At 45.4% G+C, this 71,686-nt stretch overlaps 4 protein-coding genes across 4 annotated transcripts in view; 1 reads left to right on the forward strand and 3 right to left on the reverse strand.

Moving 5' to 3' along the window:
- Window positions 1–7,038: 7,038 nt before the first annotated feature.
- On the forward strand, window positions 7,039–7,941 carry CYREN (cell cycle regulator of NHEJ; the record flags this gene model as incomplete). The annotated part of the gene is given in 3 exon segments (XM_082013386.1): window positions 7,039–7,161; window positions 7,254–7,322; window positions 7,708–7,941. Coding segments are annotated over 3 exon segments (426 nt in total).
- A 1,795-nt stretch (window positions 7,942–9,736) lies between these two features.
- Window positions 9,737–10,330, reverse strand: TMEM140 (transmembrane protein 140; the record flags this gene model as incomplete). The annotated part of the gene is made up of 1 exon (XM_082010281.1): window positions 9,737–10,330. The coding sequence occupies exon 1, from the start codon at window positions 10,319–10,321 to the stop codon at window positions 9,737–9,739; it is 585 nt and encodes a 194-aa protein (XP_081866407.1). The 5' UTR covers window positions 10,322–10,330.
- A 10,030-nt stretch (window positions 10,331–20,360) lies between these two features.
- AGBL3 (AGBL carboxypeptidase 3) lies at window positions 20,361–48,283 on the reverse strand (the record flags this gene model as incomplete). Its single annotated transcript, XM_082013860.1, is given in 17 exon segments — window positions 20,361–20,854; window positions 21,005–21,053; window positions 25,187–25,244; window positions 26,464–26,532; window positions 30,656–30,722; window positions 31,855–31,934; window positions 32,095–32,192; window positions 32,710–32,836; window positions 33,948–34,110; window positions 35,658–36,437; window positions 36,967–37,105; window positions 40,885–40,992; window positions 43,165–43,347; window positions 44,608–44,680; window positions 45,922–45,974; window positions 45,977–46,052; window positions 48,200–48,283. Coding segments are annotated over 17 exon segments (2,241 nt in total). The 3' UTR covers window positions 20,361–20,820.
- Window positions 48,284–71,221: 22,938 nt separating this feature from the next.
- Window positions 71,222–71,686, reverse strand: part of PDE6H (phosphodiesterase 6H) — a gene marked incomplete at both ends in the record, with an annotated part of 2,279 nt that continues 1,814 nt past the window's right edge. Inside the window, one exon of the mRNA XM_081997926.1 lies at window positions 71,222–71,298. Within this exon, the coding sequence (XP_081854052.1) occupies window positions 71,222–71,298 (77 nt within the window). The remainder of the gene's footprint in view (window positions 71,299–71,686) is intronic.

Consider the following 71,686-nt stretch of genomic DNA (forward strand, 5'->3'; position numbering starts at 1 on the left):
AGAAGTTTTTTGCAACGGGGGGTAGTGGGACACTGGACAAGGTTGCCCAGAGAACTTGTGAATGCCTCATCATTGGAAGTGTTCAAAGTCAGGTGGATCAGGGCTTTGAGCAACCTGGTCAAGAAGAAGATGACCCTGCCCATGGCAGGGTGTTGGATTAGATGGTCTTTAAAGAACCCTCCAACCCAAACCATTCTATGCTTCTATGACTCAGTGAATTCAAAGATAAGAGATTTTGGCCAGCAGGCATCTGCAGGCATCTTCCTCAGCTAAGCACATCCAAACTATAAGCAGCTCTTCATGAGGCTTTCTCTTTCCTCATACACAGAAAAGGCTTAAGTATTCTTCTCCTTGCAACATAGGCTGAGAGTCTGTGTACGTGCCTTTTCCCAACCCACACTTTTCTGTCTTTATGCAGAACTTCTGCTTCACAACAAGAACAAAACGAGGTCTGAAACACGTCAGGTCCAAATTCAATAATGTCCTCTCAGCAGCACTCCAAAATGAACACAGTAGCAAGAACAGCTCTCCATACACTGACAAGCTCTATTTACAGATATCTGCATCAGCCTCTAATAGAGTCACCTGTCTGTCGCCTCAACAATCTGCTTGAGTTGAAGCACACTTCCTTAGCTGAAGAGCTTCCCTCTCCAGTGCAGAAAACTGAGCAAGCGAGAAAGCAGAGACAAAGTGTGGGGAAAGGAATCCCCAGCAACACTGGACCATGACACTGCATTTCAACAAGGGGCAACAGAAGCATGACTTCTGCATTATCTCTGGAAGCAAAAGGACCACAGTCTCAAAGGAGAAGTCAAAATCTTCTTCTTGTTCTGCTCCTACCACTGCTAAGACACCTACAAAGGAGGTAAGAAGTGCGACTTTGCTGTGAGTGCTTATGTCACTCTGCTCTTCCCCATCCACTTCCCTCCAGAGAAGCTTACAAAGGTAGCCATTTAGTCTGTCAGGACATTACCATTGCTGTGCTCCTCTGCAACGGGCCGTGCGCATGCTCCATGTCCGTCTGCAGCTGGAAGCAGCAATTTCAAAGACATGCATGAGAACTGGCACAGACTCCTTCTCGACCCATTTCCACACGCAAAGCTCCCGTTTCAGCCAACACGTGTAATGTGGTATCGTGTGACGGAAAGAACGAAAAGAGCAAACACAGCCAGCGTGTTAGGCATCTCTGTTGAGCAGGGCTTTCAAAAGGGGCCACAGTACACCTGCCCAAGATAGAGAGGACCTAGGCAGAAGCGGCTAAGTGTCTAGACTGTAGGCCCTATGCACAACCACTTGACTCTGCGTGGGTCCAGAGAAGAGAGCTGTATAGTGGAAAACCAGCAATCCTCACAGCTTTACTGCTTCAATCCTGTACTAGAAATCCACCTCAAAGGCCAGCAGCTAGGAGACCCAGGTCATTAGCTTGACCTCACTTCATCCCAGTCCTAACCGAACAGCTTGCCTGCAGCTCCAGCATGTCAAAATCCTAGTTACGAGTGTGTGGCGCAAGCAGCAGCAGAGGGAAACGAGCCCAAATGCAAGTGAGCCCAGTGGGGTCACACTGCCTCCTTCAGAGTAGGTACCTCAGAATCAGAAGATATGTAAAAATCTTCCTTTTGCTTTGCTTCTGCTTCTGGTAAGACACCTATAAAGGAGGGAAGAAGTGCGATGCTACTGTTCGTGCTTATTTTACTCTTCTTTTCCTCATCCCTCAAGGCCTGCATCCAGTTGATTGGTTATCATTCTCCTACAGGCTACAGTGATTTGTCCTCATCACCTTCTCCACAGTGAAGAATCCTACCTGCTCTGGTCATTGCAAGTGTGCCCAAAGGAATGTCAGCAGTTGTCCCTGAACAAGAGCTGTCAAGTACTGCTGGCCCTTTTGTGCCTCCTGCAGAACATTTCCCCATCCTTTCACAGCTTGCATATTCCTCCAGTTGGTTACAAATACTAAGGGAAGGAAATGCAGTTGGTAAAAATACCCACACACTTGCATACACTCTCTACTGGAATAGTAACAGCCACTCATCACCCATCCTACCCATATGCATAGCCAGCTGGTAAAGTGTAACACACACACACAACTTACTGCAGTACTAGAGTAGGGGAGACTGGAAGACTCACTACAGGCATGTTCACACTACAGGAGCCTATTCTTGTCTATGGAGTAACTCACCCCTCACTACAGTCTCATCTCCATAGAGTTACTCTATGGAGTAACTCACCCTCACTACAGTCTCATCTGATAAACCCTCTCTTGCCCCAGTAAGATTAACAAGCCCCCTGGCAGAGTAACATCTAAATACAAGGCTTCTACCTCAGCAGGATTCTATTTAATGCTGCAGCAACTCTTCACATCAAGCCGATGTAACCTCTCCTCAAACCCAGGCCTTACTTTGAAGGGCTTCAGAAATTCCCATGGTTAGCCTGAGGACCTGAGAGTTTAGAGAGCTCCTAAGTGGGATATCAAGGAGCCAACAAAGGTTGTCGTTGCATTCCAAGCACTGCAGGGGTTAACTACATTGCATAGGTGTTATCTTCTAACAATCCTGGGAGAGAGTCAGTTGGGGCTCCAGAGAGAGACCACTGGCAGGTTTGCTTCACAGGCGGAACTAAAAAACAAAACAAAGAAACCCAAGGAAACAAGAAAAGAAAATATTGATACTGTGCCAGAAGCCTGGAGGAAAAGAATGGACGTCTTGTTTTGCTAGAGCAATCCTCAGACATGCTTTATTCCTAAAGGGGTTTTTACTCCACTATTTACCCAGGCACCCTTCTGCTTCCCATTGATACAGGCTGACAGAAGGGGCAGGGGGAGAAGAAATGAAGTTGAGATCCAGTGACAAGAGGTCACGGGCAGTTGCTAATGGCTAGACAAGGCATGCTCGTAGGTGTAATGCAGTTCATTCACCCTTCACTTAGACTACCAGCACTAGGAAAGAGGACTATTTCCTTCAGCCTAGCTGTTAAGCACACAGAGCCACCTTAGTGAAGGAACATCCAGGCCTGCAAAGCTACCCATGAGAGGAAGAAAACTGCTGAAGAGTTTAAGTCGGGGGTTATCAGTTAGATGCTCTCTGGAACAAAAGGCGGGTAGTTGCTAGTCAGTTGAATTGAGTGGAGCTTGGCAGCACACAGGTGAACTCTGGGAGAGAACTGTGGGGGCAAGCTTTCCACAACTTCCAAATCCACTCTTGACACAGAAAGAGATCTATCAGAAGACGTCACTGAGCTCAGCTTCAGCAAAGGTCTCAACACCTCATTAAACCCCGGTGATGTTACCAAAAAGGGTTGTACACCAGTACAGACATTCTGAGAAGGCAGCTGCTCTGAGAACATAAAACACTTAGCACATCTAAGCACGTCAGCATAATGCATAGCTGTGTGGCCGATCTGGTCTTCATGAGAAAGATCAAAATCATGCCAAAGAAGCAGCTGTATTATTTGCATATCGCCAGCAACAACAGCAACCATAAAAATGGTCCTAAAGCATCCAAGAGGTGATAGGAAATATATCAGCTTCTGCAGACTTTGCATTGCCATTACTTCAGTCCCTCTTTGCTCTCCAAACAATTCCTTTCCCCTCTCCCACACGCAGAGTGAAAGCACAGCCAAACATGTGGAAGCGTCGGAGAATTCAGGTTGGCAGGACCTCAGGAGGTCTCCAGGCCAATCACCTGCCCCGAGCAGATTTGGGGGGTGGGAGTGTGCACGCGCACGCCTGTCAGTCTGTGTGTGTGCGCGCACATGTGACACCACAGTCAATGCTTTCTTGCAGTCCTCAGTGTGGAAATCATCCCCTGAGCTAAGAGAGCAGTCGAGCGCAGGTCTGCTTTCACAAGTCACACAGAAGGAGCTCCTTCTGGGCAGCTCCTGGTTCTTTTTCAAAGCTCATTCCTATGCCTGCCATCAATCCAACTTGAAAAATGCTAAGGAGTCCCACAGGCACTTTTGACAAATCCTTCACCTTTTGTGCTTATCTTTAACATACATGTCAGCTCCTTTTTGAAGAAGGAACTCCACCACCTCTTTGCAGTGTTTGGTGATCGCAAGAGTAAGCAGAGTGTATCCCAACTGAAAGGAGAGATCATCTCCCTTAGAATAACACAGAAAAGTCAAGCAAGTTTTGGGAAGAGGAGCCTTACCCAAAGCCCAAGCTTACCTCATTCTGAGCATCAATATGGGCATTGTGCTCAAGTAACAGCTCCAATAGAGATTTGTTAGGAATAACAGCAGCCAGGTGAAGGGCAGTGTTGCCGTCAGCACCTCTGAGGTCAGGGTTGGCACCGTGCTCCAGCAGGATAGCCACACAGTCTTTGTGCTCGTGCCATACTGCCTGGAAACAAGGCACAAAGGAAGAATAACTTCCAACATCTACGTTGCTCTCTGTCAGAACTCCTGCATCTTGCCAATACTGGAAAGTATGAACATCTTCAAAGATTAGGCACCATAGGCCCCTTCCCCGCTGACTACAAGATACCTGTTTTTATGCAGGCCTACGTAAAGAATTGTGCAAGGTGTGTATCACTCAGTGCATAAGCGATAAGCCCAATGTACAACAGCTTGTTGTACATACATACATACATACATACAATTGCTTGTACATACCTGCATCAGTGGCAATCTCTTAAAATTGTCACAAGGGTTTAGCTGGCACTTCTCTCCTGCTAGAAATCGAACGACATCTGCATGGCTGTTCACACAAGCAAGATGCAGAGGTGTCCTAGAAATTAAATAGATTCAGTTAACACAGACAGCTGAAGACATCGTTTCAGGCTATAGGTACCCACCGCATAGGGCCACAAGCCTCATGTGGCAAAAAACAAGCCGAAAGCAAGTTGTCTCGTTCCAGAGCCAGTGGCAGCAGTTGCACACCCAAAGTCTGTGGCTGGCTAGGCAAAGTGCCCAACGTATCTGTTGAGGCAGGAGGCATTTCCTCAGCTGCTTCAATGCACCTGCACAAGCAGGCTCCTGTGCCCAGACACCGGTCCCTGCCTCCAGCAGGACTGCCCAGCCACCCAGCGCAGCAAAGGAGACTGCATCTTGGCAGCCTGGAGTCTACGGAGACGGCGGAGTCTGCGTAAGCCCCTGGGTTTTCCCCCAGTCAGTCCATGCCAGATGTGTCCCAGTGACAGAAGGGATGGGGTTTCTAACAGCAATGGGAAGGCTGTGCCATGTCCTTCTGCAAATCCATGCCCTGCTCAAGCAAGCCGCTCAGTCTGGCAACTGGAAAGGAGCCGTCTCTGCTTGGACGAAAGCCTGCTGAGCTCCACAGAAGATTCACTACAGGGACCAGGCTGGCAGGGCAGGGCAGGGCAGGGCAGAGCATCTGCCGCCTCCAGTCCCAGCTTGGGAGGCCTCCGGTGAGGCCAGCGCTGTGGGGACAGCCCTGCTCCGAGGGCGCTTCGGGCGTGCTGGGCTTTGCCGGCTCTTCCAGCCAGGGTGGGTGGAGGCTTTGCTACGCGCACTGCCTGCCCCTTACTGCTTCTCCGCGTCCAGCCCGTTGATTTGGAGTCTCTTCCGCCACCAGCACCGCTGCAGCCGGGCCAGGTCACCGCTGGCGGCCGCGCTGTGCAGCCCGGCCCGGCCCTTCTCCCGGAGCTCGGAGGCCCCGGCGGCGCAGGGCGCGGGAGCGCTGTGGGACGGCGGCCGCTCCCGCGCCCTCCTGAGCAGTCCGAGGAGCCTCTGCATGCTGCGGCGGGGACGGGGGGCACGGCCCGCCTCGGCGTTAGCGGCCGCAGGAGGCGCCCGGCGGACTCTGCCGAGCCCCGAGCGGGGAGGGGGAGAGGGCGCGGAGAGCCCAGCCCCGAGCGGCGGCCGCGGCTCGCAGCCCCCGAAGCTCCCGGCCAGTGACGCGCTGCCGCTCCCGCCGCGACGGTGACGCCTGCAGGGGGCGACCTAACAGCGGCAGCGGCGAGCGCGCTCGTGACGTCGCAGAGGGGGCGCGACGGAGCCGTCGTAGGGGGCGGGCGGCCGGAAAGCGCCTTAGAAGCTGCGGCGTTGGCAGTGCCGCTGCTACAGCGCCGTGCGTGCTGGCCGGTTAGGGTGCGGGAGGCTGCGTGCCTCCGTGCCTCGGGCGAGGTTTTGCAGTAAAAGATACGGTAGGGCTGGCCACGGCCGGGGCTGCTGACAAACCCTTGAACGCGCAGCAAAGCGTCGCCCCGTCCCACCTCTCCAGCGGTGCTGCGTGAACGGCGCCAACCCGCTGGATGTGCCCGCTGCTGCCCGCGGCCCGAGCCGTGAGCCCAAGATAGGTGTTAGCCGTGGAGCTGGGTAGCTGCGTAGTGTGAATGTAGCCAGATTGGGTGAACTCGCGTGCCTTACTAAGCGCCAGTCTCCGGCGGAGGAACCGAATAGGGGACTTCAGGGGCTGAGAAAAGAAGCGTCTTGCCACAAGGGAGAAAACAGGAATAGGAGAAAGCTACCGGCCTGAAGTCAGCGAAATTCCGTAATAACTAGGGTAATGGCAAAGTGGCTGGGGGAGATCATGACCACCGACTCAGCTGAGGAGCTATGCACATTACACCACCCCACACACACTTTCTAGGAACATGCACGCTAATTTAAGTACATGTAGGCAACAGCAACTGATACAGTAATCGCTCATCAATGAATGTAAACTGTTTTTTAAATTGTTTTGCTAATTATGTAACAATATAAACATGCTGTAGTTCTTGTACCGAGCCAAGCTAGCTCTGCGGGGTACCCCCTAGCCCCCAGCTTTGCGCACACCTGCAGTGGAGGGAATGCCTCGACCCTGTGCGAGTGCGGGCCTCGCGGACCGGCTGAAGACCCCGCTTTTCGGGACGACACGAGCCCGCCTGCGCGGCCTCCCTCTCCGCCTGGGCAAGAGCCCGGTTCTGTCGTGACTGGGGTTTTTGGGGGTGGGGGGGTTTTGCCGCTCGCCTGCACTCGCGGTTTAGCGAGGGAGCGGGCTCAGCGCTGTGGGAGAAAGCCGCTGGCCCTGCCGTGCTGCGCGGACACGACGGAGGGGGCCCTGGGCTCCCCGCGGGGGGAAGGCGGGGCCGCCGCGCGGGAATGGCGGCGAGCGCCCGGCGGCGGCTCCTCCCGGACTGGATGGGGGCGGCGGGGGACGAGCCGGCGGCCGCGGCGCCCCCCAGGGCCGGGCGGCGGCGGCGGCGGGCGGCGGCGGGGCCCAGGTAGTGCCGCTGGGGCGGGAGGGGCGGCGGGGCCGGCGGGCGGGCGAGGCCGGGCCCTGCCGCCGCTGAGCGTCTCCCCGTGCGGCGCCCAGGGCGGCGGCGGTGGTGTACTGCATGAACGAGGCGGAGCTGGTGGACGTGGCGCTGGCGGTCCTGGCCGAGGTGAGCCCGGACCCCCGAGGCTGGCGACGTGGCCCTGGCTGTACCCGAGCGGGGCCAGGCGGGCTCCTGGGCGCGGGCAGGGAGCGCTGCCGCCTCCGGCTCCCTGGCGGCCCCTCTGCGGGAGGTGGAGCCGGGGCCGCTGCCGATCGCGCTCGGGGTTCCCGGTCCCCTTCCTCCCCGTCCCGGAGGCTGCCGGGCCCGGCGCAGCTGCCTTTGTTCCCCGGCCGCCCCGCCGGGCGCTGCGAGACAAAACCAGCCTCCACCGCGGACCTGGGGACTGGTGAGGGGGTGTCCCGCGGGGATGGTGGGCTGCCCCTCATGCCCCTTGGGGTGCTTCTGGGGTGAGGTGCACACAGCCGGGTCTGGTTGTTTTCCCTTTGGTCAGAATCTACAGCGTGAGGAAGGTGAGGAGAAGGCCCGATCCGGGAGCAAAGAGGAGCAGGAGCTCCAGCCAACACCAAAGGGGGCTCCTGGAAACCCAGCCAGCACCGAGGGAGGCAGTGACTGCAGTCCAGCTCTCCCATCGCCTCTGGATGCTGGTGCCGCTGCAGAGAGGACAGGCGGGAAGGACTCCGAGGACGATGTTCTGAAATATGTCAGAGAGATCTTTTTCAGCTAACATTGCCTTCTCTGCAGCTCCCCAGGAGCAAAGGGGACAGTGGGGAAGGTGTCCCCTCCCACAGCACTGAGGATGGTGGGAGGATGGCCTGGGGTGGGCTGTGTATCTGTCCTGTTGGCAAGGAGGCCTATGAAGTCCATGGGGGAAAAGGAAGGGGGCACTTGCTTCTCCCAGTGTGTGCTGGGTTCAGTGGGATTTGGTTCCAGATTAGCTTATGTTCATTTCTGTTTGGCATTTCAGACCACGGACAGATTAAAGAGGACATTCAGGTTTCTGTGAGTGTCCCTTTGGTGGGTCAGTGTTGGGACTGGAGGGGAGCAGGGAGTTGTTGGCCCTGCAAGGCCTTTGCTGGCTTTGCAGAGCAAGGTGGTCATGGTTCAGCCTTGGGGCTCCCTTGTCCTTGCAGTCCCTCTGTGACAGCTGCAGTGGGGCCTGGCAGGCTGTCCCCATTGGACCTGATGCTGAATTTGCCTCCAGGCTTGTGCAGGCCTCCCACAGCTGAGGAAGACATGGGAAGGAGCAGACTGGCAGGGGCAGGGACCATCCTGAAGGAGGTCACCCCGTGGCAATGTGCATGGGGGTCTAGGGTGGGATGATGATGGCCTGGCATCCTGTTCCTGGCCTGAAACGGGGGGATGAACAAACCACATGAGGCTGGGGCAGGTGCGAGAGGAGAGCCTTTACTGAAATGAAAAATCAGTCAAACCAGCACTACCGGCCACATCCCCACCAAGACTGAGCAGGAGAGAAAACAGACACTCATGTCCCTGAGGGGGATGGGGGGGAAAGCAGGCACTTCTTTGTGCAAGGTTACAGACATGGCATGGAGCAGCGCTGTGCACCACCATGGCGGAGAGACCCCATCCAGTGCTCTGGGTATGATGGCCCAGCTGGGGCACAGCACCCCGGCCTTTGGCAGCCCTGGCCCTGCTCCCTGAGCACACCCTTGGGTGAGGGGTGTGTGGGTCTGAGCTAGCTTTGCAGCGAGCTGCCCTCGCACAGAACCAGTTCCGGAGTCTCAAAAGGCTGATGGAGTGCTGGGCTCAGCCCCGTAATATCAGTGAGGACAAACCTGGGGCTCTGCACCAAAATCCTCTGCTTCCTCATGGAAACCCTCCTTGTCAGGGCTGAACACAGCTTGTGTTCAGCGAGTTGTTAGGCTGCTTCTCCAGGTGCTCTGCTGCTGCTGGGGTCAGATGTGGTACACTTCACCCTAAGGAACTAAAGCAGAGTCACTCCAGATATTCCAGCCGGTGAAGTACAGGTGCTCCTGCTGAAGAGAGTACTTCCAGTGCACCTCTGGGGCTGCCACTGCTGTGATGGCAGTGTGAAGCGACAGCGGCTTAAATCACAATTGCCTTGAAGGCATCCCTGGTTAGTCCAGGAGGTGGAGGACAGTCTCTTTGGGCAACTCCAATAAAGGAAGCCTGTTTGCTTCTCTGCCTGCCTATACTTAGGCTACATATGGGCAGAGGGCTGTGTCTGCTGTGTGCTGGTTCTGATCTGTCCCCTTCACCGTCCTCTGGGTCAGGGCCAGAAATGCTGCCGCTTTGATGCTGTGCCCCAGGCTGAGGGGTGTGTTAGACGCTGCTGTTCTCGGGAAGCTTCCGCACTGTGCTGTGGGTGTTGGTGTCTGCTGCCTGCTCGCTACAGGAGCGCTGCACGCAGCCGTACGCCAGAGCATGGCTGGACATGGGCCTTTGGACTAAGGATCAAATTCCTGCCAGTGACTAAAGCTGTAGTAGGAAAACTGTTTTAAATCAGGTTATCAACAGCCCTTGCATTTTCTTCACTGTTAAATCTCAATGGGCAGGGCCTCCTCAGTAAAAGGGCTTTGACATAGTTGTGTGTGCTTGGCCCAGCTGAGGTACATAGTGGCAGTGAGAATCTGGAGCAGTAGCAGAACCTGAGTCCCAAGCAGTGCCAGGAAGCCCCCAGTGAAATCAGAGGGGTGAATCCACTGCGAGGTTTGGAAAAGAAATGTACCCAGGCCTCCAGACAGAATTACCGTCTTGATGATGAGTACGACGAGGATTGCCTTCCAGCCCTTTCTCTCCTCTGTGCACTTCACATGTGCAACAAAAATGGGGTAGAAGATGCTGAAGACCAGGCAGGCATACACACAAACCCTGGCTAGCACCATTCCTGGTAGGCTGATGCCCATCACCTGCAGCTGCTTGTACTCCAGGCACTGCAGCTCCCCAGCTGTCTCATTCCATAGGCAGAAGTTGTAAAAGCCAATGCGTTTGTCAGGGAGGTCGATCAGGTTCCCGGCTTCCCACAGCAGCGCGTAGAGCATCAAGGCCAAGGTCCCTGCAGCCTCAAGGAGGCTCAGTGCACAGAGCAGGTGCCCAGTGCACTTCTGTTGCAGCAGACCCATCCTGGTGCCCGCATGCTCTCTCGATACCGTGGTAAAGCCTGCTGTGGGGACGCCTGCTGCAAAACATGAAGTGGGGGGGACCCGTTGGTTGTTGCATGTTAAGGTTCCCTTCCCAAGATGTGCTCTGAGCCTGTGTCGGTGAGGTCTCAGGAATCCCCTTGCAAGGAGAGCAGGAGTGTCTCAGTCTTGCCTCTGACTGTGCTGTGCATGTGTTACTGGCTCGTGGGGGGTGCATTTTTGGTCACAGCAAAGGTGGCTTAATGATTTCCTGTGCGTGGAGCACCACTGGGAAGACAGTATGGCTCCCTTAGCCCCACGCATGCCCTTTGCACCATGGTCTCACGTTGGACAAGAGAGGCATTTGTCAGCAAACTGCAGTGATGGGAGGGGAGCAAAACATTGCTGTCTGGTAAAGAGGGGGTTAAGAGCTATTCTGGGAAAATGCTTGTCTCTCAGTTCTGGTCAGACAAGGACATTCCTTGTGATCTTCAGACCACTGAGTAGAATGCAGGCATGACAGGGTCTGAAGTGCAGGACTCCTCCTGCCTCCCCACCGCTCCCGGTAGCTCTGGGACACCTGATGCCATTGATGCCACTCATGGCACATGCCCCTGAGGCCCTTGCATGCCTGTACATTTCTGGGCACAGCAGGGCTGATTGCCCGCAGCCCTGCTCCCCACTGAGGCTGGCAGACATGGTGCTTCTCTGTCCCAGTGGCCTGGGGACTGATGCCCCATGCAGACAAGCAGTTACCCACCACAAAGAGGCACCCTGGACCCACCTGCAGCCACTCGCCCTCCTCTGAGGCCCAGGGAGATGGGTGCTATGGACACAGACCTGCGATTGCCATCCTCCTTGCTCCTCTCTCAGACTGCCTGGCAAACCCGACTCCCTGGTCCTCTCCCAGATGAGTGGACTGTCCTCAGTTCCCTCTTGCAGGTTTCTGCTTCACGCTGAAAAGCAGGCAAGTGGCATCAGGAAGGGGTATCCACTGGCTGCAGAGCCATGTGGCATCGCAGCACTGGCCACCAGGTCTGCACAGAGGCACAAACACAGGGCAAGGAACTCAGAGACCTTGGTTTCAAGCTCAGCCTCTGGCTTGAGGCTCTGCAAATAACCCCTTTCCTGCCTTTGCCAAGAATTACCTCCTGTGAATCATTTACCACCTTCCCTCAAGAAGTTCACAACATTGGTCCTGCTGTCTCCCCACCACTGCCCATTGCCCTGTGGTATATAATCCCGATGTCCTGGATGTCCCAGGCCATCACTCCACAGCCGCCTGTGGGTTTGGTACAGCCTCAGAGTTTTTAAGAGTGCTAGGAGAGACCCCACTCAATCTGTACCCGATGCCTGGCTGCAGTGCTGGTGACTACAGACCCTTCAGCATCCTCCTCCCTGTCTTTCTGGATACTTGGGAGTGGGGCACCTATGTTTAGTGTGCACAGGGATAAAGCTTCTCTGTCCCAAATTTCTCCTCCTCCACACAGTCATAGCCATGAGGAGCACACACACAGCATGGAAGGGGATCACAGCATCCAGACACTGACCTGTCCCCTTCCCTGGGTCACTTCTTGTAGCCTCCCTTGGAGGTCTTCTTCACAACAGCCTTCTGGAGAGACTGGAAGGTCACATGGAGGATACCCATCGTTCTGAATCTAAAATGAAGACACAAATGACCAGGAAAATATCTGTTCTTGGGCCCAGAGTGTGCTGCAGAATGAAACCTCATGCACATGTCATTTCACCAGGGTTTGTCTTGCCCCTGGTATTGCCTCTTGATTTGTCTGTCTTTACACGTGCTTTCCTGCAGCCAGACATTGCTGCTGTTCCTCTCCCTGTCCCACAAGGGCTCATGCCCACTCGCTGTTCTCCCTGCCGTCCTGCTTCGCAGCCCTCTGAAGGAGAAGAAGCTGCGCTTGGAGGCGGCTGCTGGTTAGGTGACCAGCTCCCCAGGGATTTCTGTCAGGACCAGTGCAGGCCAGCGGGCTCCTGGCCGTGCCCACCCACCAACCCTTGCTGTTGTATTTCTTTAGACTAGTTTCCTAAGCAAAACAGGCTTGTCAAAACAAGGGCTTTTTGTTCAATCATCTCACGTTATCCTTTATTTAACCCCCCCCGCCTCCATAAAATATAAAAGCAATTAAAAATTGTCCTAGTTGCACATGTTTTCTAGAGAGGGGACAGAAAATTAAATTCCTAGCAGGTTCGTGGAAATATGTGGCAGGGGTGGAGGAGAGCCACCTCGGAGACCCTGTGCTGCTATGTCATCTCTGCCTGTATGAGGGACTGGGGAAATCCCATGGTATCTCTGCCCTCCTCTCTGCTTTGAGGCCATGTCTATAAGGACCTGTTTTCTTCTCCCTGCGATGCCCCTCTGTTCACTCTGCCAAACTGCAGGTGGATTTACCCCTCAGCCTCCCGCTGCCTCCCCAGCCCAGCCCAGCCCAGCAGGTAAATCCCTGTCCCCAAGCGTGACAGTGAGAGGGACAGGAACACGCCTGGTGCGGGTGCCCCGTGCCAGCCGGGGCAGAGCGCGCACGGCTGGCCTGGAGGCGACGTGCGGTTTGTCAATGAAAGCCGAGACCTGGCGCCCTGTCCGCAGCGCGACCGCAGACACGGTGTTTGGCGAGCTCTGCAGCTCGGCCGCAAGGCGGGTTTGGAGGCAGCCTGGCTGAGGAGCAGGGGATAAACAGGAAAGAGCTCTCACCCCATGACCAGCTGGGGCTTTTCTCAGCCATCTGCAGCTCCTCCACCTCTAAGGAGGTGCCCGTGCCTTTGGATGGGACAGTCTGCAACTCTGCCTCAAAGGTGCAAGAAAGAAGAACCTGAGCATGGCACAGCGAGCCCCAACCTGGTTGCAGCCCCCTTATTTCTGGGCAGGCATTGCTGGAAGCACTGGACTTCACCATGGGAGAGCTCTATGTCTCAGTCTCTGGGGCAGAGAGAGGCTCCATGTGCACAGCTCAGGAGCTCCCTGGGGTGTCTGTGTGAGAGATGCGGCTTGTAGGGACCTTCTGTGCTGCTGGGACTGCATGGCCTTTCTTCCCTCTGCTGGCTGTAGGCAGGGGAGCACCTTCCCAGGCTGGGGCTGTGCCTTCCCCAAAGTGAGCTGCTGGTTGAGTGCCTGGGCAAAGGCAGCAGGACAAGGAGGCCAAGGCACACAGCTCTGGTGCAGGATCTGGCCTCTGTGCAGGGATGAACATCTCTGTGGAGCTGCTGGACCCCGCTGCAGTGAACAGGCTGAATGCAAAGGGGCGAAGGAATGGGCATTTTCTCTTGCACTGAGGAACCCCCCAGAAGACTTGGCTTTCCTGCATCCCCCTTCCCCAGCTGCTGCAGGGAGTAATGCCATGCAAGAGCAGTGGGAAAGGAAGGCAGCTTTGGGCTTGGTACCTTTCCTTCAAGGCACCCACTCCCCCCAGGATCCCTCTTTCCCCCTCAGGCGGGATAGGCTGTGGGGAAACCACAGGTGAAGAAAGGCCACTGACAAGCTAAGGACTGCTGGCAAACAGAAACCAGCCAGCAGCACACGGATCAGACTGCGGAGGAACTGCCCCAAAAGTGTCCCACAACTGGGGAAGGACCTGCTCCCTCCCAGACATTTGCACCCTGCAGCACCACTTCTTCTCCTGGCAGTTCCCCCCGATGCCAGCGGCGTTAAAAGGGTGCGGGACCCAGTGGAGGATACTTACGGGCTGCCCGTCTGGCTGGGTGCGGAGCTGAAACACGCTGGAGAGGATCGAGGTGCTGCCCTGGCGAGCTGAGCCGGTCTGTGGCTGCTGCCGGGGCCGGCGCCGGCTGGGCTCTGACACCACAGCCCCTGGTGTGTCACAGGCGGCTGCCTCTGCTTTCTGTTTCGATTTTGAGGGCCATGGGAGCCTGATGCAATGCTCCTCCCTGATACTGCGTCATCAAAATATGAGCAAGAAAACAAGCTCAGCCCAGCCGCCACCATCCAAACCGGGGACAGGTTTGCACTTTTTTCTGCCGGCTGTGCTAACCTATGTGAATAGCTGACCGGGCTAAGCTCACGCAGGAAAGTTGTGCTACTACAATGGCTTTGGTGTCCATAGGGGCTGAGATGAGTTTGTTTTGTTTGGACACTTCTGTAGAGGTGACTGACCGTCCCAGTGCCGACCCCAGTACCGCAGCACTGTCGGAGTTCACGGAACGCTTTGTCCTCCTTGCACTTTGAACGCAGCTCCCCTCCCTCTGCTTCCCTGACCCGGCTTCACCTGAGCTCCCCCCTCGCCCGCAGGCACAGCGCAGGAGAAGCGGCAAGCTGCCTGCTGCAACAGGAAACCTGTGAAACCTCGGGTGATGTAAGGAGTAAAACTCTCCTTCTGTTAGTCCTCCTGGCCAGATCCAGAACCATTTGTCCTGTCCTATAAGCGGCCTTGGTGGTGGGTCTGTTAGAGGTGTGTGTTGGGAGGGTGATATGTGTGGAACATCTAGCCATGAAGCTGTTCACAGAGTCCCACCTAGTAATTCCACATTTAGGGATGGTCTGGAAACCTCCAGGTGGTACACAGGTTGTGAGCCTGTAATATTGGCACTCACATCCAGGAGCACAAGGGAGGTGAAAGGAAATATGGGAGGAAGACCTAAAAGAAGCTGAGTGGATACAGCCATCAGCTGGTGGTGGTGGGGAGGTGCCTTCCCACCTGGCCTGAGTGCATGGAATTTTAGCATTGAGAAGGACAAGGATCTGCACTGAGGTCGTTCAGATCACAGATGGCTTGAACAGGAGTTATGGTGGGAGAAATCAGGGGCAGGGGCAGAAGGCTTGCAGCAAATAAAGCCTAGCGGGCCATAGCTGCTGAGCTGAATGTGGAGAATGGCACAGACACAGAAGGAAGCTGTGGGGGTGAAGGTGGCCATCATCTAACATGGAGATTGCTGGCTGGGAAATTGAGGTATGAGCAGACGACTGAGGTGAGACCTGTGTTCCAGTGAGGAAACATGCATTGGCAGGAGGCATGTTTGTACTCTCAAGAGGGGCGGTCACACAGCTTCGCCTCATGCCACTCACTTTTCTTTCATTCAGGAAGGAAAAGGCTGTATGATTTGGGTCTGGTGATCAGCCTACTCTTTAGCTGACCTCAGCACCACAGAGGAGGTTGCTGTTTTGCTGCCAAAGGCAGGAGGCACAAACATCCTCACTTCGCATTGGGGTCCTGTTTGCTGGGGCAATTGAGATGATTGCCACAGTGTGTCTGCTCCATCATGCCACAGCACGTCTCCCCCGAGTCATTGTCTTCCTACATAGGTGTCTGATCCCCTTCCCATCTCCTACACCTCAGCCCTCATGAGTGTGATGGATGGCTACACATCCTGGCTTTAGCCTTTGCACCTCCACCTCTTTGGCCTTCTCTGCACTGCCTAGAGCAATAAATACACCATTTGGGAATGTTACTTTTGGAGTGTGGCATCTTCCTGGCCATGGCTGTTTGCCCCACTGTGCACCTACAGCGGAAGCAGTCCTCATTGTTTCCCGAGGAGCCTTGTGTCTCCTCCCCTGCAGGGTCTTGGTCTCTGCTGCTTGTAATGCCTCCTGGGACGCCAAGGCTCCCAGCAGGGAGAGGTACAGTCAGCCTCTGGCTCAACACTTGCCCTTGGTACCACTGACCTTCTTATTCTGGAGGCCTCCTTCCACATCTTTGGCTGCTTCTCTGGCAGGTAGTTCCCCTGTGTTCTCCTTCCAGGCATTTGGTCAGGGAAGGCTGTACATGAAGACTGGGCAGGATGCAATACGCCCCGCTGTTCTCCTTCCTAGGGACATTTTACATGTGTCCCCTGGCTGCCCCTTTGGCTTCAGATGCTCAAAGCCTATCTGATGATGGAGCACTTGGGGAGGATAGGTGTGATGGGTGTGGGGTGGGGTAAGCAGGGGGATGACCATCAACATGTCTCATGGAGAAAGAATAGGAAGGGAGAGGAGAAAGAGAGCAGGACTTCTACATGTGTGTGGCTGGAGTTAGGAGAGATTGGATGGAGTGTTTGGGCTGCTGGGGTCTCGTGTCTAGGGGTGGGAAAGGAGAGCATTTCCCAGGAGCCTGCTTCTACTAAATTACTGTGCAATGGTTTCTTCCTGGAATTGTTTCCTGAAATAGAAATGTGACTTCTTGTGTGCATTAAAGAGATGTTCACATGGCTTTACAGTGGAATGAACTGCTCTGCAGCTCTTGGTTTCTTGTGGTGCAGTTAAAGCACTCACAGCAACACTGTCAGCAGTTCTAGCAATATTAGCAAGCACAAGTAAAGCATGAGATGAGCTGGGACTTCCAAAAGTGTTTTTCTCACTTTAGCCTGCTGTTTTAAAAGTAAGCTATTACACTTGCTTCTCAGAAGTTGGTTATGACCCTGGCCCTCATTGCTGAGGGAATCTCCACAGAACTCTGTTCCCTCTAGTAACTCAAAACCTCTCTCAGCTATAGTTAGTACTTCCCCATTGTACCAGACTTGAGGGATTCCTGTGGGAGTCCTTACACTGGTGAGAAGAGAGGTTGGAGTTCACTTCGTATTCTTCTACATTGTTTAGAAATCACTTTTATTTAGAAGAAATTGTAAAATTACTATTTTTTCTCATCTGTAAACTGCTGATAACTAAAAATAAATCAATCTCAGTGAGACAAAAGCAACTCTATGCTTTTCTTCCTATAGCTGCCATGAGGAGGTTGCTGGCAACCTAAGAGCTGGAGTTCAAGGCAGTGCAAAGCTAAATGGCTTTGTGCTGTCAGCATGTGTGCTGCATTTAGGATTCCGTGAGACTGAACCCTAACCCTGCAGTGTATCACATGTGAGGCTCCCAGAACTCATTCCCCAGGCCTGGTGCCCACCTGGCTGCAGCCTTTGGCTTGGAAGGTGCCCTTCTTCAACCATACTTGCATCCAGTTCTAGCCCTGACAGAAAGCTGACCTACTTGTCTCTGAGAGGCCTTGTAATGATGACTTGTGCCTGTGTGTCTAATTTTTTGTCTTTATTACTGCATTTTGTTTTGCTGTAAAACAATGTGATTTTTCCTCGTTTCTTATACAGTGCACAATAGAGCGGCTGCATGGGATATCTCCTTCCAGCAATACATTTTAAGTATTTGGCCAATTCTTTCTTCTTGCAGATACAAATAATTTAGGTTTTATTTATTATTGGCGATTCTAGCTCAGCCCCTCTCAAATGCTCAAAACGTGATGGCCCTGATTTTGCAGCAATAGGTTGCACTGTATGGATTAAAATGGAGCATGCTGTAGAGACAGAAATGAGGCAGAGAGAGGAAGCCCACGGACTTGCTTACTGAGCAATCCTAAGCGCTAGGAAATTTAAAGGAGACAAAACTCAGTTACCTGTCTTAAGGAGCATATGTTTCACCTCTTTTCACAAATATCTGTAAAATGCTATACACATTAAGAAAATGCAAACTATGCAGGTATATGACTGTAACGAATAAAATATTACCCAGGTATGTAAGAAGACATGAATGGCCACACTGGGTTAGGCCAAGGGGCCATCTATCATAGCACCCAGCCTCCAGGATGATCGTGCATGGATGCCCAGGGGAGAGCAGGAACAGAACAAACATATCCAATACTTTTCCCCAAACACTCTCCTAGATTCTCACTCTTTTCAGCTGAGATTTCCCAAGCCATATGTGTCTATTCAAAAATTCCCAGTGGTCTATCTATAAGGTACAGGTCCACCTGAATCCATGTACGTTTTTTGCATCCGTGACATCCTTTAGCAAAGAGTTCCACAGACTGATTATTTGTGTAGAGATTTTATGTCAAATGTTTTTGAGTGTAACATGTATTTGGTTTGTTGGTGAAAGGGAGGGAATAATTTTTGTGGCTTATGACGCTGCAGTTTCTCTACTATGATCAAGGAATGGTGGCTTCAGTTGCTCAGTGAATATTCCCTTTCCTTGAGAATCTTAGGGAAACTTCCAAATACAGTGAAAAAAAAAAAAGGAAAAAAAGGGGACACACACACTTAGCTCTTCACAAGAACTCCTTCTGGAAGTGGAGTCTGCCTCACAAAACCAGTTTTTTTAAGACAAATGATTGTTTAAGACAAATGATACTTTACATTGAGGACAGACTCCCTACTAAACTAGTTTAGAATTTGGAATACTTCTTCATGTGGTGGGAGAAACTTCATGTGTACATTAGCCAATGTGTGTGAACTATTTTTCAGGAAAAAAAGAGCAAGGATTTTGATTTCTGCAGGTATCTACTCCCTCACTGGTAGAGTCATAAACCATACCAAAGTCTTGGGAATTGTTTAAGCAAATCAGACACATGACACTTTCATGTGCCTTCATTGGCTAAAGAACTGGCGCTCCAAATTATACCCCGGTATTTTGCAGTACATTGTCTGTTCTTTGCTTCAGGCTGTAACAGCAGAGAGAACTCCAGTGTGTCTTGTGCCTGGCAGGATTTACTGTTCTCAAAATTTGTATCTTGGCTTGGTGTCCTGCTTTTCTTGGGCCTTGTGCTTTTTGAGGGGAGTTTCTCCTTCATTTTCCTTTCTTCCTTTTTTGAATTGCTCTTTGCAATACGATCATGACCTGAGCCAAAAAGGAGGAAAAAACAGATTGTATCAACTACTATAGAGTTACTACTTACTAAAAAAGTACATGGCTTTGGTTTCCTTCACAAGAAACTGTGGTATTATGGCAGAAACATTTCCTTTACTAAAGAAGAGCCACAGCATGATTCAAAATCTAGTGCTAAAATGTGGAAACTTCAGCCACAGGCACAGGACCTGGTTTTATTGCTCGTGATATATATGATATTCTATTGACCTCCCGCCCCCGCAGAAAGGCTAATTCCAACATTTCACAGAATCAGAGCATACATCCCTTTATGGCACGCTGATACATACAGCAATGAACCAATGGCTACTGCCTCTCCCACCAGTAACTGCAGAAGAATAGTGCAGAGTCACAGGCATTATCCTTTGCCATTAGGTTGAGACTTTCCAAGCTCTTTTCCCTGGGCTGTTCACAAAGAGGCTAATGAGCTTCTGGACCTCTAGTGTCTCAGCTGGGAAGCTCCATGACACCAGTTCTGGCATCTGCCAGGGTGTATCAGCTGCTGCTGAACACGTAGGAGTTTTCCAGCACTGCTAATATACTGCTACGAACTGTCTATGTCTTCAGTACCTTGAGATAGCTAGACCAAGAAGCCCATCAAACTGAATTAAATCCTATTCTTTCATGTATTTCAAATAGAACAATACTGATAAACCTTTTAAATATTGAAACGTCTTCTCTGCAGGCTTGGAGACACTTTTGCCATTGTGTTTCTTCATCTTCTGGGAGACCAGATTAAAGCTGGATGAACGGAAATTTTGTCTTGTGGATACAATCTTATCATGGCACACACTTTTTCCTGCCTCCTGTGGCACAGATGGCTTTTCATGATTGACTTTAGCATCATGGGTGAGACTCTCAGAGCTAAAACACACAGAAGTCAGGCCAGAAAATATTTTATCTCCACAAAAATTCATGACAAGTTATACATAAAGATGACCGTGAAGAATAGAAAATCCTTACAGGTAAACTTGCTGCTACTTTAGTCTGAAGCATTTCCTAAGAATCATATGAGGAAGAAAAAAAAAGCAATTTGCTGTATTTCAAACTACAAAGAACCACAATGCCATCATACTATCTTAAGGACACTTTTGCCACTATCATGTAGCCACTGTATCACTATCCCTTCTGAGTCAGCCAGAAGTACCCATCATAGAAGCAGCATAGGGTTATCTTATCGTCACAGAATTAAAGACAGACACCAAAGACATTTCTTCCCTCTTCTATCAGGGGAAAGCCCAAAATTTTCAAGTTTGTGTAGCAAAGTCTGAGCTGTAAGGTGCAAAGCTGGAGACCTTGAAATCACTTAGTGTGAACAAATTAATATGCGTTATTTCATAAGGTGTTTTTGTGGCAGGACTACCCAACAACAGACACATGTACGCTTGGCAAGACACAGAACATTTTATGCTATCAGTAGGTGGGTGCTTATGAAAGTAATCAACACTGATCACCAGTGTTACGGCCACAGGGCCTTGCATGCCCATAACAGCGTACAAACCTTCATTGTTCATCACCAAAGCACCAGAAACTAGAATTGAAGGGAATGCACTAGCAATGAGCTATGCACCAGCACCATGACAATACTGTAATTTTAAGATATCCAACCTTTCTAAACTAGTAAATATCTTGTTTGGACTGTCTGTGCCACCTAGTCCAGCTTGGTCTTTATTTTCTCACCCCTGCCCTGTTTCTTAGTAGCTGCATGGCCCTATCTTCTCCTTCCTTCCTAAGGCAGCAGCAATCATCCCTTCCTCCAGAAAACCACCAGATCAGCGCCCATGCGCCGGTGAGTCCAGCAAAGCTGGCAAAAGGAGCTTCAGCTATGTGCTGAAAGAAGGGGTCAGGTGCTCCAAATGAGATAGAGGAAAGAGGATTCTCTGCTTCTCTAATATCACCTTCCACTGCAGTCTCAACCATGGGATGAAGTGGCCAAGGACAGCTGTCTAGTTTATGAACGAAAAACAATGAAGCACAATGTCAGAGTAGCATAAAAAGGAGGAGAGTGGATTTGTAGAGAAATCAGCCTGGGATCATTCTCTCACTCCTGTTTTGTAAAAAATTCTATGAACCTGTAAAATATAATAGTATCCTACCTGAAATCCTCTCCTACTTGTTTGGCAGAGGCTATAATTGGCAATTTTACTGTGAAAAGCAGAAAAAAGAAAAATATTGAAAGTGCCTATCAGATCTCTTAAAAAAAAAATGAACACAATAAAACATCCAAATTTTGCCAGTTCAGACTCCGTAACTGGCTGAGGCTGATACAGTTGCTTACTCTAACACTACTTACTGTAACTTACTTAACTCTACTTACTTAAGTAGAGTTACAGTAAGTAGAGTTACAATAAGCAGACATCACTGGGCATCAAGCCATTTACTCAGATGACTAATTGTGGGGATCAAGACTTTCTTCATATTGAGCAGATTCCAACTCACATGCCCACCTCCCCTCCTTCATCTATTGCCTAATAAAGGCAATATTTTGGGAAAAAGATACTCTAGGTAGCTCCCACTGAAACTGTTCCACTATGCATAGAACTGTAAATCAGGAAGTGAAGGTGCCAAAGGCAACACGATTATTTTGTTTTGGTAAGCATGCAGCTCTGTTGAAGAACATGTCAGTCCTAGTGTCTGCTCCAAGGAAAGCAAGTATTTGACGTTCAAATGACACTGGACTAGAGTCATAACAGACATCTCCAGAGCATGACTACTATGTTGAGCCCCACCGGTCAGCTGCTAGTGCTCACTGCAGGGTGGCTGGCTGTGTAAGAACAAGGTGCCCCGGGCGTGAGCAGTGCCAGCCCCCAGGGAAGGTAGAAGTTAAGTAGTGTGGCAGCCTCCAGAGTGGTGATGCCACTGCATTCAGGCAGCAGCTGAACACAGGTCCAGTGCAGGTGAGATGAAAGTATCCGAGTGACAGAAACCTTCAGGCTAGAAATTGTTTCCCCTCAGGTACACATACACATCCTGCTGATAAGACATCTCTGGAAGAGCAGTAGGAGGGAGAAAAAGAGGATATAAAGTGTTTTACAGGGTGTGGGACAGTATTCAAGCCCAGATCTGAAAAACACAGTAACAAAATACGAAGAGCAAGGATTTTTTTTTCCCGTTCCTCTAAGCAAGGTCAATCCCAGGAAAGCCTAGAAGAATGTGCCGTTACATTTTTACCCTTGGGTATGGTACACCATAGCTATGAACGAACAGCTGCAGCTGGGGAAGAAAGTGCTTTAAAGTCACCCAAGATTGCAAAAACGTTTAAAAAATCATTCTTTATTAATCTTCTCTTTTGCAGGCAAGCCCTGATCAATCCTAACACTTAAACATACTTAACTGTACCACACTTAGACTGTACTTAACTGGACTGCCTGTCCCACAGAGGCCAATTACAGCTGTAATGATTTGTGCCCAGACTTAGAGGCTGGGAGAGGGGGAGTCACTTTTAACTTCATCTTTCCCTCTATACTGCAGGTGGCTCATATATCTTCTGTCTCAACACATGGATCCCCACGGACATTGGCTGCTGTGACCGGCAAGGCCCTGGCACTAACGGCAAGCAAAGAACACATCTCCTCAAGTGAAAAAATCACTCCTGCAGCCTAAGCCCCTGGCCTGTCTCTCAACATGATGTGGCCCAGCAGAGGCAGCTTACCAGCCAGCTGTGGACCAGGTTAACTGCAACTGGCTTTAATACCTCACCTGTAGGGTATGGTGAGGCAGGAGCTACTGGGTAAGGTCCATGATCAAAGGGTGAGATGAACCAGGTCTGACAGTCTATGGGAAGCCATGACTGTTGGACATAAATAATATTTACAATGTTTTGAAGCTCCTTTTATTCTAAAGGAAGAGGTGCTTTACAGTGTTGATATAGAATTTCATTAATAATGTTTAACCCACCTGGGCAAAATAAAGTAGGGAAGGCAAAACACAGGAACTCCTTCCAATCACATTTACATAGATTTAAAAAATACATTAAGAACACAGGATCCCCTAAGTCAATGAATCCAGTCCTCTCCTACCACTCCTACAAACCCTTTCACAAACCAAATATTCATCTGTTAGTTTTCTAGCTACCATGCTACTTTGTTTTATTTTTTTCTGGTTAAGTTCTCCAAGACAAAAACAAAGTAATCATAAGGTAGAATAGCTCTGGGTGTATGTCTGAGAACAAGAAGACAGGAATTCAGAACCAAGCACCAAATCATTACTAAACCAAACTGCTACAACATGACATTGTTAGATTTTCAGCACCCAAGGTGTGCAAATCACGTGAATAAGGATCATCCTGAGAATAAATTCCAGTACCCTTAATGTAGGTAGAAAATAAGTAATATGTTCTCACATTCCTGTTTAACTGATCTGTGATAACTCCCTATGAATCTATAAAACTCACAGATAAAAACACAGATAATGATTACTTCAATATTTCTCATTCAGTCCTCACTGAGGAATTCTAGATCTCTGCTCATGACAATAATGGCTGAAGTACTGTTCTGTGTAATTTGCTGACATGGCATCTGGAAAAGATTTTAAAGCTCTCATATCAATGAGAAGAATCTTTTTTTTTTCTTTTTGTAATTCTCAGAATATTTCATGAGGCTTGTTTAACTGTGTAGGAAAGTCAGACCTGAAGAGAAATGTACTATAGCCTTTGCAAAATTTTGCCAATAATAAAAGCTGTAAGAATCTAAGAAAAGTGACACAATGCTGTAATTAACACTGCTCAGAGGTATTTATTGGAATAAAGAAAAATTATAATAATGGCTAAAATCAACGAATGTTGACTGTGAATGCTGACTGAATGGCTCTTTGGGATGAGGACAGAGCTTTCTATTCAGGACATTTCTGCTTTGCTACTTTCTTTATAGATTGACTTGTTGATTTTGTATACTTGATAGTGGGCTGTTTCATGTCTTTCTGGGTATCTGTGAAGCCACAAAGTTTGTCACTAAGCATTACAAATTCCATTGCTTTACAGTATTCTGTCCACAGCAGCATTTTCTATTAAAACTCTACTAAAAATTCTACCAAACCCTATCCTTAAACTCCTGGATTGAATAAACTATACATTCCTGTAAGAAGCGTATTCTGTTCTAATGTGAAACATTAAAATTATAAGTTTATGAAAACCAGATTTTTAAGGCCTGCAAGAACCACAGATCATTTCGTAATTCATTTCGCCTATCATGAAAAATAGGCTAGCAATTTCATTCACTTTTCTGTGAACCCTGTTGTAGGCTGTGTGTTTTGACTCAAGCAAGACAGAGAAACCACTACATCTCCTGGAGTTTGCACTAATAGGCGTCCTGACTCCCTGCCAAAACATGCAGCTCTTAACTTCTAATGCAAATTTGTCCGTTATCAATTGCAGTCACAGCGTCTCATGCTTTCTTTTCCATGGACTGAGGCTACCTCTGCTACTTTCAGCTACTCTACTGAAGAACATCCTTATATTTTAAGAGACAATTTTCATCCCGTAAAGTCTCATTTCATCATAAAGTGGCTGAACTCTCTTAAGTGTCACAACAAAAGGTTGTCTCCAGTTCTTACGTAATTTAAGGGGTTTTCTTTTGCATTCTTTTTAAAAATATTCTTTAAAACGATGATGACACCAGAAGCAAAGTAATTAAGTATTAGTCTCAGAGAAGTTCTACACAGAAGTCAAAACGGCTTTTCCCTCCTCCTATTTTCACATAGGCAAAACCTGTATTTGTCTTTATGGCACAGTATGAAGAAAATTCATGTTGAGCTACTTGTTCACTTTGACACCTAAATCTTTCCCAGATTTCCTTGTGCTTGCAGTGACACAAGTCCTCCAGTTCTGTTTCCCTAGCCTACACATTTGCTTCTTTCATTTTGTCTGTACTGGAACCAAAAAGTTCTGGTTGATCTCAACTTTCCATAGGATTTGGGCTGCCTTGTTTGACTTCAATTAATGTTTTCTCTTCTAGTCTCTCTGGACCAAATGAGCACATTATTACAAATGCGTGTACCCTAGCCAATAAGAACAAATATTTTTTCACCTCTCTGGAATTTGCCTTGGATTCAGTTTTTCTCCAGTGAGACCATTCCCAATCAGTAAAGCAGAGTGTAATAATGAGATGAAGGCAGTTAAACTAAAGAAAAACGAGCTCTTCCAAATGCTGAGACTGAGTGAAATCCCAGTCAAAGAAGTCTGTACTTATCTCTTTGGGACATACTCTTTACTGAGGTTTGAGATTATACAAATGAAATGGCTTCTTGGGATTTTAAGAATTAAACAAAGATATAATGTTTACCTTTTTTCACTTGGTCAACTACCTGAAATATCTTATGTTGAGTTTCAATGCCTTGAGTCTGTGAAACAGAATAGAAACACAAATTAATTATTAATATTATAAGGTTCCAAAAGATTGAATAACAAAATGGTATTATCATCTTTATGATCAAGCACTTCATGGCTTGTTCAAGGAGTGTACACTATGTTAGGACAGGGGAAGCTTGGTAAGAGTTCGATAACTAGTGGGAAAGCAGTTAACATGTGAAGATCAGGCTTTTTTATCTTTCTTTTTTTTTCTTTTTCTCCTTCTTTTTCTTTTTCTCTTTCCTTTTCTTTCTTTTTTAAGTAGAAGGCAAGCTAAGCATGCAGTATGTGGCCTGATTTTCAAAAGCTCAGAAAACTCAGTGACTTGTGTTCACTTTGCAAGCTGTTGGGTGCCCAGCATTATTAAAAATATTTAAGTTAAATTCCTCTTTACGAAAGTAGGAACATAACATTAAACTTCACTGTTTTCATCTAGGATTTTTAAGTGTTTGTCAACTACAATGAGGCCCACATTTGCTAAATAGTTATGTAGGACTCTGAACAGCAATAATGGAGAAGTGATGTTTTTAAAAAAGATTAGATCTTATACCAACTATTCTGGCAATGACCTTTTAATAAACTTAATCCCATGGTAGTTGCTAGGCCAGCTAATGCTGAGTACCAAATCACACACTCTGAATGGTAGGAAAGGGCATGGCGCTTCTTTACAAATATTGCCAGCACAAGTATTTCAGAACTGGGGCTTGGTAATGATCCTAGAGTTAATTAAAAAATTTACTGCCTGTTTTCCTAGAATGTCTTGTGACCTTTCCCTCTCTCTTCTCTTCACAGCACACTACTGTACTGGAAAACACAACAGAAAACATTTTAATGGACTCGGCAAAAATCTTTTTCAATGAAACTGGAAGTGAACCCGGTTCTGCTGAGGGAATGAGGTGTTAGTAGTTTTGGATACTGAGGAAGAGCTGGTATAATCTCCAGCTCCAAGGCATATTCCTTGCGAGAAAGACCTGAATGTATGTATTCATGAGACATAATATTACCATTTTTCCCTGTCCCAGACTTTTTGATGTTGATATCTCATTCATAGATGAGATAGATAGACAATAAAAAGCAATGGGCATTCTAGGTCAGCAGCTTTTGGTGACAAGATTGTTTGGCTAAAGTTATAGTAGTTGAATTAAGTTGTCATACATGTCTGTGGTCAGAAAAAGAGCACAACATATTTCTACCAGAATGAAAAATACTCACATTTTTGCTTTCATGACTTTTGTCCTTAACAGTGCTGTGAATACATTCTCCTGATGTTTTGGGTTTTTTCTGCACAGAAAATAGTATGTAACCATTTCGATTCATGAGGGAATATTATAGTTACAAAGAAAAAAAAAAGAGTTGTAAATAAACACGATAATCACAATGCCAGAAGGAATGCATGCAAGCAAGCTGCTCCAGAATTCCTTAGGCTGTTCTGCTCAGCAAATATTTATGAACCTGGACACAAACATATCATATTGACAAGGGACCTCACTTCCTACTCAATTTGGCTTGTTTATTTTTAGTCTGGGAACCTGGAAAGCCAGGCTTTCTCAGTAGTATTAATTGTCACTGCTCTGTTTTTCTGATATTGGGGTTTCTGAAAAGAAAGCTTGGCATAAAATGCAAAAACCTTGTGAAGCATTGGTCTATTGAACCAATTAAAGCATTAATAAAGCAAATAGCATTATAATGTATATACATAAAAAAAGTATTACCTATCAAAATATTAATGTGACTTCTTCTTTCCAAATGACAGTTTACTTTCTCTAGGCAACAATAATAGTGCTCCTATTTTACATTTGAGGGCCATATAGTTTCCTACGCTGGATGTCATCAGCAAAGTGTTATTGAGGGCTATGTACAGCTCCAGCATGAATTTCTGTCAAAAAATCTACTGTACCTGTGATATTCCTTGCTATTCACCTTTTTCAAATGCCTTTAAGAACTTCCATCAAGAACAACAACAGAAATTTTGGTAAGTCTTTTGATCTAATAATCTCAATTAGTCACTGACGTAGATCCACATGGGAAAATGTGCATAATCGTGAAAAGAACAAAAGAAAGAAACTTCTTGCAGGAATTGTGATGTACTGTTCTTTCAAACTCATTTGATAAACCGTTTTTACTTTCTTTACATAGTAACAGTTTCACTTTGATGTGTTTTACTCCTAGTATACATCCAGCAAAAGCACTTTAACTCACTGCATGAAAGATGCCTGAATGCAATTCATACAATTTCATTGCACAAAAGACATCTTTGCCTGTGTTTCAGCACAGAAATTACAGAAGAGTACCTAATGAAGCTCCACTTAACAAATAGTTTTGCAATGTGTACTGGTGTTTATAGGTATTGGCAGGCATATCCTCACAGAATCACACTCTTACATGGCCAAAGCCATGTTCAGTCCTGAACATACTCATCCTCTCCTAAGACAGGCACGTGATGGGATGGGCTCTGTAACCAGAGGGATCTCTGCTAGAAAAGCCTCCTCTTTACTGTGTATTAAATTCGTGATCATTTCTAAGGTGCAGTCACTTTTGAAATAGAGAGATTTGAGTAGTCACTTAAAGCTGTAGTTTCATAGACCACTGAGATCTCCAAGAGCTTCCTGCTACTAAAGGAGAAAGTCGCTTTTCTTTTGTCCTTGGTCCTGCATCCCTCACTCCAAACTCTGCCACTTTGGTCCCTGCTCCTAGCTAGTGTTTTCCTCCATCCCTTAAACTGGCTGTGATGCTCAAAAAAAATCCTGTGTGAGCTGATTTAATTAATTAACTCAGCAGAAAACCATCTCATTCTTTTTGCTGGGTTTGTTTCCTATCAGATTACTGTGTTAAACCAGGTCACAGCAGGGACTGAACATCACAGGAATATAAATGGAAGGAATACTCAGCAAGGAATGTGTCAGGAGGAGACAAGGGAGGACAGAAAGTGGTTGTTAAATGGCTCATCAAATTGTGGGAAAAGTCTGTCCGGGATGAGGAATATGCTAATCCATTATTTAGTACAGATGCCAAAGTAATTAAGCTTTAACAAATGCTCTTGTGTGGATTCTGTATGGCTCTTCTCAAGTGTTCCTAGGAAGGCATCCTTGCCCTTTGTTCTTGGATGTTTCTTCTGTGTAAATTACCAAGCAAGTCTACCAGGTTTAAAGACTAAACTAAATGGATGAGAAACAATACCCCAACTTTCTACAGTGGATTTCTGTGTTCGTCTGGACTTTGGTTATCTAAAGCAGTGTTACACCCCTTCAGTTCTTTTTCTGAGTTTGAAAGTCCCCTGAAATCACAATTATCCAACAGGGTTCCACATCTCCCATGTCATCTGGATAAATGTCATTATAGGGCCTTTAATCCCAATCCCTGGGATGAATACCATGCACAGGTGTTTTGCAATAAACAGTTATGAATGAGAGTTATGTGGCAGCCTGCTCAATCTACAGCTTAGTCACAGACATCAGGCGAACCCGCCTGCCTTGCTTGTATGTACCATTTATAGACCACAAGGAAATAGTGCTTATGTATACAAGAAAAAAATGGAATCAATCCCACTGACTGGCATGGCGAGTGTTTCGACACAAACACGGCTCTTTTTAGCAAATGAAGTGGAAAGGCCCAGAGTTTTAGCCAAATTCTTCTCAAGTTGCCAGTCCTCACAGCTGCCAGCCCCATGCCACACCCTCATGCACAGGCATACTGCCAGCCAGACGAGAGGAGGTGAGGCAAGAAAGCATGAAGGGTTGAGAAGTACTAAAGGGCCCAGGATACTTGGTGTTAAGCAGCAAATGCTGGTAACTTTAGAGTGCATTTACCATTTTCATTCTAAAGTTTTCATGAGGGTTTTTTTTTTTAAATCCAGCACTGGGAAATGTGCCCATGTGGATTCATCATTCACATATGCATAAACTCAATCCCAAAGGTAGTGCTGTAAGAACAAACATGACAGAGGTCCCATGCAAAACAGACTTTTCAACCAATTCACTACAGCTGACCTTCTGTAACTAATACAGTCCTGGAAATATCATGGCATCAGTGGTGGAAATTCCTGCTTGGTTCTTTAGCACTGAACAGAATATGGGAAGAAATTTCAAGCTGTGGATAAACATTAAAAGTCAACACCACCCTCACAGCCCTTCCATGAGAAATTACTACCCCCCTAGGTGGGCTGGGTAAGTGGAAAGTCTGTCTAGACTTCACCTTCCTTAAGCACAAAAGCCACTAGCTTTGCTTAAACTGTGGATGACAGTGGGACTAAGTGGAACTGTTGGATTTTGCACAAACATGTGTTCTGCATAGAAATTCTCCAGGGACAAATGCCTCCAGGGAGGGGTAGAGCACATAAAAGGATCCGTGGCAGCTTCCCTCACCAAAAGTACGCCCACCAGAGCTTATCCAACTATATCATGTTTCAAACCATCATCTCTGATAAAGCTCCAAATCATGCAATTTGTCAACCAGCCCCATCATCTGAAATGTCTATCTGCATGTTTTGCAAGCCCCATCATCTGAAATGTCTATCTGCATGTTTTGCAAAGCGTTACAAGGGTCACTTCAGTTTTACACACTCTAGTACACAGTCTTGGTACTAGTTTTTTACTGTTGTTTATTTACTATATTTATGTCACAAACAGGAAGCAACAATTTACAGGAACTATTATTGTTGGCTAAAATTCATCCGCAACTTTCTAAAAGTAAGACACTCATAAAAGTTTGTTTTGCTTATCTAGGGGAAACATCTTGAGTAATATTATGGTAATCACAGGCACCAAAGAAATAAACACCAAGTAAACAAGGACAAAATCCCATGTTTCAACCCGTTCTTTTCAGCAAAATGAGGAAATACAGGTTTCAGGAAAATAAAATGTCTTATTACTCTCCAGTGAAAGCCCTTTGTTAAATCTGGGGCTACATTTGTCTATGAAATTAGAAGTAGGCAATGGGGTAGTCTCATGCTGACAGCACTTATGACCAGCATGATGACTTGCCTGCATGTGTGAGAGAACACAAATCCTGAATGCTCTGAACTGGGTATCTGAAAGTATGGCTGACACTAGTGTACATGGGCATGATACTTCCTGTGTTTAAAGCTAGTGCCCTCCTCCTCCTCTCCTGACCCTATGTCTCCTTACTCAGCTATACTGCAGCACCTGACAGGTAAAAAGCCACCTTCTTTTGGAACTAAAACACCACCTTCTGGACAATCTGCATTAAGCTATAGGGAAAATTAATACTATTGCTCTGCACTGTTGAAGTCAACTGTATCTCTATAGACTATTGATTTGTAAATTACTATTCTGACTGACTTAATCCTAAGGCTCTTCAAAACAGAGCCTGTTAAACTCTAGATCACTAGATTCTTTACCAGTGGCATTCAGGACAGAAAAGTAGACAAGAAAAAGTCATAGTATACCTTGGTACCTAGTTTTAGCTGGTGTGCAGCAAGATCACAGGAGTCTGAGCTGTCAGAAGTTTGGCTGCTGTGAAAGACGAACATTGTTTTGTTTAATTTCCAAATTTGGTGATTGCAAACAGTATTTTGCAGCATTCATTCCAGCCATTAGCAGGTGTTTTCTGCAGTATCCCTAGCTGTAGAGATGTAAATGTGTTTTCCCCATGCCTGTCTTCCAGATCCACATTTTAATTTTATAGACCTACAGCTACATGCAAAAAGTGGGCATGATCATCTTGGAGAAAGCTTGGGTATTGAAAGAGATATGATCTATTCAGATGGCATCTCCTGCTTCTACCTAGGTTTCTTTTAGTTCTGCTTCACACACCTTCCCCCTCCCCTTCTAAATCCTCTCACAGAACACCATCCTCTTTGTTCCCAGCAAGCCTTCTCCTAGTCCTCTGATGATACATTAAGATTTTGTGTCTATTTCCTTGCAGTTCAGCACCAGTTGTGAAGCTCAGCTCTTGATTTCTATACTCTGGGCACCTAAAGTTTGATAAGATAGATCCAACCTATTAATGTTTCCTCAAAAAAGAAATCTACAAAAGTTTTATTGCCTAATAAATGACCATAGGGCCACAGCTGTTGACACATAAATGCCCACCTCTCACACACTACCTGCACAACTGATCTTGCAGTCACTCACAGTCAGCACTGGCACAGGAGGAGCAGATCATGTTTAATAGGTGTATTTTTTGGTCAACATACAGATTCTTGCACCACTATCAATTACCCTGAACTTAACTCCTTTGGCTAAATGGAATCAGACTAGCATCTTCCATGATTAATGAAATTAGGTTTACACAAAACCAAAAAAATATACCTTATATTGTGGCTAGTTTGCTCTGAAAAACGTAAGGCTGAAAAAAAGCATATTGATATAAGTGATGCAACAGACCAAGCTCTGTACCAACACAGTTTCATTTCTCCTCAGGAAGGCCACCTGGGGTAGATAGAGAGCTCTACTTCCAATGAACTGGCTATTAAGGTTTGGATATAAAATTTGTATGCAATCTTTTAAGGAGTGCTAAATTAAGCAGTTTAAGACAATTAAAAGTCTAATTTTAGTAACATTTCTAACATTTACTTCTGGCACTCTTTATGAGGTGCTGAGAACATATAATAAATTGTGGCATATCTGAATAGTTCTAAGTTACCTGGAATCCCAGTCTAACACATCAGAATTCAGGGCCTTGGAGTTCACCCTGGCTTGCTGTTTCACTACTTTCTCGTGTTCCTTCAGGCACAGATAATAATAAGAAACACCACAAATTCATTTACTGCTTAAAGAAAGCCATTATCAAATTTATAATTGCTATAACCCTATAAAGCATTACGTTTTGTCACAGTAGGATGAACCAAGGCAGGAGAAAAGGCCTAGGGGGGACTTTCCTTACCTCCTTGTTATGAATACAGTAGTTCAAGAGAGCATCACAGAAATGTTGTCCTATTGACTCCAAGTCTTTCATATCAAAATGGGTGCTTCGTCTGCAGCCTGCAGCATCAACAGAAGCAAGACAGAAATGAAAACGTCAGTCACCCTGCTGACTGCTAGGTATCTGTGATATTTCAGGATGGTGGCTGACTGCAAACTCACAGATCTTTCACTGACAGATGCTAGACAGTTCTATGACTGCCTGAGTTTTATATAGATGGTATTACAGATCACTATTCTGTCTATATGAACAAATCTATCTACTCAGAGGCGATTAACTATAATGCATAGTTAACTGATTCCCTATAAAAAAATTTCCTAAAACTGCAACTGGCTTTAGTTACTGCCATCCACTGACGTTATTGTTTCATGATACACATGCAATAATGCTAGCAGTAGCCTGAAAGGTTGTTAGTTGAATGCCCTAGTTTTAGTATTTTTTCCAACTCTTATCTTAAATCATCAGACAGAACGCCAACAAGGGGATAGTAGATCAAGCTACCATTCTCCATGAAAAACCAAAAGTAAAGGTCTTGTTTAATGATTCCTACTAAATAGCTTCAGGGAATTGTCTCACCCAACTTAGTCCCACAGATAGAGACTTCCAAAGTGTAGCTGTTGTTGATGCCCATCTTCCACATTACCACTCGGCCGGTGCCTTCTTTGCTCTTTCGTACTCTGAAACGGCAGTCTGTGAACGAGAACTTAAAAGGACAGGTAGAGCATTAGCTTTTTAAGTAAATAGGCAGATGCAATAATTTCATTTTAACCTTGCAAGTTTTTTTAAATCTTATCCACCAGGGAAACAATCACGAGTTTTCACTCTACCTTCCTTGAACATTGCACAACATAGCTTAGAGCATACTGTTATTACTGGTATAATGGAGATGTAGGTGAAATAACAGCCCTTTGATTAAATGTTTATTTTACTTCAAGCATTTCTGTGACTTCTGCAAATAATTTTTATGTGGCTGTACTTATTGTTTCTAAATGATCCTATATAGACAGCTGACCAGCTGAGTTACCACAAATCTTGTTATATACCAACATGCATATTTACTAAAAAGTTGGAATAGTTCTCTCATGAGTTGAGAGACCAACAGTTTGATGTAACCAATCTGGAGCTCACAACCACTTCATTACTGATATCTGAGGAAAACAGCATTAGCTGCAAGAATGTAATGACATCTAGTAGGTTCGTTTGTGTGTCGTTTTATTCCTGAGCCTTTGCAACCTTTCTGGTTCAAAAGAAGCTTACTGTAGTCAGAGTTTGCTGGAAAATTATGTATTTTAAAAGTGGTCATTTCCTATTAAACATTTATTTTTTCCTAACTAAAATATCTTACACTAACATGGTGATTTTGGCACAATTTTCAACAGAAAATTTTCAGAAAGATCCAACCTGGAGAAACATTTTTCTTCTTTCATTTCCTATTTGCTCACTTGTTTGTTTTTAATTTTACAATGTATTTTAAAGCTGCATTTAATATACGAATACACAATATTTAATGTTAGTTTTTCACATTGTTACAACAATGTTACTTTGATACTCTCTTTTTTTCATTCTTTAAAAAAAAAACCTTTTAAAAATGCTAACTTTATGTCTCAATTCACCATGATACATTTAGGAGTCCCGGAACTTCAAGGGAGTGAAAATTTCATATTCCTACCATTTCTAGCTTTAGCCAATTGAAGATTATTTTACTGGGTGAAGTGTGGTCTTTCAGTGAATGTGATGCCTTAACAAAAAATTAGGGATCCCAGATGGTGCTTGAATTTTTATGTGAGTAAGTTTCTAGCCAGACATTTACTTACCTTATCTGGGCAGGTCTTGCTCAGCAAGAGTGGGAAGACACGTGGATGCATGCATGGTGCTTTTGCTTGCTGCTTTCTCTCACAACCGTAGATGAAGACATTTTGTTTCCTGTTGTGACCATGGATGTCACAATATAGAAAAACATCACGTTCCTTCATCACTCTGTAATATGGGATAATATTGAATACTTTATTAAAAGTGGTTTTTTTCCTCTACCTCAGAAACTAGTCTGAGCTAATACGTTACACTGAAGCTCATGTAAAAGCAAGAAATCAATATAAGTTTCATATTCTGAACTCTAAGTTAAACCTTTAGTGTGCTAGATTAGAGCCAAGCTGCTCAGTTCCCTCCAGAATAAAACACTTCTTACTGCCCAAAAATAAGGTATATGTGCCTCTGTCTGTTCTCTCAGGCTCAGTCATATACACCCAGCTCTGTAGATGTGTACATGAGCATGTTGTACAGATGAAACCAGCTATTCTTATCTGCTGCTCTTTCACTGTGGTACATGTGTTGAATAATACATGCTGTACAATTATGAGACTCAAGCATAAATGGCAGTGAATATTCTTTCCTTTATCAAACTGGAGACATCAATTTTTATGATGGGCCAAAATTCTGCAAAGTATTATTGCTTAACTAACTTTTTAAAGAAAATTTGCAGGTAGACACATCGAGGTTTAGCAACCCACACCCCCAATGCCCAATTCATGTCAAAGCAGAGCTCTACAGGGAAGATGTGATGGCACCACAGCATGACACCAAGGGCTTTACTCTGGACAGGAGTTGGAAATCCATGGTGGAACTAAGAAGGATGCAGTAATAAACATATCTGTCTCAGCTGACAATGGCTGAATATGAGGCTGAAGGTCAGTAGCACTTCAGCAGACATAATTAACTACAAGGCACTCACAAGTGCAGGCTGTCTGCATCTAGTAAGACAGAGAAAGGAATTCTCATGGAAAAGAAAGACAGGCGCAGTGCTCATCCCCTGCAAGCTAGGGTTCTACATGCCAAAACATTAATTTGAAAGAACACAGATCTTATTTAAAACAGGCTGTAACCTGATGAAAAACATTAAATGTACAAATTTTGACATTGCCTTTCTGCACAAGAGTCTTGTTTGTATTAATTTGTTAGAGAAGTTAAACCAGTGGGATTTAGTTTACTAGCTGAAAGTTTAGTTTAGTACCCGAAGGTTTAGTTTTATAACTAGAGTATCAATGTCTCTGTGACTGGAAGCCTGCATAAGAAATCAAACATATTTGTAGCAAAACATACAGCAAACTTGGCAATCTTTGCTGTCAAATGGACATCTGGGATCTATTCTGAACCTAACTTCATTCTGGGATGTGGCTGTATGCCAGAAAAGAACAAAATGAATGAAAGGAAGAATTTGATAAGTAGATTTTGGCAGAGGATAGTGGGGAGAAATATGCTGAAAAAATTTTGACAGGAACTCTTTTACTTTGGAGATATAACTTATTACCAGGAATGGAGAAAGGATACTGAAGGAAAAATTTCACAATACTGAAGAAAAAAATAACCCACTCTGAAATGCAACTGAACATACATAAAACAGTAAGAAAGCCTTGGGTACAAGGCAAAGATGTAAACAATACAAAAACAATAAGGGACATAGAGAAGTCACACAAACAGACAGTGGAAAGGAAAATGATCTATTCTAAAGGGAAAGAAAATGAGGTTACCTTTTGATCATGTTTCGGGTATACCAGATGGAAGGATAAAATTTCTTCACATTAGATCTGTATTTGCGGTTCAAGTCCTGGCCTGTTAAAGAGCAGCGGTGATTTCCCACAATCACACCATCTGGATTCAACATTGGTACCACTTTGAAGACAAAATTGTCCCGCAGGAGTTGAGCTTTGCCTGAATCACCAAGAATGTAATCCAGAAAGCCCTTCATTATCCAAGAACTGTTAGTTTCTCCTGGATGCACCCTTGCAGTTAGTATCACAGCCTTCCTCTTGGTGCCCTTGTTGCTTTCAGAGGGATTGGTGATAGTTAAAACATACACTAAGTTTCCTGCCAGTGAATGGCACAAGATGTGAATCTTGCAGAATTTGGACTTCACCGGATCTTTAGAGATGGCCACCAGGTACTCCTGCAGGTTGGAGTAGGTATAAGGATAGCAATGGGCAAAGTAGCAGGTGTCTCGGTCATGAGGGAACTGGAACGTCCAAGTGAGTGAGAAAAACTGACGTCCACCTTGGCCCGCATTGTTTTTGTAATACTTGATTTCATTTCCAGTCCTTCGCCAGCCAACCTTGTGCTTCTTAGCATCGGCTTCTGAGTACAACAGTGGCCGCAAGCCATGTTTATATAAGCTGTTATGCTTGGTAAAGTTTACAATAGTGAAGCGATACGGCATCCCTGCCTGCGTATTGCTTACTTGGAAGTAGTACCACTGCGTGTGTCTGCTTGTGTAGAGGTCAGTGCGCAGGGTCAGCTGGTACTCAAATTCATTGCTGGTAGGCAGAAAGAAGACAAAGAGTTGTGATGCTGGGTAGCACTGTAGTATGATGCAGTGTCAAATAATGCAGACTGTCATGAAAAAGCACCCCACAGCGATTCAGGCGCAGATCTGATTTACACTTTCATAAATCAAAGTCTCTGCAGCTGCCAGGAAAAGATGCCTAATCATACTGAGTGTGTCAATAATATAACTGCTGTCTTCATTAGGACTTTTAATAGTAACTAGGTCTTCTAAAAATGTTCTCTACTCTCTGCTTTAAAAGGAGGTGCTTAAGAAAAGGCGTTCAGTTTGTGTGGGTGATTATCACCTATAGAAAATGTTCAATGCCCTGGAATGGCTATCAGACCATTTCATGTGAAGGTTACCTGAAACTACTTTTGAAGCTTATTCAAGTAATGTAAAAGAAGTTACAAATCCAGAGTAACACAGCCTGCTCAGAAACTGATAGCATGCTGCTGCTGCTAGTAACAGCACTGATAATAACACCATCTTAATAAAAGAAAAAAAGATTAGAAACTTACACTTTGACCACCTTCTGTAAATTCCCACTCTCAAAGCGTGCTTCGAAGATCAGTGTGTTGTCCTCTTTCTGATGGAGGATCTGCTTCAGGGGGCAGAGACTGCTCACTCGGGAATACGTAAAGCAGGAGTGTTTGTTAGCTAGGGGAAGGAGCAGAACAATGTCCTTCATTTCAGTCTGAGTCATTCTAGGGAATACCTGCATCCTTCTGCAAATTCCTTCTAGAAACAGACAACAGCATGGAATTGAACTTCAAAGCATATGTAAGGTATGCATAAAAGAAACTATACGAAAATTTTGCTGCCCATTCCCACTTAACCGTATGGATTTCAGCCAGCCTAAGATCTGACTTTGTCTTGGAGGCCCTTGTGTCTTTCTGCACGAGCAAAGGACAATTCATACTCTGTACTTAGGCAAAGCAACTAAGTTAGGTGGAAAGACTCTAGGACTCAGGTCCCCTAGGTCTTTTCACCATTCAAATGGACGACTTCTCTACTTAGAAATCATGTGTAGCTGACAACTCTTGCCATCAGTTCGTTTTTAAATCTCTGTACTCAATTATTCTAGTCTAGAAGTAAAAAAGATGATGCCCAGAACCAACAGCAATCATTTCTATATTGCAAGTGATGTTTTCACATCACATTTAGCATGCATTTTGAGCCCATAGCTCCCTTTGCTCTATTCTGCTACTTTTTCCTCAGATGAGAGGCTCACAGAGGCATAAGTGCAATTTTTCCTACCATCTTCATTACCATAGTTCATTAAAGACCAGAACTTCTAGATTTGGCATCAGCAAGAATTTTCTTTTTTTGGCTGGGAAGTTGTTTTGGTTCCAGAATATTCCGGGCATAATTTTAACGGTCAAGGATCCTCCCTTTACAGAACCACGGCAAGAATTATTTTTAACATTTATTTGCTTTCTCTGTATTGGTGTCAATATGGTGGCAAAGGCATGGAAAACAGGGGTAATCAAAACTTCCTGTCACCTCCAAACTGTACCCACAAAATAAAGAGAGAGGATGCCTCTTTTTGCCAAAAGCCGGGAGCCCAGAGGTCCTGCTGCAGAGTCAGTTGCCATGCTGGCAACTCCAGCCGACCTCAGCAGCATGAGCTGCACTCTGACGCGTGGGTTAGGGCCAGCTCAGGGAGAAGGAGGACAGGTGAAAACTGCAGGTATTCCAGGTCAAAACTACGTTCTGTGAGACAGTGGGTTTCACACTGCCGGTATTGAACTGGCTGTCTTATCTGCCAGAATTGATGTACCCCACTACATAACTTTCTAACTAGCAAAATGAAGGATTTGTACTGGTGGCCGGACACCGATCGCCAAGCTGTTGCATTCTCAGCTCCTGTATTTTTGCTCCTATATCCTTACTGCTGGATCCTCCTGAGGAAAAACTGCCTCCTTACCCTGCTGCCAATGAGGGGGACTGATGCGGTACCACAGCAGCACCTGTTCAGATCAGAGTCTGCCCTTGGTTGACTGGGGCTGTGTGAGAAATTTATCCTGCAGCAGTCTGTCTTATTCTCTCCTATGGCATTATTAAGGCTCTGACAGTACTACTGGAAGTTATGTAAAGCCAAGATTCTTATAATTCGTTTTTTCATTCCTTGAATCCCTGTTGCCATATGCAAAAGATGCCATATTCAGTGTATTGTTCTTCATGATTGAAGTTACTACAGACCCATAGGGTTTTCATTAAAGAAGGGCTTTGCTAGCTGGGATACCCACTCAAATAATTACTTTCTATTTAGCTGAAATTCCATTCAGTTTCTCTACCCTTTCGTTCCTCTTCATGCTCTTCCTTAACATTAAAGAAGAAAAACGTTTCACTAGTTAATCCAGTAAAACTGTTTCTGCAAACATCTGTATCAGTCAAATGCTATAGAATGAAATGCATGAATAAAATCTGAGATCTCTATCATGATATTTTCATGTTTCTGCACAGGAGTCACCACTGGATTGCATTTTTCTCTCCCAAATCAGATTTTACGAGGGCCCATAGGAACTCAGCAGCAGATAGCTCCCAGACAGGCAGTAACTCACAGCTCCTGCTGAATTCAAATTCAAATCCATCAGGAATCAGGAGAGTGCCGCTGCTGTCTCCCGCAGGATGCGATGGCTCGTTACATGCCAGTCAAAGTCTGTGGCACTCAGATCATAAATTTGCGTAAGTGCAGATGCCTATCCTACCCTACAGAGCTTCTTTGCAGGGAGGATTTTAGGGTTTCAAAAATTATATTTATTTCTATATAACTTAGATGGAAAAGCTAGCAAGCTGGAGGTTTCTGTCCCAGGAACAGAAAGGAGAAGATAAACTCCATGGGGCTCCAAAGTTCTCCTCCTCCCACCTGCTCCTGTCCCCTAGCTGGCCGCCATGCCCAGCAGCCCAGTTCGCACAAGGAGTCTACTCTCCCAGATGCCAGCGGGGAAGAGGAAGGAAAGGTTCCAGGGCTCTGGAGTTCTCTGCAGGTTCTGCTACCAGACAAACTCAAGGCTAGGAGGCAAAGAGGCATACTCAAGGCAGTCAACATGCAATTACAGTCACTGTAGTCAACAAACACTATTACTATCCATATGTTTAGATACAGAGTCTTCACAGTAAACACTCATATTGTGCTGCAGCTTGATGTTTGCTAGCCTAGGAATTGCTAACTGCCTGCACATCATTCCTCAGGAAGAGGAGAGAGAATTGGCCATGCTTAAAGGCAGCAATTTCCACCTCCTTTGTTGGAAAGTTTCATTAACGAAGTCTGAGAACCATGATACCAAAATACACACTTTGCTGGAGAGTTGTACAGGCTGAAGTAAGAACTTCCAGTCACCTGTGCATGAAGTTCAAGTCAGTAATAAAGGATATGGAAAGTCGGATTTTTAAAGAACAGCAACTAAAAGAACATAACAGAAATCACTGTCCTTGTTTTCAAAAAGGCGGGGAACTGGCATTCAGTGTGTTCCTCCACATCTTATCCCTTGCAATAAATTAGCAGGTCCACTTGCAGAGGACAGAAGTTCCTTCCTGGTCACACAGCAGTTACCGGTTTTCTTGGCCACCAAATGCAGCAACCTACTAGTGACAGGTAATACACCCATACTGCAGAAGTAGCTAATTTCTAAAAAAACGTGATGTCAAAGAGTACCAGTGCTTTTCAGTATATCACAAGCTTCTCCCAACTGTGTTAACCTCAAGAAGGATGACAGCTCCCTTTCAGTTTTGTGCTTCTGAAATTTTGTGGCCACATCTAGTTATCCTAGGATTGCAAAATTATTATCATCCTTTCTTATCTATGTAGAAGTAGCCCAGAACCAAAATCAATAACTGCCAGAAGTTCCAAGTTCATCCAAGGCAACTGGATCAACTTAGCAAACACAAGAAAGAATAAATAACTCCGATCATCAACTGGTGATGGTGAAATAAGGCAACTAACTCCCTTTAATTCTGTCCAATTAAACCTGGCCAGACTTAGGAACCTGTAATCAAGCACTGATCCAATCTGGCCAGATTTTGTTTATAAGTCTTGGCAAAACCACTGTGGCAAACAGGATAACAAAATATTCTTCTGACACAGACTTCAGTGTTGGTCTGGCAGTTACACAGCTCTTTTTCACTGTCTTTTGGCTGTTAAGTTATCGTTCTCTACTCATATTTTCACAACAAACTCATTTTAGGCTGGTTCACACTGTTATTCACTGAGAACAATGGTTTGAGCTGAGCTGGACTTCTGAGATATGACAAGACAGCTGTGTAACTAATTTCCTTCCCTATCTATAGGAAATAGTTTATTCCCAAGTGCTTTAATATAACAACAGAAAATCATATTGATTTAATCAGGCTTTGAATTAGGTTCTTTAAGGACATCAAAGCAGGTGCTTCATCTGCCTACAGCTGACAAGCGAGAATTCTCAAGGTGTTCCCACCTTCTTCGCCTAGATAAATCACAGTGCCTTTGTCAGGAGTTTGGTATGGCGGCATCACCTCCAAACCTGCTGGAGTGTACAATGGCTCAGGAGTAGTGGGTATCCAATCTGAAAAAGAAGAGACATACAGAAGGCGTACAAACAGAAAGATTGTATTAGAGTCTTCATAATATGAAGGACACGTTGAAAAGCAGTTCATCCTGTTTATGCACATAAACAAATAGGGAAGCCCCCTTTTGAATTTTTTGGATTTGTGAACAAATCTTCACTATAACTCTAAATAAAAATACATATCCATCTGTGCACGGACTAACTTTTGCTGTGGAAACTTCCCTCTGTTCCCTGTACAGCTTTCTTACCACCAGTGAGGATGGCAATAGTGAACATGAGACAGCATTGGTACCATTAGAAAAACAGATGCTCCAACTACAGAGTGAAGTTCTTGGTTGCTGACCACACAGACCTTGCATGGCTATAATGCAGTGTCTCCACGTAACTCATGACATCTGCTGGGCATGTCAAAGATGAGTTGAACACCGATTCATTCTGACAGTAGGCCTTTCCTTACTGTAATACTCACAGCAATCCTATCCTACTCCATTCAAGATACTGGGATCTGTTTTCAAAGGTAAGAGAATAAGGACATAGATGGCTCAGTCCCACCTCTAAGCATTTCTGATTTCTACTAATGACTTCCAAATTGCAATTGCTGTATCTATAAAGCACAGGGACTGTTCAAGTCTTCACCATCTTGTAACAGGTTTGCAGTATGACTTTTGTACAGGCTGCATAAAAGCAGTTATTAGTTGACATTCATATTTAACCATATAGCCCTGAAATACAGTACTGCCATTGATAGTAACAGGACATAAGATTTATACTGAATTTGTAAGACCTCAGGACTGAGGCCTGTCAGGTTTGCTGTCTGAACGTTTTTTTACCTGCCTGCAGCTTTGTTTCACTTCACTTATCTGTGACAGCAATTTCCCTAATTGACCAGGTATGTACGGCTAATTTGTTTTACTTTTGTTTATCTTTGTGCGGTACAACCATAGGCTTATACGGACAGCAATAACAAGAAGGTGTTCTGTGTACAAATGCAGACCTAGAGCTTAATGAACTCCTTTTAGGGGTAACAAAGAGAACATGGAAATAATACCTAACATATATAAAGAACACCATATATGGTGAATTCAGAAGTAACATGGAGCTGCAAACTAATGAAGAAAGAGAAAGGTGTAAGAGTGAGCTAGCAAACATGTGAAAATGACCCCAGAGTTATTTGGATCCTAGAGTGAGGAAGAAGAAATCATCAATACAAACATTGCATTTCTCCCAGCAAAGGACTCCAGAGGCTGACAATTCGCAACAAACAACCCCTCCCCTCCACCAGAACGAAACATCTACAATGAAACCACTGACCTTAAGGCCTAGAGGAGCAGTGGAAGGGGAAGACAGGAGAAGGGTGTAAGAGAATCAGATGTATGATAATTTTAACTGATTATTTTTTCTTTTTCTGTAGCAACTAGATCTGGACTAAAGATTTGCCTTTCAAGATTGGCCTAGAAGGCCAATAGCACCCTGGCTCGTATCAGAAATAGTGTGGCCAGCAGAGGACTAGGAAGGTGATTATCCCCTGTACTCAGCACTGGTGAGGCCACACCTCAAATACTGTGTTCAGTTTGGGGCCCCTCACTACAAGATGTTGAGGTGCTGGAGCGCATCCAAAGAGGAGCAACTGAGCTGGTGAAGGGTCCAGAGAACAAGTGCTATGAGGAGCCTCTCAGGGAACTGGTCTTGTTTAGCCTGGAGAAAAGGAGGCTGAGACCTTATTGATCTTTACAACTGCCTGAAAGGAGGTTGTAGCAGAGTTGGGTGTGGGTTTCTTTTTCCCAAGTAGCAACTGATAGGACAAGAGGAAACGGCCTCAAGTTGCGCCAGGGGAGATTTAGATTGGATATTGGGAAAAATTTCTTCACTGAAAGGGTTATCAAGCACTGGAACAGGCTGCCCAGTGCAGTGCTTTGAGTCACCATCTCTGGAGGTATTTAGAAGACGTGCAGACATGGCGCTTAGGGACATGGTTGAGGGGTGGACTTGGTAATGTTACCTTTAGGGTTGGACTCGATGATGTCAAGGGGCTTTTCCAACCTAAATGATTCTATGATTCTGTGATTGTATTTCACTTACACTAACAATAAATTCTTGGCTTTATTTATATAAAAGTTGTGCTTCCTCTTTGCCCACACACCAGATTTTGAGCATAACACAGTAACTTACCAATGTGCTCAATCCTGTCCCGTATGACTTCACATTGGTGTGGCCAGTACACCAGGAAAAACTGACTGGCAGGAAACAAGTCATCCGGATTCTGAGACTCCTGAGGATGGGGTACCACTGCCTCCGAGTCAGATAATAACAGACTCTGTTTTGCCCTTGGAAATGGATGAGCACAAGTGGAATCTAGAAGAAAGCGAAAGAGCCCTCACATCAGTCTTTCTTGCTCTTCCAAGTGGAAACAGGCTGTGGAGATTATCTATGTGAAATTAACACAATTAAGCATGGCACAATAAAATTATATCCTACTGAAATGTAAATTCAATGCTCCATCCTATAAATCACACTGAATTTAAAAGTAGCTTTGAATGAACAGTTAATTCATTAAACCACAAAGCACATTGAGTATTGAACTGCAGCAGGGAATAGCTTATTCGGGTTCCTATAGAAAATGTTGTCACTTTTTATTATTACTGCTTTTATTACTAGTGTGTTATGGTAAGGCCTGCAATCTCAATGCCCGAGTCAAAATCTGTACCATGCAAGAATATACAAATAACAAACAAAGCTTATTTGTACAAAACTTATCACACAGAGTGTATGCAACAAGATAGTACTGGCTAGCATGACAGGAGAGATAACAATCTAATGCTATCAAGAATTTTGTAAAGCAACAGAGACATTTGGAGGAGATGGGGGGAGTGCTTCCTTGTCAGCAAGGAATTTTCTTCAAAGTTATGAGAAGACACTTGAATGAAAACATGACAGGCAGAGAAAAGGCTTTGAAAAAATCTAATAATTAGATGATGGGGACTGCTGGTACTGTGCACTGACCACAACACTGCCCAGAGTTAATTACTTGTCTTTGCCATAGATATGAAAAGATCCCCTTTCAAAGCATTCCCTGTCCTTCCTACTATCTGCTTAGAGCAGGCCAAAAGACAGGCGTTTGGTTTCATGGGAAATTTTTTTGTATTTGCTCTGATTCAGATACCAGCACCTGACAGACTTATTTTACCAGAAAAAAATTCTAATCAGCTTTAGACTTGGTTTCTAGATCTACTTCTCCTCACAACAAACAAAATAACATACTAAGCAAAAGCACCTCACCCAAAGGATCTGGTTTCAAGTGTAGATGACATCATATGTGAAAAGTAAATGAATTAAAAACAAAACTGCTGAACCCATTTTTAAACTCTAGTGGATACCTAACTCTAATGGATACCTGCATACTGTAATCCCAAATCAGTAACTGGTCATCAAGGGCATGCTGCAAGATGGGACTGAGATAACTAGTCACCTAGGTCAAGAACCATAAAGTGTGACTACATGTACCTCCAATTTTGTTTAGAGCTTGACAGTTATGTGAGCACTAATATCTTCCCCTTTCTTCCACCCTATGGTCTTACACGGAAAATTTAGAGAAATAATTGAAAGGGTCCTAACCTGTAAGAACAGCACACTGCTGACTGTCTTCTGTCACAAATGAGTTAGGGGGGGTCTTCATCCTAAATTCATCCTAAAAAAATAATTAAAATACTAAAATAAAATTGAAAGTTCACAGTAGAACAGCTTGCTCTTGTTTATTTTGAGAGAGAAGAGCTGCCTCTGTTTTGGTTTACTTATGGCCTGAGCAAGAATTTGACCAAATTGGTCATGTACTCTTGTCATTACTCCTGGTCACTGCTCAAAGATGTGCTTTTACTTGTGCTCTTTTGTTTCCCCAGTGCCTCTCTTGTACCGTCCTAGTACTCCTACTGTTGTGTGAAAAGCTAGAGCAGAAAACTGATATAAGAAAAAAATGTTTGGTTTTCAGCTGCATTAATTAGCCTTCTGATCCCATTCATCAAACAAGCCTACTGATGTAAGAGCAGAAGAGGCGATGGAAATGAACCGTTAGTACAGCCCTTCTGGTGGCAGCCCAGATATATGTGTCACAATTATCCCAAAGCAATAAGGACTAGGGCAGTGAGGTGAAGAACTTGATACTGGGGAATTGAGGTGTAACACTTGGTAAAAATTAAAAAAGCACCACTCTGCAGCCAAAGTGCACATGGGCCACGAAAAGCAACCATCTACCCTGGATTAAATTTGAAGCATGCTGGCAAGGCAGCACTGAGAGAACAGTGCTTGTCCCTGTCACTGTGCTTAACATAGAGCATTTATTTCCTGGGTTTTCAATCTATTTCCCTTTAATTAACAGCATATTCAATTAAAGTCTGAATTTCCTTCCTGAAAGACAAAAAACATTGATAACATCAAATGCATTTCACAGCTGGTAAAAATACTCTCAGCTTTATTTTCTGCTCCTATTTACATTCACCACATTTGCAAATATAATACAGGGCTTCTAAAAATCTGCTAGTCCAGCAGCTGATCAGGAGCTTGATTATTACAGGTTAAGAACTGAAAACAGTTCACAAAGCAAAGCACAGGTAAAATCATGATGCAGAGGAAGCAGGGAATTTTACTTTGCCCAGTAACGAAGGGCCGTACTGCTCTCAATTGCATGGATAGTGCTAGGGAAGCGCTCCCGAGACAGGGATTTGGGTAGTGCGGTATTACAGCAAGCCCCAAAACTCTAGTTTATGGACGAGCGTGCTCCGCGATGCATTTCGGGTGCCTGTAGAAACGTTGTTACTGGGGCTGCTTACTGGTTTTCTTACGAAAATAAGAAGCAGTTGCTCCTAATGAATTACAGCTGATCTCCCCATGACCTGGGACCACCGCAAACGGGGAGCTGGCACCGAGGGGACTTACTGAGCTGCCCTCCTCTCTGACGGCGACACTCTCCCCGTCCCGTCCCGTCCCGTCCCGCTGTCCGCCGCCGAGTGGCCCGGGCGGCGGGACAGGGCATCCCGGCGAGGCGGCAGTACCGCCGTGATCCCGGGCTCCGAGGGGCCGTGGCCCCCCCGCCATCAACGGCAAACGCCCGCCGTCCCCGAGCGGGAAAGCCCCTCGCCCCCAACGGCTGCAACTCTCGCGAGAGGCCGTTGCGGGCCCTGCCCGCGGGCGTTCGGCGGGGGAAGCGTGGCCCTGGCGGCGGGTGGCGGGGCGTCCTCCGGGCCGGAGGCCGGGGGGAGCGCCTCGGCCTTGGGCGCAGTGCCCGGGGCCCTGTGTCGGCCCCGGTCGCTGGCCGGCTGGGCAGCAGGGGCCGAGGCGCAGAACCGTGCCGCAGTGTCCGCGCTTAGCAAGCGCAGGATGGGGGTACAGCAGTCCGGAAGGGGCCTGAGGTTTAGCGGGGCAGAAGCTGTGCTGCAGCTTCCCCGCGCCTTCTGGTGCCTCTGCTGGCTTGGGCCGTGCGGGGAGAACAGGCATTGCCCTTCTGCTACATGTAAACCTTTGTCCGTTCAGTCGGGGAATGCAAGCAGCATAAAACGTTGCAATAAAGTAAATGCAGTGTTTACAAATCCTATGCATTTACATCAACAAGGAAACACCTCCTGTCCGAATTCCTATTAACTGCAGAACCTACAACCTGGCCCACAAAAGAGCGGCCATTCCTGGTTAATGCTCATCCTCCGGTAGAGTTGCACAGGAGCACACCCCAATGTTGGCTCGTCGCAGTCCGTACTGCAGTAAGATGGCAGTCAGCCAGTTGCTAGGCTGGCTTAGACCTCCCAAGTGTCCCTCAGTGCCGGGCGGGACCAAAGGCACCCACAATTTGACTTCAGAAAGTGCAAACGTCTGGCAGGTTGGCCAGGTTGCTGCACGCCTGTGCAGGGCTTGGTGAGTGTGCACGCTGAGCTGATGCTGCAGGTGTTGGGCTTCCCGTCTGCCCATGCCGCGCGCATGCTTGTGCTTGCACGGCGCGTCTCATGCTGCCCGGTCATCCTGTGCAGTAAGTCCGGACTCTCCTGGAAACCTCATAGGCACGTGTCTCTCTGCCTGGGAAATCCGGGCAGAAATTGGGAAGCCAACATCTGCTGAATTGCTACGATCTACTTGCTGAACTCAAGCAACAGCCTGTGATTTGATTTAATTTGACCCCTGCCCACACCTACTTCAAAATTTTGAAGTACAGTTTAAGGAGGCATAAGCAGGCTGCTCGGATGGGTTACACATGGACGATGACCTGACAGACACACGAGGGGATACATCTACTTTGGACTCTCTGTGCCTGAGAGAGAGGAGGAGACATTTCCCATTCTTCCCATTCTTCTTGTAGAATACTATAGGTGCCTTCTGTAGAGTTTTACTAGCCCTTTCATGGACCAAAGGTGTTCTGCTCAGTAATCTGTTTTCTAGTTGCTTGTAACATTCTGGCAATTACCCTATCACTTCAGTCTCATGGCTACAATAATTTCACATCATTACTTTTGTCTAAAATAGTAGAAGGGGATGTAGGAGGTTGCACTGAGCTTAGGTGTCATTGCCAGTGTCACAGTAGTGCTTGCGAACACCACAACTCACATGTAGTGTGAATCCTTCTTCCCTGGCATTGTCTCTAAGTGGAGGCTGCCCTCTTAATTTCTAGCTTCCTTGCAATAGTTCTTCACCCTTCTAGTGCCTGGATGGCTGACTCCCAAAAGAGCTAGCTTCCAGGGCAGTGCCTCTGCACAAGGCCTGGAGAAGTGTCCAGAGTCCAGAGCCTGGGCAGAGACCACCCAGGACCCGGAGGAGGAAGGGTTGACCTCTTTGCCCACCTGTGACAGTTTTGTTTCAGAGTCCTGCAGCTCACTTGCTGGTGCCAGCCCCAGCTCGTGATGACCAGCCTGGGGTCAGTGCAGTGGTTGACCATCCCTGGCTGAGGGGATCAGAGAGTGAAGAGTAGTAGACCTATGCACTGAATTCCTAAGGTGATGTCAGTGGCTGAAGAGAGGCATGAAGGGGAATTTATAAATTACAGTTATTTCCCCGAAAGGGGAATTTAGACAGGAGCTCAGGAAAAACTGTAATGTTGGAGGTCACAGTCACCTAAGCAAACTAGGTGGACTCCCTCAGCTTCCTCTGCTGTCCATGAAGCCAGGTTTTCCCAAAGAATAATCCAGAACACTACATTTTGGATCTGCTTGGATTTGCCCTCTGGAAGACCTACTTTTCCTCCATCAGTTATAGAGGGGCTGGTGAAGGGCTCCTTGGCTAAAATAGGAGTCCAGATTGCTTGAATGTGAATATCCATCCCCAGGATTTCTGGGAATGATGGGCAGGCATGACCGGCCTGCGCCCTGAACCTGGCACAAAGCAAGTCACAAAGGTGATGTGATCACAGAAGGGACCATGGGTGGTAAGCATACTCTTTTACTGAGCAAAAGAGAAGGGATTTGAACCTGTCTCTTACTGTAGTGACATGTTACCATGCATTTTTGGTCTGTATAGTCGTGGAACACCTATTAACTCCACAAATAGTCTCCTGGACTAAACACTCATGGGAGTTTCGCTGTCTGCTGCCACAAGGCAAATGCCATGGCCTCTGTATCAGCAATATCAGCAATATGTGTTATGGTTGTATCAATTTATACATGAAATGGGGGTGGGTGGTTGTGTCACTGCTTCTTAACACATGTAAGAAAGTTATTTCCTCCCTGAAATAATCACATCCCACGTGTACAACTCCCTCTAGAGTCAGACCCTGCACCTTCAGCACTGGAAAGCAATGTATATGTTTCTGTAGCGAAGACAGTCCTGAGATGCATGCAGGTGTGGAACATCTGTCCCATGCTATTAAAATGTTTCAAAGAAATTAAGTCTCTGAGAAAAGAGATTTGAACCATAATGTTTCCCTACTTATGATGAGTGAAAATTGTGCATTTAATGTAAACATAGTTAGAGTACTACTGCGTGCTGCAAGAAAACCTTTGTAATATGAGAAAATTGTGAGAAAAAATCCTGAAACAGGCCATAAAATTTATTCTGTTTTGTAGGTTGAAAAGTAATATTAACTGACCAATATTTTGATATCTCCAGAATTGCTTTTTTTGGTTTCCCAAAATGCCAGTTGAATGACCATATTTGCTTCCCTTGTATAATAACAGTTTCTGTAATCTAATAAAAAACCCAAATACAATCAACCATATGCTCTTATTTCAATTATTCATTTTTATTTCTATCATGACAGTACTTAAAAGTTGTCATCTCAATCAGAATCATGTTGCATTAAGTGCTGGATTTTGCTAAGAGTCCACCCTTCCTTTGGAGAGGTGAACAGGAGAGGCAGGGGGGACAGGGATAGGAGGCAGGAGTGACTTTGCCCAGAGGATGGAGTTGCTGAACTGAGAATGGAAACTGTGCCATAAATCTCTCCTGCCCGCTGGGCAGCATTGTCCCCTACAGGAGCTCAAAAGTGAGCTGCTGAGCTGGCAGGCGGAAGCTCACAGCCTAAACTTTAGTCTGGGGTCTCCAGGAACCCCTGGGTACCTGTGGTGAGAAGTTATGTATTGCTATATTCTTTCTTGTAAAAAAAAGTTTGTGTTGGCAGCAGCTTGATTTCAAATGTTTTCATTAAGCTTTACATTTTTCTGTCTCAGTCTTAATTTGTTCCTGAATGAATCAAGGATGGCAGGATTTCAGAATGAGTGCATTAAAGCTTTAGTTGCTATTACAGAAATTGTCTTCACAAATAGTTCATTTGTTTTTAAAGGATCTGTGCTATCTTTCCTTAGAAGACTTTTATGTGCATTTGCACAATGGAGCGAGCGGTAGGTGCTATTTTGAGATTCTTGTGTAGACTTTGAGAAAAAGCCTTTTGTCATGTTTTTCTTTAATGTTACTTCATCTACAGTGACACAGTTCTCCCACAATGCTTTGGGTTTGCTGCTTCTTCCCCTGAAAATCATTTATCTCCAGTGGAACAGCTAAGAGAACAGGGGAAAAAATGATTAACTTTTAAAGGTTTCGGCTGCTGTTGTCAATGTGGGGAAGAGAATGGCCACGAGGTGGTAGCAGTCTGTAAGTGAGAGCCAGGAGATAGACTCACAGAATCACTAAGATTGGAAAAAGACCTTTAAGATCATCAGGTCTAACCCACCACCACCATGCCCACTAAATGGGCTTGATGGCTCTCAGCTTTGCTCGTTGATCCAAGGAGGCAAATACTGCCTGCCTTATGCCATACAGTGGAGCATTTGCAGTGTTCAAGCAGTTATTTTAGATCTATTTTCTGTTAACTTCCATAATTTCGCTTTGAGGTAATCTTGTGTGAAGTAGAGCAATGGGGATTAACACCATAGCATCTCTCTTGTCAGCTGCAAGGCTCTATAGGCTGGCCAAGGGTGCTAAGTGTAAATCCATTTTTAAATTGCCCGTGTAACCTAGTATCTGGGCTTGTGTGCTGCTGTGCCTCAGGCTCTGGCTGGCCGGTACAGTCCGTCTGCTTTTTGGCCTCTCCTAATGGCATCCAGAATGGCACGGCCCCGGGTTGCAAAGCACTGACCTCCTACGTACTCCTTCTGCCAGCTTGGATGGGTTCAGAGTAATGTAATGGGTTAACTTCATACTGCCTGGCTTTGTGAGAGATCAGACGTCACCCACCCTCCCCGGGCTGACATAAAGTTCACGTTAATAGAAAAAGACAGTGAAAACGCCATCATGTGCTCTGTCTGATTTGACAGAAATGCAGTCATATGCCCACATGTGATCAAGATTAATTTTGTGCTGCTGAGTGATCTGGCAGCATGCAAACCCCCATTAATGTGCATGAAACCACAGTTCTGGGCAAAAAATACTCTTTTACTTCTGCTGCTCCTGCCAGGAGAGAAGAGAAGAGAAAGGGGAGCCTCTGACAGATTACTGGGGCAGAGAACTGCAGGGATCATTTTGGTCTGGATTACAATTACCAGAAAAGATATAGGTGGTTGTTCTGTAAACTGTTTCACTGTGAATTTTGGAAGAATACCATCCTTTCTTTATACATGGGAATTATGGGAAGGTGTGGGAGGACCTATTTCTACCCTGTATCTGCTCTACATCATAGTTGAGTGAAGTTTTTGTGTGTCAGCGGGACTTAATATAAAGGCAACATTAATTTACAACATTGTAAGGTTAGTTAAACTCTGCAATGAGAATAAGCCCTGCATTTCTTGTTGCATTTCTATGTATAAAAGCTGGTTGTGCTGTGAATAGCATCAGTTTCATTTAGATGTGGTGCTCAGCTGTGAACGCTCAGACACTTTGCAGCATGCAGTTTAAATCTTTTAATGCAAACAAAAAGGATGTCAGTACTAGTATGGTCTCAACACTCATTGTCTTTCGCCTACTGAGAGCCATAAGCAACAATCTAAACTCTTTATTTCCTCCGTGGAGTCCATCTTTACTCTTGTGCAAATTTTTCTCCTCAGTGCTAAAGATTAAAACAACTATTCTTTGCTCAGTAAAACTCTGCACCTGGAGGAAAAGGAGGAGTGAAAAACTGTCACTTAATGTTGCACAAAATTAAGTCACTGTTTGTATTAGGACACTTTCACCCAGTGCTGCAAACATGCACAAATGCTTTAAATTCCTCTTGATTTATATGGGACTATTCTTAGCAGTATGGTGAAATGTGCTTATGTTAAACATGCTAACAGAGGAGTTTCAAAATAAATCATTTTTTTAATGATTTATGAATTGACCTGATTCCCTTCATTGTTGTTTTCCTTTGGCTGTAATATAGCTTACAGAGTGATAAAATGCAGCACTGAATGTAATGGGCTATTTTGTTTCTCTCTGATACCACCACTGATACATTTTTCTATTTCTGACTTATTTTCCATGTTTTCCTTTGATTCCACAATTCTCAAAGGTGCATCCTCCATTTTACAGAAAGCAAGCTGTTTAAGAATATATATTCCAGCTAACTAGAACTAATATACTCTCTGGATACTTATACAACTGGCTCACTTATGAGATTTAGTAAATCTCTATGAATTTTCACAGGTATTTAAGAAGCTCTTACTCAAGCAAGCTCCTTTAAATCCAGTTATTTCTGCTTTGTTCTTTTCTGTTCTTTCCAGATATTTTCTTCTCTCAGGCCATCTCATGGAAGTCACATCCCTAGCTGCCAATACTGATTTTTGTGTCTTTGTTTGGGTTTTCTTTTTTTTTTTTTTTCTTTTCCTGGCTCCAACTTTAATAAGCCTCCTGGGCTTTCTTTGAAGATTTCATCTGCAACTGAAAATAAACCCTTATGTATCTCTGATGCTTCTATTTGGATTAAAAAGCCAAGTGGCCTTGTTTTAAAGACTGAACAAAGAGCTCTTGAAGATACGTGGAAACGGGTACTCGACACACACCTGAACTCAAACTGGAGTACAGAAAAAGTGCTTTTAATTTTTTTTTCTACCTTCAACAAATTGCTCTGAACCTCTTGTAATATTTAAGTTCCTTCCCTTGTTTACAGGGTAAAAAAGGAATTCTGTAATTTTTTTCATTAGAGGGGATATGTTTCTTTCCCATTTCCCCCAAAAGCCTGGGTTCTTGTGTATAAAGAAGAGTTTTCTACCATACTTGGGGAATATTTCTAATATTTTTCTTTATTACTCCATTCTGTTTTAAATCCTTGGCTGAAGCTCTTGAGACACGTTGAAACAGCTTGAGATCACTCAAAAGGAAACCTGAAACGTCATAGTACAAACTTGGCCTTGCAATGTCAGAAAGTTTGCAAGCAACAATATATGCCCTGATGCAACCCTGCTTTAACACAAGTGCTTGCCGAAATCATGTTACTGTCTTCCAGCACAACCCCTTGAGAGAAACAGGTGATGGTGAGATCCTCCTGAAAATGGTTGGGGAAAAAAAAAATCAGAGAAAATGGGTGGTGACCATGCACAGATCTAACTGCTCCTGCGCATTTTCTCTAGGGATGGGGAATGTCTTTTTATTATGTGGTTCTACAGCGCTTAGCACAGCAAAGCTTCAAAGCCTGCTAAGGGTTTTCAGATGTTTTGGGAATGCCAGCCAAAACTGTGCTATTTAACCAATGGTTATTGTAGTGCTTTGAGAATTTGGTTTGTTCCCACAGGTTTTACTTTTATCCACATTCCCCAGCTACATATTGGTGTGACTGTTGCTGTCACTGTCGTGCCATGACTGGTCCTCACTGCATTCTGGACTACATTATTTTTGGATTCCAAGTATGACACTCACCTCTAATCACATGCAAATGCCTGCATCTGAGCTAGGTGCCTTAGTTTTTCTCCCTCGTCCATAGGGGTTTAGTCAATGCAGCTGAGACTAGGGTACAACTCATTCCATCCCTGCGTTCAGTTAGATGAGCACCTCCTTCGACCCCAGTGCTTTTATTGACTAGATTCCCCTTGGCAGCTGTGCTACAGATGCATAAAGTTAGGAGAGATGAATCCCATCCTTAGAGACCTCTGTCATGCTGCTGGTACATCCAAGCATAGAAAGCTGATGTGAAGCTGGTGCCTAACGCCACCCCGGTCAGAGGGCTGGGCGCTGCGGGGGCTGTGTCCCTGGCCCAGGGAAGGGGCTCCCGTGAGATTTTCCCTGCAGAGCCGGCCACATCTGAGGCAAAGCGTGAACTCCAGATAACAATCATTCTCCCTTTTCCGCTCAGTCCCATCTTCCCTCCCTGCCTGCCCTGTCCTGCCCTTCACTTAGGCTAATCTCTGCTGCTGTTCCCAGCCCTCACACTGCCTTCTACCCAGTCTGCCCGTTTTTCACTGGTTTCATTGTTTTTTCACTGGACATTTTTCACTAGTGTCTTTCTAACTATAGGGATAGCAGAAGTAAAAGAAATTCCTTTCTCAGCTTTTGAAATAGCTTAAGACGTAAGACAAGCTGCACTGAGCCAGCCCCAGGGTTCACCCACCCACCATCGTGTTTCTGATAGCTGCCAATAGTGAACGCTGGGGGACAATGCAGGGCAAGCCCGTGGTGGTATTTCCAACTTGCAGAGGTCTGGCTCAAAGGTTTTCTAAATCAGAGGCATTACCTTTGAACCTACACGTGAACTTCCATAAACCAGGCAGCATCGTGGCAGTGGGTCTGGTGTTGACATGTCCAACACCTCCTCTCCCCTCCTCGGCTGATGGAGGAAGATGCTCTGGGGAGGGAAGAGTTTAGAGACCTGTTTTACGAAAGGGAAGGTAGGCAGACAGTATATACTTACTGATGGCAAGCTCTGATCCTACAGCACTGCATCAATAAACCAGAGCATTTAGAGAACAGCTATCCTAAATGACAGTTAAGGACCATGAGCCTGAATTTACATTTCCACAGCATGCAGTGATAGCCCAAAGCCAAACCCCTCTGAAGCTAACCCGGTGGTTTGCAGTCTGCTTTCCTGCCTAACTCAATCTGGGAATGACACCAAGTGGTCCCCTGCTGGAATGGCAAATAGAATATTTTGCTATGGCTTCTTGTACCTGCTACATTTCTAATGTACCACCCATAAAACATGGGCTGTTCTATGCTGCTGCACAAAAGCATGGAAAATATTTTGTTATTTGCTCATTTATTTCCTTATGCAAACTTCTTGTCTAGAGGTGATGCGGTCTGTGTAAAATACTCAGCACCCCTCCAGTGATTTCTGGACTAGCACATGGGCGGTATGTCTGTACTTCGTAGCTCAGGTGTCCTGGAGCTAGCTCCAGCTCCAGCTGGCACATCAGCAGTGCTGTGCTGAGATAGCAGTTCGGATCTGGAGAACAGCACAGCAGTTTCACTAGTGACTCCATTTCTCTGCAGGGAAAATTGGCTGGCCGGGCTGCTGTGCTGAGGTGTTAGGCTGTTTCCCAGTCGAGAGCTATTTTGGTAGGCGTTAACTCCACGACGTTTGCACCAGGCTCTGTTGTACAATGCAGGTACAATCTGTTGCCTGTTTCTGCACCAAACAGGTCCGTGATATAACCGACAACGTGACAAATATTAACGCAGCAGAGGTTATTTTTGTCTGTCTATTGCAAGATAGCTGTACCCAGATTAAGACAATATTGAGTAGATCTGGTGATGCTTAATGAGTCAAGAAGATCCAGAATGACTGGGTAAATCAGCAAAGCAAACCTATAACGCAGAAAACAAACAGTTCAATAATGTTCCTCCTTCTAAGATGAAAGCAAAGATTCTTGACGCAGTGAAACAACAACAGCTCAGATAAAGTAACACTAGAAAGGTGATGAAACCACTGCACTAGCTTTAAGCTATCTGGCATGGATGCTGCTGAGAAAATTGGTGCAGCAGCAAGAATTCTGCATGGGCTGCAAAATGCTGCTGAGAAGCTATATAAAACCACCACAGTTCCATGCTTCAGCTGGTTGAAACACTTATAATCCAGAAAGTGGTATGTATGAAGCAGGTTCCTGCTCTTTAGATGGATTCATGGTCTTGCCTAGACTGCTTCCAACTTTGGATGATGTCTTTTATCTTTTTCCAATACATTTCCAAATATTTTCTGATGGACTGTGAGTTCCCGCCCATCAAATTAAAGTGTAGTGACAAGCACATCACTTGCCTTGGTTATTTTTTTGGACCGCTTAGAAATAGTTCATAGAGTCCCTGGGGACGGTAGACCACAGGCTGAAAATCACTTAATGATTCTCTTTCCTGGTGCCTTGCAGATTCCTGGGACACAGCATCTCTTTCAGATGAAAGACCAGGGGGATGCATCCACAAGTGCAGTCATAGCTTATTTGAGACAGAAGACATGTTTTTTTAGGTCAGGACAGTGGCTTATGCATGGCAAAAAGAACCTGAGAGAGAACAAAAGGGCTAAGTGACATTTAGTGTATGATATGAATTATTTTCTTAATTTCTTTTTGCATTTGAAACTTTTCTTTGGGAAGTGAGGTCAGGTAAGAGATAAGTGAGTTTATAGGATAGAAAACACTGGTTAGACTTACTCTGCTGTGGCTATTTTTTTTTTAATTTTATTTTGACTTGGGATTAGGAACACTCTGTGGCTGTTCCTTTCTTCAACTGTATTTTTAACTTTCGGCAAAGTCACACATTCTTGAAGATGCTTATTTTTATAGATTTCAGAAAACAAAATAAATAAAAACAAGCTATTTGTATCTCTGTGCTTGTGTCATTCAAAGTCATAAATGTGACTTTTACTGGTCAAAACAGGACCTAACAGCTGTTTTTCTACAGCTGTGGAGAGATTGGATAATACTTGATAGTGCTAAAGGTACAATATATTTTCCCAAAAGCACCCATTTTTGCTTCCATTACGAGAAGGTTTTTATTTATGGGATAGCTGCCAAAAGATGAAACTCTTGTTATAAGACTGCCTTTTTCCCAAGTCAGTCAGTACCAGCAGCTGGCAATTCCTAGAGTAGAAACCACCGCTTCCACGTAGGGGGAATTTATCCTGAGATACACACACAGCATTGTGGATGAGTGTCCCGGCCTCCTCTGCACTGCTCCTGGCCCCAGACACTACCGTATTGCTCCCCTCCCGCATGGTGGGTCGTGGGAGGCAGCAGGGCTCCCTGTGCTCTGCATTCAGCTAATGCTGGTACTACTAATCCCATCGTTCCTCTTCCGTCGGCTTCTGAAAACTCTCTAGATGTTTCTATGGATGAGGAGCTTCCCTGTGGTTCAGAGTCAGTCATGGGAACCTCTGCTTGAGGACGTAGCATGCTGCCACGTGCCAGCCGTGGCTTTGCAAGCCAACCGTTGTGCTGTTGGGCGCTTCTGGCAGTGCATTTTGGAAGGCAAAAGCTACTCCGGCTCTCCTTTCTCCACTTTCAGCAGGAATTACAGGGCAACAGGAAAGTGGATAAAAGCTGGAGGGTGCCAAAGGACAGTGGGACGGGGCAACGATGCTGTGTCTGGAGGGTCTTCCCTTGGCACAAGATTTTGCATCAAGGCCTGGGAAGCATGGGCTGGTAGGGCAGAGGTTTTAGGGCTCTGCTTTTACAACCTCTTAAAGAATGCCATTGTCATAAAAGGATCTTCCTGGTATTTCTGGGTCTAAAAAGTGCAATAAAAAATTGTGGAATTGTGGGAAAACATACCAAAGTCACCCTTATTTTCTGTATTTATAGCTCCAGTTCTAACAATACACCGCAGACATTACTGTCTAAGCATACAAGGCTGTGTCCTCAATAAGGACATCTCTGTATTAAGGAAATTCCCCTTGAATTTGAGATGACCAGGAGCTAAGTGCTCAGCACTATGTGCAGAGGAGGAGTGGGGCAGAGTGACCCTTGGATGCACAGCAGGCAAAACCAGTACTAGCATGTGGGGAGCCCCAAAAGAGCAGGACATGTTTGCCAGCCACTGTCATCATCCTCCAAGAGGAGCTTAAAGGAGGCAGTTGCGTACAGGCGGTAGGGAGTGAGAATTGGAGAGGGTGCCTACTTATATGCCTGCAGCCTTGCCACCTCCAGTACTAGAACAAAAGCAATGCCAGGTCAGTCCCAGTTTGTGCTTGCTGGTACTTCAGCAAATCCAAGGCTTTTCTTCCGCAACTGGACTTTGCTCTGAGGGAATAGGAGTGTTCTGGCTGCCTTTTGTTAATTAAACCTTTTTTTTCCTACAAATAAATTGTTACCATCTCTCTGTTTTGATGCCCACAGGGATCTGCAGTTCTTCCACTGATTCAGCTCTGCCAGGTGTGGACCCTGCCTGCTGGACACACTTACCCCATCTGAATGTTGAGCACCCAGTTTCTGTCCTAGGTGTGTCTTGCCAGCAGTTCTAAGGCCGTAATTCTCCACCATAGCCTTGCTTTGGGTAACCCATAAAATGTAATATCCTAGGTTAAGGTATTAGTGAGCATGAGGCAGTGTCTTCTTGTTTGCCATGGTTAGCTAAAATGTTAAAAAGCAACAAACTACCTTGTCTTCTCTAAAATGTTCCTCCTTGCTACTTACCTCATGAAGACTAAGAACTTTGCATGTCTTTTCATAGTAAAGCCCTCATCCCCATTGTTTCAATGAATTTAGCTGGATTTTACTGCCAGGATCAGCTGCCAACCCTTGGAGGAGCCCAAGGCTGATGCAGTGAATGGTGGTGCCTCAAAAACTAAATGTGGAAAAAGAATGCTTTCTGGAAGAAAACACAGTTCCTTGAAACAGGGCACACAAGAACACCCTGAGCTTCTCCCAAGCACCCGGAAAACTGGTCTTGTGACCAGTTCCAGTAAGCATATGGTGACTTACGGGAGCCAGGTCAATTTTTAGCATCAGAGGTTCTGACTCGGTGTGTAGAGGAAGAATTACATGTGAAATGTATTTTTTTATCTTGAAACTACTGGGAGAATGCAGTAATTGTAAAGATTATTTTATCTGCCCACAGAAACTTTACTAACCCAACTTCCAGTAACTTCTAATCTCCCTCATGTCCTATCTGAATTCTTGAAATGCTGCTCTTAAGTAACACTGACCAACCTCCCACTGTCACTTATTGATGGCATATTGTAACTATATTCAAAGGCACCTCACCTCTCTAGGTGAGGAATAATTTAGAACTTTTAATATTTGTCAAGCAACGATGTTCTGACTTGGAATCCATCATTTGCTGTTGATTACAACTGGCCAAACAATTACCACAGCATCCTCTGCTTTGGAGCACCAAGAGAAGTAGGAAAGCTTTGCTTTTGTCAGTATAGTACTACTGTTTCTTCCAAGGCAAGTATTGGGGAAAATTGCAGGTGACAGCAAGTAAAGTGAGGTGTTTTTTTCCACATTCTGAGATAAGCAAAATGTGACACTGCTATTTATTTCCCTGTTAGGTATAGAATCATAGAATCCTTGGGTTGAAAAGGACCTTTTAAGGTCATCTAGTCCAACCCCCCTGCAATGACCAGGGACATCTTCAACTTGATCAGATTGCTCAGATCCCTTTCTAACCTGACCTGGAATGTTTCCAGCAATGGGGCATCTACCACCTCTCTGGGCAATCTGTGCCAGTGTTTCACCACCCTCATTGAGAAAAATTTCTTCCTTATATCTAGTCTGAATCTACCTTCTTTCAGTTTAAAACCATTACCCCTTGTCCTATCGCAACAGGCCCTGCTAAAATGTGTGTCCCCATCTTTCTTATAAGCCCCCTTTAAGTACTGGAGGCTGCAATAAGGTCTCCCAACTCCCTCAGCCTGTCCTCATAGCAGAGGTGTTCCAGCCATCTGATCATTTTTGTGGCCCTCCTCTGGAACTGCTCCAACAGGTCCACATCTTTCCTGTGCTGAGGGCTCCAGACCTGGACACAGGACTGCGGGTGGGGTCTCACCAGAGCAGAGTAGAGGGGCAGAACTCCCTCTCTTGACCTGCTGGCCATGTTGCTTTTGATGCAGCTCAGGATACGGTTGGCCTTCTGGGCCGCAAGCACACATTGCCAGATCATGTCCAGCTTTTCATCCACCGGTACCCACAAGTCCTTCTTGGCAGGGCTGCTCTCAATCCCTTCATTCCCCAGCCTGTATTGATACTGGGGGTTGCCTGGACCCAGGTGCAGGACCCTGCACTTGGCGTTGTTGAATGCCATGAGGTTCACATGGGCCAACTTCTTGAGCTTGTCCAGTTCCCTCTGGATGGCATCCCATCCCTCAGGTGTGTCAACCACACCACTCAGCGTGGTGTCATCTGCAAACTTGCTGAGGGTGCACTCGATCCCAATGTCTATGTCATTGATGAAGATATTAAAGAGTAGTGGTCCCAATGTGGACCCCTGAGGGACACCGCTTGTCACTGATCTCTATCTGGACATTGAGCCGTTGACCACTGCCCTCTGAATGCGACCATCCAACCAATTCCTCATCCACTCATCAAATCCATACCTCTCCAGTTTAGAGAGAAGGGTGTTGTGGGGGACCATGTCAAAGGCCTTACAGAAGTCCAGACAGACGACACCGATAGCTCTTCCCTTGTCCTCTGATGTAGTCAGTCCATCACAGAAGGACACTAGGTTGGTCAGGCAGGACTTGCCCTTGGTGAAGCCATGCTGGCTGTCTTGAATAACCTCCCTGTCCTCCATGTGCCTTAGCATAACTTCTAGGAGGATTTGCTCCATGACCTTCCCAGGCACAGAGGAGAGGCTGACGAGTCAGTAGTTCCCAGAGTCCTTTTTGCTAACTTTTTAAAAAATGGCTGCAATGTTTCCCTTTTTCCAGACACCAGGGACTTTGCGTGACTGCCAAGACTTTTCAAATATCATGGAGCGTGGCTTGGCAACTACATCAGCCAATTCTCTCAGGACTCTGGGATGCATCTCATCAGGTCCTATAGACTTGTGCATGTTCATGTTCCGCAGGTGGTCTGGAACCTGATCTTCTCTTACAGTGGGAGGGACTTTCCTCCTCCAGTCCCCATCTTGCAGTCCATCCCCTCAAGAGGTGTAGGAAGAGAGATTGCCAGTGAAGATGAGACCACTGAGGATGCTGTGGTCATTGTTTGGCCAGTTGTAATCAACAGCAAATGATGGATTCCAAGTCAGAACATCATTGCTTGACAAGTTGTTGAATACCTCAGTCTTCTCCTCATCTCTTGTTACGGGTTTGCCAGTCTTGGTCATTGCGGGGGTGCTCTTTCTTTGACCTTCCTTTTCTGCCCTACATACCTGCAGCAGCTCTTATTATTTTTTGCATCCCTTGCCAAGTTCAGCTCCAGTGGTGCCTTGGCCTTCCTGACCCCATCCCTACACAACCGGGCAGCATCCCTGTAGTCATCCCAGGATACTTGTCCCTGCTTCCACTGCCTGTGCATTTCCTTCTTGCCCTTTAGTTTGACCAGCAGGTCTCAACTCATCCATGCTGGTCTCTTCCTTTCCTGATTTCTTACACCTGGGTAATGGTTTAAGAATGTATGAATGGGCTTATTGTATGAGCTCCATGCCTAAGGGTACCATGGATAGTAACCATGGTACCATGGATATAGGTTCATAAAGTGTCTGGACTGAGTCATAAAGGAAAAATTTCAAAGAGCTATGAAACACAAAGACATCAACTCTTCCTCAGAATGTCCTTGAGTGCAAATCAGTGGAAGCTACTAGATGATGTTAGTGACGTATTGTTACATATTGCCACCTTCTTGTATCTTCTCCTTTGCTTCCATTACTGGCCACAGCTGGAGACAGAGTACTGGGTTTGAGAGACCTTTTGTCTGACTTGGTAGAAATACTTCTACATTCTTATGCTTTTTTGAATGTTTCTGATTTAAATTAGACATGCAGAAGACAGCAATGAAGCCCTATTTTGTCTGTCCCATAGCAACAGGCTAGAAATTTAGCAGTGCCTGTGTCAAGCTCTGACATTGGTATAAGGTATGTGTCAATCTCAATTTTTTGGAAGACTTACATATGAGTATAAAGACTGTCATATTTAAACACAGCTCTTGCTCATGAGCTCCCACCTGTGCACCAGTGGGTTAGAATGGGTGATAGACTGTCAAACCAGCTGGGATCATTCTAGGGACACCCTGTATATCTCTGACTTGAAAACTTCTCCAGCTGTCCTGCACAAGAGCTCTGAACTGCCTGAGCTACATATGTTAGCCACAGCATATCTATCCTCTGTCACACAGTCTTGGTTTGAAGACCTATAGGGCACAGGTCACATGGAAAGTTGTTTCTGAGGTTCATTATTCCTCTGTCAGAAATGAGCAATGTGGTTCTTATCTGAATTTGTCAAACACTAGTTTCCAGCCACCGGATCTGATTTTACTTTTGCTGCTTGGAAGAAGGACTCATCTCCTATCAGAAATCAGTTCCCATGAAGACATTGCTGAGTCTGATCTAATAGCCTTTTGACCACCTCTTTAGTAAACCAAACAGGGATTATGGATCCCTGATGGAAAGTAATGAAGTCTTTTTGGGTTATTGAGTACTGCTCAGGAGCTGAGCTGCAGCAGTGAGTGGGGCTTGTGCTCTGAGCATGCTGCACTCAGAAAGGATACATGCAAGCGTAAGCCACCGTGAACTGTATTTTATTTGGCAATTGGAGCAGCCAAAGAGGTCACCTTCTCGAACCCAGTCAATGAGCAGTAACTTTTAAAGCTGTGGCAACCTCCTTGCTTTGGATGTGTGTCTGAGCCCTGAGCTAATTTACCCCCTCTGTGTACATTCAGTGCCTCATCACAAAGCTTGAGGGACTGAAGGGGCCGTGGAGATAGATTTCTCATTTTTAAGTAGTGTCGAAGTGAAGACACATGAAGGGCAGTAAATGTTTTGCACACTGTTGCGTAGCCCCTGGCCACAATTCCAGTTTGAAAGCAAGCCAGAAGATCTGTACTATCTGGACCACTTGGGACCTTTATTTGGGGCTCAGAGAGAAATTCAAGGTGGTCCCCACGGTATGACTTTTCTCCGTCCTTCAAAAGAGGTGATTTAAAATTTGCTCTGTAATTAAATTATTATAACTAGCAGCAACTTCCTTCTGCTTGCAATTTAGTTCATATTAAATTTACCTCTATCATTTTTGTCTGCATGAACTTGGGAATCTTGTTTTTAATTGACTAATTTAGTTAGAACAAGATATAAGGTTCTTCTGGGATTAGGCACCCGAAGGCTCCAAACTTCTCGTGTTGAATCACTGTATCAGCCCAAGGCCAGGGTAGTGAGGGTAAGGAAATATTCCTTCCTGCAGAGTTTATCAAGAGCATCTTGGGATCAGGGTACCTAATTATTCCGGCTAAGCACTACTTGAAGTTCTTGTGAATGCAGATTTTATATACATAGAAAAGCTATGTGTTAGAAGGATATAAAACCATAGCACTTTTCCAATCAGGTAGTTCACTTGGTTGCAGTGTGTTGGTGTTTTTTTGAGCCTGACCTGATCCAAAGCTTGTGGAAGTCAGTGGAAAAACTCCAAAGAGACTCTTGGCTTTAAGTCAAGGAATTAAGTTAAGTTCTATGTCTTAGTGCCATAGGATATTGTTGCACTAAAGAGCTTATTAAGATTAAAAATGGGATTCAGCATTACCATCAATGAATGCAAAGAGGTTGCATGGCTGGGATAAAGATGCAAAGCTTTATTATGCCTTTCAGGGAAATGGACTCAGACTGTAGCCAAGAAAAAAAAATTACATATTGTAGCATTACATACCATGAGGTGCATCTTGTATCTTCCAAAGTTGAGAAAACTGACATTAAAGGCAGGATGTGGAATGAAAATCTTACTGTCTTTTTCCAAGAAGCAGTTCCTGCTGATCAGTGAAATGAAAATGTCTCATGTACTTCTATGTTGTTTTTATTGAGGCTTTGATTTTTGCTTTTTTTTTTTAGTATTTATTTTTCCAGATGAGCTTTTGGTTGATGTTGCTCCCTTAGCCCCTAGACAATCAGCAAAGGACCCCTGGTGCTGCAGGGAAGAAGCCAGAGGAGGGGAGGAGAGGAGAGGAGAGGAGAGGAGAGGAGAGGAGAGGAGAGGAGAGGAGAGGAGAGGAGAGGAGAGGAGAGGAGAGGAGAGGAGACCTGGGCCAGCTGCTGTCAGTGGGAGCAGATGGAGTAGGTAAAAGGCTTTCCTGAAGTGCATTGTCTGTCAGAAAAGAAAGGCGAAGCACACAGGAGGGAGGAGGCAGAAATGGGAGGAAAGAGGGGCAGGGAGGATGATGGAGAGGGGGAGCAGACAGCATAGTGCCAGGGACCATGACGGGAGCACACAGACGGTGTGTGGGGATCAGGCCCCCCACGCCTCAGCTCAGCGAAGGGTTGCTGAGGACTGCCACTTACTGCACACGTGTCGGCGCCGTGCTTTCGTAGTGCACAAAACTCATCTAGCTGTTGCTGCTGACTTTGCTCCCTGATGGTGAAGCAGTGCCACGGCAGCAGGAGGTGGCCTGGGCTGCCTGGCGCTTGCTGAGGGCAAAGGGCAGGTACAGCCGCCTTTCCCAGAGGGCTCGCTGGGTGCCCGCGGGGGTGTGGGTCTGAGCCAATGGTCCCTGACAAGGTAACCGGGAGCAGGGGTGAAAGCTCAGCTCAGATGTTTTTCTTCCATCATATTAATGTGTTTCTATTTCTTCACTGGTTCGTTTGTGTCTTGTTATCGGAAACTCACAGATGGCTACTAAACAGAGGTACCTGTGTGTTTAACTTTGATATTGTAATGACTGAGCATAAATTTAATATGAAAACCAAACGTACTTTCTGTACGTCGTTACTGTATAACTTGGGAGAAAGCAGCGATGGCGATGGCCCAGTGTGACTGCTCTTCCTGCAGGAACTACGCCTGATCCATACCAGATGTTCTCTGCAGGGGATTCTTGGATGCTTTCTACACTCCAGTCACTACTGTCCTAAGTAACAGAGCCTTTCCATTTCCCATGGGACAAGAGGCCAGCTTTCCCAAGGAAGGCATTTTTTAGAACTTCTTGATAATAGCTACTTAAATTTTTGCTGTCTTACTATGTTCAGATAGATTTTCCTTGGATCACCCTAGCTAATATTTGTCCTCCTTTGTTATCTATACCCTACAGCTACCTCCAGATGGGAATCACAACTCCACCTGGTTGTTTCAGGGGGCTGTGCATGCTGGAGCAAATTCCCTGCTGTCTGTGGAGTCCTTACTCCTCCTTTCTTCATCTTTCTATCTGTATGTTTCTTTCCTCTCCCTCCCCCTTCTACATTAGCTCAAAATCCCTAACAGTTTATCAGCCTCTGTCCTCAAAATGCCTAGAACTGAATTCAGCTTTCTGGATGGGGATGCAACAGTGTTAAATTCCTCTCAAGTTTCTCATGCTGTAGCTCCTTGTGGTACTATTTCTGTATAGGCAGCTTTAGTCCTAAATTGCTTCATTTGCTGACCATATTTCATTACAATTTCATTGCTGACTTACTTTCCCCTTGCTTTTGTCTGGGACTGGTGCTTACCAGATCTTCTCCTACCTTAAGATCTGTGTTTGAAAGGACTGTTCCCTGATGCCTCCATCTGCGTATTCCTCACCCCAACTGTCTATATGTGACCTGGCCACGTAGTGACGTTTTCAAGACTGTTTGTGCTGCATCTCATCTGTCTTGCCCTTGTTATTAAGTTCAGTATCCACAGGCTGGAATAACACATTGGCTTGGAGATCAGGATTATTACTAATCCATTAGTTCCCAGTGATGTATTTACAAAATGCCTAGCATGGAAAGACCTTGATCCCATTGAGGGTTTCTGGTAACACTGCAGTTGCTGAAGCCAGATCTAACGCTACTTGTTGTTTCCCATGTGGTCAGCCTGCTGTTGTTTTTCCTTTACTTTCCGACCTGCAGCCGGCTCCCCCAGTACAGACAGATGCAAACTTGCTATGACTGTGGCACCAGCTGCCTGGGTGGTAAGGTCTGGTGTACAGGTTCAAGCTGACTTGTATCCAGCTAGCTTGTGAGATGAGCAGATGAGCTTCCTTTCTCCTTGTGCCTAGAGCAACCAATGTGGGGTTTTGATAAAGCAATGTGAGTTTGTGCCTCAGGTCACCTGTGGGGCAGAAACCTCTGTATGGCTGAGGAACTGGCCCTGTCTTCCATCTGTCTATAACCTGCTGTGCCCTTCTTCACTCTCTGTAAGCCTGCATAGGTCACACTTCCGAGGGATGTGTGATAACAGCCTTCATTGGAAGGGGTGTAAATAGTCCTGGAATTTCCATCTTTTACTCCTCCTGATATCCTAACCAGATGTGAGGGGAACCAAAACACAGGTTATTGAGTTCTTCTTACAGGTCTTCTCCTGATAACATAAGCTACAGATTCTCCCACTGATTTTATTTCTGGTTACCTACTCTGTCACCTGAGGTTACATGGCCATTGTGGCGGTAGTCTGGAGCAACCCCTGCTCCCACATTTTGATGTGATTCTTTCCAAGGTCTTTTCTTCCTGGATGGTTGTGCTGCTTCAACCACTGTCTCCTAGGGGGACCAAGGCCTCTTGTAAAGGAAAAAGTTCAGCTTGCTCAGTGGATGCCCCTTGTAGATAGTTTGTGCCTTGTGTGGTTGCTTTTTTTCAGTACCATGACAGACTTGGAGCTCCTGCAAGCACTCCTTGGCCATCCGCCATACCCTGTCTGCCAGGGTCATGGTCAGCAGGGCAGAGCCAGGTGTACTGTTTTGGCCAGCAGCTCACAGAGCAGAGGTTTCACGTCATTTCTGCTCCATGCTCTCCATGTTCTTGAGAGCATCTTTCCTTCCTATGCACTTTTCCTGTGCTCACCGCTGTCCTGACCAAGCTTTCAGGGGTAACAGAAGTCTTCTCCACTTCCAGTGCCCCTCTGACTAAAATCATACTCTTCATGGATAAGGTAGTTCATCTATTTGTGTGGTATCCTTGGGGACATCGGTACAGCCTGGTGTATGTTGCATATCTGCTGGTGATTGCTCTGCTGAGCCACTTTATTTACAGCCTCAGGAACATGAGACATGCTCAGAAAAATGCCGGAGACAAGAAAGTGTTTGAAAATGTCTGAAGGCAGTGAGCCTTCATAGTGAAAGGATCCGCTTCACCCAGGAGCAGCAAGGGCCAAAAATCTCACCACAGTTATGCTAAACTTCAAGAATGGGAACCACATAAAAAACGAGCGCACTTGTTAAAGAGAAGCTAAAAGTTGCAGCTGATAGAATTCAATCCTTATGTTCCCCCAGCACAGGGGCTTCAGCCATCCCACCCCCTAGAGGTGCCGTACGCCCCGGGAGCCGCGAGCGCTCCCTGCGTCGGGAGTCAGGGCAGCCTCTGGAGGTGCAGGTGCCCGGCGTCAGGGTACGAAGCTGAGCCCAGCTTCAACAACCCTGGCAGCACTATGGGCACTGGGAGTAAGACTTCAAAGTTAAGCAGTCCAGTACGAGCAAATGCCAGAGCTGATCACGTTCATAAGCATGTGATACTATTTTTAATTTTAATTGCATAATCTTCTGTGCTTTTTTTTTTAAGCTCCGTAGATTTGCATCACAGTGGTGTGGTGATGCTGCAACAGGCTGTTGGCTGGAATAACCTGCCCACCCTGAGTGATGCTCAAGTCATTCCTGTGAGGCATTACATAAATGCTGTCGAACTACATACTCACTGTTCCTCAGACTTCCAAGCTGAAGCCCGGGATCTTACTGTCTGAGTGAGATCAGACTCAGAGACAGTGAGTCTCACTAACGAGTACTTATAGCTGCAACCACAAGCAATGACAGCTGTATTTTAAACACCAAGACATAATGTTAAGCACTCTGAAAAATCAGATACTGGAGACCTAAAGGTGATGGATACCCTTGACATTAATTTTTCCAACTTTCAAGATCCCATACATAAAATAGAAAAATGCCCCACAAAACACACAGGGATATTGTGTGAGTATGTTTATTAGTTCATTCCATATTGATCAATACCACAGGAGAATGCGATGGCTTGATACTGAGTGCGGTGCCGATTTGCAAACTGTTGGAGGATGGGAATCTTGCACTGAGCATCTTCAGATCTCATGAAGAACCCAACTTACACTGAATATTTTTATTTTTAAATTGGGATTCCTGAGGTGATTTAGATATACTGGGGGAGGAAAAGCAAGACAAGTGCTTCTCACTTTTCCTAAGGTTCATTCGTCTTTTTTTGCAGAGATTTAGGTTTATTTAACTTTCTCACTACAGCAAGAAACTGAGGTCAGTGAGGATGGGACTCATCTTTGAGGGGACTCTGGGCATGATACAGAATTCTTCAGGCATCAGCTAAACCGGATCTTTAAAGTTGGTGTTATTAAATAGCAGTAACCATGTGAAAGGACATTTCTGTGGCTTTCGAAGTGCTGTTGGGAAAGAATTTGTAAAAAGCCCCCCAAAAATGCCTCCTGGCTAACTTATATTTGTGTCTCACAAGATAAAGAGCATTCAAAGACAAAGAACTTTCAACTAGACACTCAGTGATGAGGTGCAAGAAAAAAGCTCCAAAGATGGCACAAAAGAAAACACTTTCTAAGGCTGAGACCTGGTGGCACACACCATTAGGCAATCGAACCTGACCAACTTGAAACCCCTTTGAGTGTTTAGAAAGTTCAGCAAAAACAAGAAGCCAAAGGAGATGAGTGTTTGCAGCTCTATCTTGCAATCATAGCAATGAGAAAGAACTAAGTGGCATTCAAGCCTCAGTCATTTATTGCTATGGGGTAAAAACCTGCTGACACCCGCTTGCATCGAGAGTCCCAAAAGATATAACTGGCCAAAAGATTTCAGCCCTAAGGAAATCATGTGCACCATGCCTGGGAGAATACACCAGTCACCACTCAGGGAAAAACTGCTTCTCAGATGATATCACAGTTGGTCTTTGTTGCCTATTGTTTGGAGATAAGTAACTGATTTTCTCTCACGAGGAGTGCTGAGGGGCTTTCAGAGCTTTCCTAAGGAAAGGATTTTAGAATGAAAGCTAAGTCAGTCATCTGCCTTTCTCTGGATATATTTTGTGAGTAAGTCAGACTACATTCTTAGTATTTTTAAAATGTTTTTTATTCATTTTTATTGCTTTTGACTTGTTTTTATAGTAAAAGGACAAAGAATAACATATTACAATGCATATAGAATGAAGTCCTTCAACAAACTACTTCAACACATTTGCTTTCTTGCACCATAGCCATCTCTTACTGTTTGAAAAATTGAAGTTTCAGGGGTTATAGCTGATTAGAAAAAACTCAGAACCTCAGACAAGATAACTGTGAGGATGTTTTAAGACTCCTCTTCTAAGTCTCAAAATTCCTTAAAAGTAAAGGAATGAATGTAATCCCTATTAATGAATAGAAATTATTTTTAAAATTACAGACAAACTGTGTGGACTCAAAACATCTTCTGACACAGCTCATCAGCCAGGCATGAGAGCTGGGGTATGTGTGCATTCCTGTTGGACTCCTCTAGGAAGGAGAAGGGAGTAGGTCTCTAATGGGAGAAGGGGCTATGGCAGTCAGGTATGAAACTACACCAGGACCTTCCCGTTTGCTGAAATGCTTCAGTCCCTGGACTAAGGAGAACTTTGCTTTTGCCCCAGTATTTTCTGACAGAGGACCTCACTATCTTTGGCCTGTTTTCCCAAGGCCTGGGATGAAAAGGGAGCAAAAGAATTAATTCAAAGGTTCTCCTCTTGTTGGTCTCTTTCTTTAACAAAGGGAAAACTCAATGATAATAGAGGCAGCCAGCCTGTCCAATGGGTCTTTTCCCAGGTAGAAGAGGACAGACTGAGAAGGTGGAATAAGAATCACATACTACAGGATGGTGTAGGGCATTTACACAGGAACATTGACATTTAACCACAGAAGGAGAGGGCTAGCACATGAGCTTGAAAAAAAATTAAATCAGTCCCCTACAGTAAAAGCTAAACAAAATGTCATTTACATAAAGAACACTTAGGGAAAAAAGAAAAGCCTTAAAAAGTGAGAAAGGTGGGAGAAATTAAGAGTAAGTGGGAAGGACAGACTGCCTCTGCCCAAGCAAATAGCTGTGTGCTGCAATTAGCTAAATGGTAGATGACTCCTGCACTGTGATTGCGTGGCTGTTCTGAACCGCTCGTTGGTTTACTGCTGTTTTTAATGGCAGGAGTGCTGAATAATAAAAGCTGTACTCTGGACTACCAGTGGGAATTTCCTTTAGCTTTTGGTGCTGAAACTATATTTTAAATGAAAACTGCTAGCTTTTATTTCTGGAATAACAGTGGCATATAACTACAGCACAGCCATGGATTTATAGCAATACTTTATGCACGGGGATCGATCTTTTTAGGCAGGATTTGCTCTCCTCTCCACAACCACTCCTTGCTCCCTTTAACGTGTTCAGCATAGGAAAGATAAGATGGGGGCAGGCAGCTCCTGTGCAATGAGGCTTGTCAAGCTGAAGGCAATGATTAAAACTCCGATCTCCTCCTCATGAATATTATGTAGCTGCAATAAAGCTTGCTCCTTGCCTCCAAACAAAACAAAAGCCCTTCCTTAATGCCAGGGCGGGAGGGACTCGCGGTGCCTTCCCCGCACATGGAAGTGGTGACGAGTGCCTCACCGCTCGCCAGCGCTCAGGCTGCCGGGGACCTGGGGACACAAATCCATGGGGTTAAGTGGGTTCACTCTGTGCTTGCCTGCACATACACATCCTAACCCCCCCCCGCCTCCCCACCTGCCCTGCTGTTACCTCTCTCTGGGGAACCACCATTTGCCTGCCTGTCCAGACAAGCTCCACAGACTGAAGTTTCCAGCGGGTGAAGAGAAAAGCCTTCCTGCTGATGGGGGCTGTACGTGACGGGAGACTTGCCCCGTGCTAAATACAGGGGAGAGGGAGCAACTGGTGCACTACCATCTTCTGCTAGATGAGGCGGGACTACGGGCACTGCCTGGTGACAGATCGTAATGGTTCTCTGTGGTCTTAACCAGCAGCAGACATGTCCTGGGGAGTGAAAGCCTCATGTAAACGTGTACGGGCCTGCGGACAGTGCAGGTGTCACGCAGGGGCCTCCCACCGAAAGAGAGGAAACGCAATATCACTTGGAGTGCTGCTGCTTTGGAACTGGGACCACTCGGGACCACAACAGGAATCAATAGTAGGATTAATTCACTTAGCTATTGATCTCAGACACAGGCGTTTTCATTTAACATTATTAGAACAGCCGGAGCCTCATGGCTCATAGTTGGTGGGCAGTGCAGCAGAGACAACATTTGCAAGGTTTTTTACATTTGCAAGTCTTGTTGATGAGGTAAATCTTAGCAGCAGATTCCTTATGGTGAACCCCTGGAGAAGGGTCTCCTTCTACACAAAAATAGCCTAATGTCTGGACTGGTGACTCTGATCCTGTTCTCAGCAACTAATTGGTGGCCCTAGATAACATGGGGACATACCCACAAAAATATAGAAAGCTGTCAGAGAGGGAATGAAGAACAAAGAATGGTCTTGGTTTAATTAGGTCTGGACGTACATGCACAGCCATGCACACAGTATCTCAGCTAACCCGGGGAAAAGTTCAAATACAGCCTCCCATTATCTCCATACACATGAAGATCTATGACAGTGGGAGAAGACAGGATATGGTGCAGGGAGGCATTAAGACATTTTTCAATAGTTTCATCACATGGAACATGAGTTCTGTTCAGGGTCCTGAATAACTTCTTTGCCAAATTAATTTGCAAAGGACTTTCTCATAATTAGCTCTTACAAAACCACCCTGGCCATGAGCAGGTGGATGTAAGGGCCAAAAATAAGTGTTGAATGTGATGAAGACCATGCTGGGATCTGTGGAGTCACCAGGTGACAGCAGTAGAGGTGCTGGCACCTTAGATGATCCCAAACTGGGCCAGCTCGTGCAGTTCCAGATGGCTGAAAGCTTCCCATGGGCAAATCACTGTGATATCTGCAAAAGAGAGAGAATGAGAAATGGGTTCTGGTCACAGCAGTTCTTGGGTTTCTTTTATATTAATAGAAAGGTTGATTTACTCAGGAAATATTAGAGGTGGGAAGAGCAAGAAGAATGAGACTCCACTTGAAAGTTAAATGAGCAGATGAGCTCTTCAAATCTGGTACTACCTACCAGACTGAACAAGATTGGTGTATTTTCTCCTGTGTTATCTTCCTCTGTGAGAAAACGCAAACCAGTATTTCCTATAGGCTCTTCAGTGACTGTGTAGACTGGTGTGAAAATTTGTTCTGGTTATGTGTTTTTTCCTGTTCTTAAAAACTGCCTGTAGCCAAACTGTGACCTTCTTGAAGACATGTACCATCTTAAATCAGATGTTGAATAA

The sequence above is a fragment of the Phaethon aethereus genome, assembly GCF_964289735.1.
Source record: "Phaethon aethereus genome assembly, chromosome: 1".
NCBI lineage: Eukaryota > Metazoa > Chordata > Aves > Phaethontiformes > Phaethontidae > Phaethon > Phaethon aethereus.